This window comes from Arachis hypogaea, chromosome 9, assembly GCF_003086295.3.
Source record: "Arachis hypogaea cultivar Tifrunner chromosome 9, arahy.Tifrunner.gnm2.J5K5, whole genome shotgun sequence".
Lineage (NCBI taxonomy): Eukaryota > Viridiplantae > Streptophyta > Magnoliopsida > Fabales > Fabaceae > Arachis > Arachis hypogaea.
Genome location: NC_092044.1, coordinates 59,829,072 through 59,901,160, shown reverse-complemented (window position 1 = coordinate 59,901,160; position 72,089 = coordinate 59,829,072). Strand labels below are relative to the sequence as shown.

General features: G+C 39.8%; 4 non-coding genes across 4 annotated transcripts; 3 read left to right on the top strand and 1 right to left on the bottom strand.

Moving 5' to 3' along the window:
• Positions 1-804: 804 nt before the first annotated feature.
• Positions 805-912, top strand: LOC112713846 (small nucleolar RNA R71). Its single transcript, XR_003158806.1, has one exon. It is a non-coding gene; the product is annotated as a small nucleolar RNA R71 (small nucleolar RNA).
• A 26,066-nt stretch (positions 913-26,978) lies between these two features.
• On the bottom strand, positions 26,979-27,086 carry LOC112713963 (small nucleolar RNA R71). The gene has a single exon (XR_003158923.1). It is a non-coding gene; the product is annotated as a small nucleolar RNA R71 (small nucleolar RNA).
• Positions 27,087-41,133: 14,047 nt separating this feature from the next.
• LOC112713197 (small nucleolar RNA R71) lies at positions 41,134-41,241 on the top strand. The gene has a single exon (XR_003158171.1). It is a non-coding gene; the product is annotated as a small nucleolar RNA R71 (small nucleolar RNA).
• Positions 41,242-50,456: 9,215 nt separating this feature from the next.
• Positions 50,457-50,560, top strand: LOC112713703 (small nucleolar RNA R71). Its single transcript, XR_003158673.1, has one exon. It is a non-coding gene; the product is annotated as a small nucleolar RNA R71 (small nucleolar RNA).
• The last annotated feature ends 21,529 nt before the right edge of the window (positions 50,561-72,089 follow it).

Below are 72,089 nucleotides of genomic sequence, written 5' to 3'. Positions count from 1 at the left end.
CTTAGTGGCGTTCACTGCTTCTCCCTCCTCTCCAAATTCGGCCATGTTGATGGCCTTGCACTCTCCTTTTGGATTTTCTTCTGTATTGCTTGGAAGAGTACTAGGAGGGAGTTCAGTAATTTTCTTGCTCAGCTGACCCACTTGTGCCTCCAAATTTCTAATGGAGGACCTTGTTTCAGTCATGAAACTTTGAGTGGTTTTGATTAGATCAGAGACCATGGTTGCTAAGTCAGAGTGGTTCTGCTTAGAATTCTCTGTCTGTTGCTGAGAAGATGATGTAAAAGGCTTGCCATTGCTAAACCTGTTTCTTCCACCATTATTATTGTTGAAACCTTGTTGAGGTCTCTGTTGATCCTTCCATGAAAGATTTAGATGATTTCTCCATGAAGGATTACAGGTGTTTCCATAGGGTTCTCCCATGTAATTCACCTCTTCCATTAATGGGTTCTCAGGGTCATAAGCTTCTTCTTCAGATGAAGCATCCTTAGTACTGCCTGGTGCAGCTTGCATTCCAGACAGACTTTGAGAAATCAAATTGACTTGCTGAGTCAATATTTTGTTCTGAGCCAATATGGCATTCAGAGTATCAATCTCAAGAACTCCTTTCTTCTGATTCGTCCCATTGTTCACAGGATTCCTTTTAGAAGTGTACATGAATTGGTTATTTGCAACCATTTCAATCAGTTTTTGAGCTTCTGCAAGCGTCTTCTTCAGATGAAGAGATCCTCCAGCAGAGCTATCCAATGACATCTTGGACAGTTCAGAGAGACCATCATAGAAAATACCTATGATGCTCCATTCAGAAAGCATGTCAAAGGGACACTTTCTGATTAATTCTTTGTATCTTTCCCAAGCTTCATAGAGGGATTCTCCTTCCTTCTGTCTGAAGGTTTGGACTTCCACTCTAAGCTTACTCAATTTTTTGAGGTGGAAAGAACTTTGCCAAGAAGGCATTGACTAGCTTTTCCCAAGAGTTCAGGCTTTCTTTAGGTTGTGAGTCCAACCATGTCCTAGCTCTGTCTCTTACAGCAAAAGGGAATAGCATAAGTCTGTAGACCTCAGGGTCAACCCCATTAGTCTTGACAGTGTCACAGATTTGCAAGAACTCAGCTAAAAACTGATGAGGATCTTCCAATAGAAGTCCATGGAACTTGCAATTCTGTTGCATTAGAGAAACTAATTGAGGCTTAAGCTCAAAGTTGTTTGCTCCAATGGCAGGGATAGAGATGCTTCTCCCATAGAAGTTGGGAGTAGGTGCAGTAAAGTCACCCAGCACCTTCTTTGCATTGTTGGCATTGTTGTTGTTTTCGGCTGCCATGGGTTCTTCTTCTTTGAAGATTTCTGTTAGGTCCTCTACAAAGAGTTGTGCCTTAGCTTCTCTTTGTTTTCGCTTCAAGGTCCTTTCAGGTTCAGGGTCAGCCTCAACAAGAATGCTTTTGTCTTATCTCCTGCTCATATAAAAGAGAAGAAAACAAGAAAATATGGAATCCTCTATGTCACAGTATAGAGATTCCTTGATGTGTCAGAGGAAATGAAAAATAGAAGGAAGAGGTAGAAGAATTCGAACTTATCAAGAAAGATGGAGTTCGAATTGTGCATTAAGGAGTAGTGTTAGTCCATAAATTGAAGGATGTGAGAAGAGGGGAAGAAATTTTTGAAAATTAAGTAAAAGATTTTAAAAACATTTTGAAAAACACTAATTGATTTTCGAAAACCAAGAGTGGAAAATAAATCAAGTGATTTTTGAAAAAGATTTTGAAATTAGAAAGTAAAAAGATATGATTGAAAACTATTTTGAAAAAGATGTGATTAAAATATATGATTTGAAAAGTTATGGTTTTAAAAAAATGTGATTGAGAAGATATGATTTGAAAATCAATTTAAGAAGATTTGATTTTAAAAAGCAATAACTTGGCTAACAAGAAAAGATATGATTCAAACATTAAACCTTTCTCAACAGAAAAGGCAACATACTTGAAATGTTGAATCAAACCATTAATTGATAGAAAGTATTTTTGAAAATGGGAAGAAATTGATTTTGAAAAAGATTTGATTGAAAAGATTTGATTTGAAAAAGATTTGATTTTGAAAAATGTTGAAAACTTGAAAAAATTTGAATTGAAAACAGAATCTTCCCTCTTGTGCCATCCTGGTGTTAAACGCCCAGAATGGTGCACATTCTGGCGTTTAACGCCCAAAGCACTACCCTTTTGGGCGTTAAACGCCCAGCCAGGCACCCTGGCTGGCGTTTAAATGCCAGTTTTCCTTCTTCACTGGGCGTTTTGAACGCCCAGCTTTTTCTGTGTAATTCCTCTGTTGTATGTTCTAAATCTTCAATTCTCTGTATTATTGACTTGAAAAGACACAAATTAAAAATATTTTTTTGGATTTTTAATAATGAGGAATAATCAAAATGCAACTAAAATCAAATAAACAATGCATGCAAGACACCAAACTTAGAAGTTTGTATACTACTGACACTAACAAGTTGAGAATGCATATGACAAACAACAAAAATACTCAAGACAAGAGAATTAAAGATCAGAGTAAGTAAATCATCAAGAACATCTTGAAGATCACTTAAGACACATGAATGAATGTAAGAAGAACAAAAAACATGCAATTGACACCAAACTTAAAATGAGACTCTAGACTCAACAAGAAATATACAATATTTTTGGTTTTTATGATTTTGTAATTTTTTTTTAATTTTTCGAAAATTAAGTGGAAAAAGAAAAGAAAGAGATTCAAAATTTTTAATAAGAATTCCAGGAATCATACAATGTTAGTCTAAAGCTCCGGTCCAGGAATTAGACATGGCTTCACAGCCAGCCAAGCTTTCAAAGAAAGCTCTGGTCCAAAACACTAGACATGGCCAATGGCCAGCCAAGCCTCAGCAGATCATTGCTCTCAACAGCAAAATTGATAGAAATCAACAAGCTCTTGTGATGATAAGTTGAAACCTCGGTCTAATAAGATTAGAGATGGCTTCACAGCTAGCTAGATTTCAACAGATCATCATGAAACTCTAGAATTCATTCTTAAAAACTCTGAAGAAAAATACCTAATCTAAACAACAAGATGAGCCGTCAGTTGTCCAAACTCAAACAATCCCCGGCAACGGCGCCAAAAACTTGGTGCACGAAATTGTGATCATCAATGGCGCCATCAACATGGTACGCTCAATTGCAATCTCAACTGTTTATCACAACTTCGCACAACTAACCAGCAAGTGTACTGGGTCGTCCAAGTAATAAACCTTACGCGAGTAAGGGTCGATCCCATGGAGATTGTTGGTATGAAGCAAGCTATGGTCACCTTGTAAATCTTAGTCAGGCAAACTCAAATGGTTATGGATGATGAATGAATAAAACATAAAGATAAAGATAGAGATACTTATGTAATTCATTGGTGAGAATTTCAGATAAGCGTATGGAGATGCTTTGTCCCTTCCGTCTCTCTGCTTTCCTACTGTCTTCATCCAATCATTCTTACTCCTTTCCATGGAAAGCTGTATGTAGGGTTTCACCATTGTCAATGGCTACCTCCCATCCTCTCAGTGAAAATGTTCAACGCACCCTGTCACGGCACGGCTAATTAGCTGTCGGTTCTCGATCATGTCGGAATAGAATCTAGTGATTCTTTTGCGTCTGTCACTAACGCCCCACAATCGCGAGTTTGAAGCTTGTCACAGTCATTCAATCATTGAATCCTACTCAGAATACCACAGACAAGGTTTAGACCTTCTGGATTCTCTTGAATGCCGCCATCATTTCTAGCTTATTCCACGAAGATTCCGATTAAGGGATCCAAGAGATAAACATTCAAGCCTTGTTTGCTTTTAGAACAGAAGTGGTTGTCAGGCACTCGTTCACAAGTGAGAATGATGATGAGTGTCACATAATCATCACATTCATCATGTTCTTGGGTGCAAATGAATATCTTAGAACAAGAACAAGCGGAATTGAATAGAAGAACAATAGTAATTGCATTAATACTCGAGATACAGCAGAGTTCCACACCTTAATCTATGGTGTGTAGAAACTCCACCGTTGAAAATACATAAGTGATAGTAGTGATCATTGGCTTCGGCCCCAGAGAGGGAACCAGAAGAACCAAGATCTGATCTAAGATCTAAAGTGATCAAAAGATGAAAATACAATAGTAAAAGGTCCTATTTGTGGAGAACTAGTAGCCTAGGGTTTACAAAGATGAGTAAATTACATAAAAATCCACTTCCGGACCCACTGGTGTGTGCTTGGGCTGAGCATTGAAGCATTTTCGTGTAGAGACTCTTCTTGGAGTTAAACGCCAGCTTTTGTGCCAGTTTGGGCGTTTAACTCCCACTCTTGTGCCAGTTCCGGCGTTTAACGCCGGGCAGTTTTGAGCTGATTTAGAATGCCAGTTTGGGCCATCAAATCTTGGGCAAAGTATGGACTATTATATATTTCTAGAAAGCCCAGGATGTCTACTTTCCAACGCCGTTGAGAGCGCGCCAATTGGGCTTCTGTAGATCCAGAAAATTCACTTTGAGTGCAGGGAGGTCAGAATCCAACAGCATCTGCAGTCCTTTTCAGCCTCTGAATCAGATTTTTGCTCAGGTCCCTCAATTTTAGCCAGAAAATACCTGAAATCACAAAAAAACACACAAACTCATAGTAAAGTCCAAAAAAGTGAATTTTAACTAAAAACTAATAAAAATATACTAAAAACTAACTAAAACATACTAAAAACAATACCAAAAAGCATATAAATTATCCGCTCATCAGTGACTCCATTATACTGGGAAGACCGTTCTTGGCCACTGCTAGGGCCATTATAGACGTAGAGCAAGGAGAAGTAACCTTCAGAATGCATGATGAAAGTGTAACCCTAAATGTACTGCCAGAAACACAGTTTAGTAATGAAAAGAAGGAAGATATGGAAACTGACAGAGAAAATAAGCAATGGAAAGAGGGAACCAGCAAGACAAACAACAGCTGCATTCCCAGGCAAGAGATAGATGATATAGTAGATCAAAAAGAGGATGAGACTATGCAAAATAATGAAGAAGTTCAAGAAGACATTTGAGTGTTGGCAACTAAGAAAAGAAATCCCAAGAAGAAGCCTGTTATAAAAAAAGAAGGATCAACAAAAGGAGAGAAGAAAGACAAAAACAAAATCAAAAAGGGAAGGGAGAACAAAAAAATTCCAACAGAAGGGCTTTCCAAAGGTGACAAAGTGCAATTGGTCTATCAACAACTGGGAGCAAGTCAATAGACTGATGATTACTATACTGTGAGCAAAATACTCTCACTAGAGCATGCTGAAGTAGAGCACCAAGGAACAAAGAAGAAGCTCACAATCAGAGGGGACAAGTTGAGGCACTACAGTCATCAACCACCATAAGAAAAAGGGAGGGTCAATGTCAAGCTAATGACAATAAAAGAGCGCTCCATGGGAGGCAGCCCATGCTTTCTGATTCCTATTTGCTTTTGAATTCAATAAAGTGTGATCACTTTAGCATGATTTTGAATCTTTCTAGACACCTTTAACAGATGCATACAATGTTTTAAAATACATGCTAGACTTCTAAGTTTGGTGTGCTAGACAGCACACCAAAGATAACAGTTCAAGCATTCTTAGATCATATGCTTAGTCATCTTGGTGAAGTATATGATCAAACACTAAGTTTGGTGTCTGCATGTGTACGAATTTTGTGAAAAATCAACTTTTGTTCAGGAAGTCAAAATCATGCAGAGATGGATCATGCATTGTTTCATTTTAAGAGTTTATGCTAAGAAATAAATGGACACTTATGATGAAAGTATCAATTGTGACAAATGTTTATTACTGAGCAAGAAACAAGTTTGGTGTTCACCAAACCTTGATTCACTAAGTAAGGGATACAATTGATCTTTTATAACTAAGGGCCATAAGATAGAATGTAATCATTCATCACCTTACCATCGTGCTTTAAATGAGTTCTGAAGCATTTCATTTTGATTTAATTAGAAAAGAAAGTTTGAGGAAAAGACAAGAGGAAGGAACGGCTATGACAAGTCAAGAGAAGGATCACATGTGCCTAGAGAGGTGTGCTAATCTTGGAAAGTAAAAATCTGCATGCTACTCACCTTGAAGGACGAACTACATGCAACCAATGGGAAGAGAATCCTTGTCATTCCTCAAGAGAACATGAAAGCCGTTCATCTCATGAAGTTGCCATGATGTTCAATTCAATCTCCACCCTTCAAAAGCCATGACCGAATCATTTTTCAAGTGTGGTCTCTGTCCAACATCTCGATAGTCGGCCTATAAATAAGACAAGGCTTATCCTGCATCATACGTACCTACAAGCCTTCCTTACAAACAGAAGCCTCTGTTTCCACATTGTGCTATCCTATATACACACACCACTCCTCTCATAACAGCAATACTTCTTTCTTCAATCTCTTTATACCTCAAAACCATACCTCAAACAACCTCAAATCCACCATTGTCTTGTCTTTTTTATCGCACTCATGGCTTCATCAAGTACAAGAAGAAGGCCAGGCAAGGAGCCCATGGTAGCCGAACCCCCAGCTTATGATGCAAGAAAATACCATAGATTCATGAAAACAAAGCTCATCATTCATGAAAGGGGCTTCGAGCTTAGGGACGGAGAATATCCCATCATGAATCAAATCACCAGGGAAAGGAGGTGGGATCTTTTATGCGACCCCCTCCCCAAGATCAGTGCAGTCATGATCAGGGAGTTCTATGCAAATGCTGTGAAGGAAAGTAAAGATAACACCCCTTACAAAAGCTATGTTAGAGGAAGTGAAGTAGATTTCAGTCCAGCATCTATTACAAGGGCCTTGAAGTTGAGAATTATAACTTATGAAGAGCCCAGCTATGAGGACAGATTGTAGAGAAAAAATGACCCGGATGAAAACTTACAAGGGATATGCTTGGAGGGCACAGACTAGGAGAGGGATTCGAAAGGAGTCCCAAGCAGATTGAAAAGAATAAATCTCATCCCTGAGGCAAAGGGGTGGTATGAGATAGTAAGGAGATCCATACTCCCTACTGGAAACACCTCAGGGGTCACAATCAAGCGAGCACTTTTGACATACTATATCCTACATGGAGGAGAAATCAACCTTGCACAACTCATAGCCAACAGTATTCAAGAGATAGCTTAGAGCTCAAACAAATCTACTATGCTCGGCCATGCAAGCACAATTCTAAGGCTGTGCGATAAAGCTGGGGTAATTTTTGAAGATGAGGACACAGAAAAAAGTAAGAAGGGGGTCTGGAATCTCAAAGAAAAGCATGGAAGGAACTGCTGAGGATGATGATCAAGAAGAAAGACCCCAAAAAAGAAGAAGACCAGAGGAAGGAGGAGAACAAGCTCACAGTGCCATAGACACGAGTCAACTGCAAAGAGCTCTTGAGGAAATATCACAGCAAAATGTGATAGCACAAGCGCAATATCTAGAGCACCGGAAGCAATACTTGAAAGACAGGGAGCAGAATGAAGCTTGGCAGCACAGAATGGAGGAAAGAATGGAGAGCTGGTAGCAACAATCAATGGCCCAACAACAAGAATTTCAAGCTAAGATTCTTGAGGGACAAAGGGAACTAACAACAGGACTTCAAGAGTCATATAGTAAGATGTTCCTGACCCAAGCCAAATATGGGGAGTATACTCACAACCTGTATCAATGGAAGAAAATTCATCACACTATTAGAGAGGTTAGATTTGTGCAACAATCAGAGTGTAATGAGGATGTGCAAGCAAGGTTGGAGTACTTAACCCAGAGCATGCCAACACTGAATCCACAAATCAAATCATTTAAGCAGTGCCAAGAACTGAGAGACCGGTAACACTTCAAAGATTAGAGGAAGTTGGGCTTTCAGGTCTCACAGCTTCTGTTTAGGATAGAAGATGTCCTCGTGAAGAAGCTCAAGATTATACACAGAAGAGGAAGAAGAAGAAGAAGGGGGAATCCAGTAAATCCAAAAGAATGGAAATGCCTGACAAATAGAGGTGGTGAAGTTTCTTTTTACTATTACTTAAATAAGGAAGATGCATGCCTGAAACATGACATGCCTCCAATTGCTTTATGTTCAATTATTTCTTTTGTTTGCATTAATAGTTAGTTAAGAAAAAGCTATCTGCATAATTTCTGCATAAGTTATCTGCATAATAATTGTCATCACTCATTAGCTTGAATACTTTGTTTTGTTTTCCCTTGCTGTTTGAATAAAAGAGAGATATTTGATTTAGAAAAGTAATTGTTCAATGTTGCAAAAGTTAGAATGGGAGTTAGTGGTGGTATGTGTTTGATTAAATTGTTAGCTCATAGAATAAATGCGGCAAAATGACTTGTTACTTGAGTGATCCTAGGAAGAAAGAGTGAGCCATGTTTCTATGGTGAAGAAATGTTGAGTGAAATTAAGCCAAAGGCCACTGCAACATTTGCCACCAAGTCTTTAATAAGTAATAAGCTCTTTATGCAAAAGAAAGAAGAAAAGCTAACAAGGGAAGTGATAAAAAAGTAAGACATTGTAGCAGCAACCTTAGTGGACCCTTAAGGAAACATTGTTTGTTTTGACAGTAAGTAATAAATGGGCTACTTTTGATCTGCATAAAACCCCATAGACCAAATTCAACTATCTGCTTAATAAGAACATATATACTTATCTATTTCACTCTATCTTCTCTTGTGTTTGATGCTTGCTTGGGGACAAGCAAATTTTAAGTTTGGTGTTGTGATGACAAGTCATCTTAGCCTAGTTTCACTAGTCTTTTTCTTTGTTTTCATTAGGTTTTATGCACTTTATTGTATTCTAAGTAAGTAATTTGGAATGGAAATGCATGACTTCTTTGAATCAAACAACCACCATCTAATTGATGCTAAATCATGAGGTTTAGGCTAAATTTAATTGATTTTTAATGATTTATAAACTTTGTGAATTTGGTGATACTTTGATTGGTTGTTTTGATTAATTGTAGGTGAAGAAAAGAAGAAAGCGTGGCCTAAGAGGCATAGCCCAAGGAAGAAAAAGTGTGGCCAAGGAAGGAAGAAGTGTGGCACAACAATGAAGGAAACCCATGAAGCTCTCTCCAAGAGCACCATGCTCACCAAGGGAGCGCTACATTCTCCCTCAAGGGACCAAGGCACAATGCTCTGCTCACTTTGTGAGCTGAGCATAATATGAAGCCAAGAAACAAGGAAAGGAAAAACAATGCTCAGCTCACCAAGTGAGCATTATCGGGCTCTCACAAGAAATAAATCAAAGAAAATAAGTTGCCAATGCTTGTTCCAAGGATTGAACCCATGACCAAAGGGGGTTGGGGGAGCGCTACTCACAAGGGAAAATGAGCCACAAATGGCCAAATGCATCCTCCAAGGTTCGAACCAAGCACCTAGAGGAAGCAAGGAGCAAGGCGTCACTTCCTTCACCAAGAGAAAAGCTTCAGCGCATGCTTCCCTCAAGTTTCGAACCAAGGACCTTCCCTTGGATGCCTCAATGCTCAGCTCACTTGGAGAGCTGAGCGCTACCCATGGTGCATCACACAAGCATCTTGACACGGGCCAGGGAAGTGGAGCGCGCATCTTGACATGGTCCAGGGGCACAAGTTGCGCAACAATTTTGCACCAAGGCACCAATGCTCATCTCACAAAGTGAGCTGAGCATTTCCCTGATGCCTTCCACGCTACAAAAGGATCCACACACAAAGCCTCAATGCTCAGCTCAACTTGTGAGCTGAGCATCCTCTTGGAACCAATTTCTTCATGGGCTGGAAAATCAATTAAAAATCCAATTAAATTCAAATCTTCACCAAATCAAAAGCCCATCCAAATTCCAAATTCCAAGAATGGAAGGTGTATAAATAGGAGCTAGTTTGATGTAATTAGGACCTCTAGAATCACTTTTGAATTTTCCTGGAAAACTTCCATTTTTATTTTTGAACTTTTACTTTGGAATTTAGTTCTTAGAGAATTGGGGAGGAGAATTGATCTCTCTTCTTCCTTGTTCTTGCTTGAGCATTCTTTACTTTTTATTTTGGATCTTGGGTGAAGAATTGAAGAACTTCTGTTTCAATCTCACCTTGAGATCCCTTGCTTTAATTTTCTGCATAATTGAAGTTCAATTTCCATTCTCTGCTTCATCTTCTGCTCTTTCTGCAATTTACTTTCCTTTAGTTCTTTTGCAATTGTTCTTGTTGGATCAAGGAAGGATTTGAGATCTAGACTTGTTTTCTAGTCTCTTCCACTCCTGAGATCTTCAACCCTCTTTTAAATTGCTGCAAATTAAGCATCGCTTACTTTCTGTTCTTAAATTTTCAAAGCATTTTTACTCTTCTGTTTGAGATCTACCTTGATTCAATTCATCTTCTACTTGTCTGTTTATTGCAATTCACTTGTTCTTGTTTAAATTCTGCAATCCCAATTCCCAATCCCTTTTATTAATTCAAGCAATTTACATTTCTTGCACTTTAAGTTTCAGTCATTTATATTTCTTGCAATCTAAATTTCTGCACTTTATATTCCTTGCATTTTAAGATTTAGATTCTTTACTTTCTTTGCTCTTTAATTTACTGCAATTTCCCTTCTCCCTTTACATTTCAAGCCATTTAGCTTCTGTCAATCACAAATCACACAACTCAACTTCTATTTGCTTGAATAAATCAACCACTAAGCTAAAATTGCTCAATCCTTCAATCCCTGTGGGATCGACCTCACTCCCGTGAGTTTTATTACTTGATGCGACCCGGTGCACTTGCCGGTGAGTTTGTGTTGGATCGTTTTCCACAACATCATTCATAATAGGAAGGTGGTTCATCATAATAAACATGTGATGGTTTTATGTACTCCATTTGTTCCATTTGTTGCTCAACACACTCCAATCTATTGTTCTCAAGTTGAGATTCTACAATACCCTTCATGCTTCCCTCTTTGGTTGCTCCTCCACAATCGTCCTTGGACATATGGTATGAGTCCCATGCATCTAAATTTTCATGGACAGTTGCTTGAAGCTGATCCATTGCTTCCTTGAATGATGGACATGGATATTCTTCCATGGAGGGTTGTGGTGGAAGGTAGAATTCAACTTGTGGTTTAAAGTTTTCACACATTGAAGGTGGTCATAATATGTTGGAATGGTGGTGGTTCAATATGTGGCTCACATGGCTCAAAGGGTGGTTGGTGTGATGGATATGGATTAGGGTCATATGAAGGTGGTTGGTAAAAAGGGGCTTGTGAGTATGGTTGAGGGTTATGTTGAGGATATGGCTCATAGGCATATGGTGGTGGTTCTTGAAAGTCACAAGTGGATTCACCATAGCCATTTGATTGGTATGCATCATAGAATGGCTCTTCTTTATAGTGCATTGGTGGAGGTTGTTGCCATGAAGATTGATCATATGCATTTGGCTCATTCCACCTTTGAGTGTCCCATCCTTGATACACATTCTCATTGAAGTTCTCATCACCTACAACATAGTTGTAATCACACTCATAGCCAAAGTGAGAATTCATAATGGAAAGAGAAAACAAAAATCAAAAGATAATAGAAAATAAGAGAAACAAAATTCTACAACTAGCAAATAAAGCAAAAAGCAAGATATTCACACTATTCATATACGTACAATAACCAATAACATAACACCATTACAAATCCCCGGCAACGGTGCCATTTTTGATGATTGGATTTTTGATGGTATAGAATTTCACAAATGAATTCTCATTACAAGTATAGTTTCTAAACCAATCAATAATCCTTTCATACAAAAGATTTTTTGTCACAAGTAAAAAACCCCTAAATTTATAAACCGAAGTATTGAACTTCGGGTCGTTCTCCCTGGGAATTGCAATAAAGTGTTCTTATTATTGGTTATGAGATATTTTGGGATTTTTGAGATTTTAGACAAGAATTTTAAGTGTCACTAACGCTCTCGAAGATAGGCATGCTCACGTTAAGAGTCACGCTAGTTATACTAATGTGAACTCTAACGTAGGGAAAGAGGGGCACAAGGCAACGTTATTGGAAAAGGTGATTCCCAATAATGCTTGCGAAGGATCATAAGGCAACGTTAGTGGTCACGTTAGTGCCACTAACGTTGAAGTTAACGTGGACTATTTTTGGGGTTGGAACGTTAGTGGAAAATGTGATTTCCATTAACGTTCTCGAACCCATATTTTCACTTAAACGTTAACGTCACTAACGCCCATGCCTAACTCAAACTTTTCTGCAAGCTGAGCCCACTAAAGATTCTAACTGCCTCAACTCAAGATCTAAGGCCCACATCCAAGACTTGAAGAACTCACTGGAAGATCAAGAGAGTAGTATATATAGGAGTAGTTTTGAACTACAGAGGAGCTTTTGGCATTTTGGAGAACTACCCTCTATATATTTACTTTTCTGCATTTTATTAGGATGTATTCTTTTCTGCCATTTTCCATTCTCAGAGCTATGAATAACTAAACCCCTTTCATCGGGTTAGGGAGCTCTGTTGTAATTTGATGGATCAATTATAGTTTTCATTCTTTTTCCTCCTTATTTTCTATTGATTTGCTAGAAAGCTTTCGATCTTAACTCAACTAGTTAGTTGTCTTAGAAAAGAAACACTCCATAATTAGATCTCCTCTGAGCCTTGGAAAAGGGATGAGGAGATCATGCTAGAAATGATTTCTCATGTTGGACCAAATTGGGGTCTGGGCGGATATAGTGACATGTAATCCTCCCAACACTTTGATTTGGAAATACATGTGGTATAATCAGTGACCATACTTCATCTCTTCCCATGAGAAATTAAATCAAGGAATTGGGCAATTGTTCAACGAGAGATTGGATTGCCAAGGAATTGGGATCCAATCACCTAAGATTGCCAAAAAGATCAATAGATGCATTGATTGAGGAAGAGATGAAAATGAACTTGATCTGGAGAATGCAACATCTCCTGAGCCCAATGAATTCCCTATTTATGATCTTACCCATTCCCTTTACTTTCTGCCATTTATTTCCATCCTTATCTCCCCAAATCCCCATTTAAGATTCTGCACTTTAGTTTCTGCACTTTACTTTCCAGCCATTTAATTTCCTGCAATATCAACTACATTCTGTTTCGCTCAACTAGCATACTCCTCCAACTAAAGTTGCTTGACCAATCAATCCCTGTGGGATTCGACCTCACTCTATTGTGAGTTTTTACTTGACGACAATTCGGTATACTTGCCGAACGAAAATTTGTTGAGAGACAAGTTTTCATGCATCAAGTTCATGGCACCATTGCCGGGGATTGATTTTGTATCAACAAGGATTAAGTTGGAAGTTCACTAGATTGAGCATTTTCCCTTTTGTTTGTTTACTTTATCTGGTCATTTACCTTTAGTTTATTGAGTTTCGTCCTCATCCCATATACCCTCTATGTTTTCTTTCTCTCTTTCGTTGATTATTTACAATTCTGCTCACTAACCCACTAACTGTTTGATAATTTGCACCACTCACATTAACAATCACTCTAACAAGAATAATCTCTTCATTCTATTTCTTGCTGTGTGCTCTGTTAGTTGTATGACAGGGAGGAGAAGTGGAGCTTTAATTTCCTTCAATTCAGAACCTGAGAGGACCCTCTGGAGATTAAGGAGGGAAGCAAGAGGAAAAAGAGTTGTTGGTGATGAGGAAGAGGAAGAGTACTTTGAACCAAATATGGAAGAAAACATGGGAAACAACCATGAAGAGGAAGCCCACAACCATTCCAGAAAAGTAGCATCCAAAAGCCCACCATACATGCCAACAACTTTGAATTAAAACCCCAGCTCATCACCCTTGTTCAGAACAACTGCTCATTTGGAGGAAGTGCCCATGAAGACCCCAATCAACATCTAACCACTTTCCTGAGAATATGTGATACGGTGAAGTCTAATGGAGTCCACCTAGATGTCTATAGGCTGCTTTTGTTCCCTTTTTCACTCAGGGACAAAGCATCCAAGTGGCTGGAGTCCTTCCCAAAGGAAAGCTTAACAAATTGGGAAGATGTGGTGAACAAATTTTTGGCAAGATTCTACCCTCCTCAAAGAATTAACAGGCTGAGAGCTGAGGTGAAAACTTTCAGGCAACAAGATGGTGAGACTCTCTATGAGGCATGGAAGAGATTCAAGGACTTAACAAGAAGATGCCTACCAGACATGTTCAATGAATGGGTTCAACTTCACACTTTCTATGAAGGCCTTTCTTATGAGTCAAAGAAGGCTGTAGACCATTCATCAGGGGGCTCTCTAAACAAGAAGAAAACCATTGAAGAAGCCATAGATGTCATTGAGACTGTAGCTGAGAATGACTACTTCTATGCTTCTGAAAGAAGCAACACTCGAGGAGTAATGGAGTTGAACCACATGGATGCATTGCTAGCTCAAAATAAGATGATCACCAAGCAGCTAGCAGATCTCACCAAGAAAGTGGAAGGAAAACAAGTCGCAGTAGTCATCAAATCATCACCAACTCAAGAAGGAGTGAATGCAAGGGAAGAAGGTGACTGGGAACAAGCCAATTATGTTGGAACTTCACCCAGACAAATCCATGATCCATACCCCAAAACTTATAGTTCTGGATGGAGAAATTACCCTAACCTTGGATGGGGAAATTAACAAGACCAAGGCCAAGACCAGAGACGCCACAACCACAATTCCAACTACAATGCAACTCACCAAATTCCCTCACAGAGATCCTATCAACAACCACCTAATCACCCTTCTTAACCACCCAATCTCAACTCACTATCACCAATCGAAGATAGACTTTCCAAGATCGAGACACTACTTGAGAGCATATGTAAGGAAATTCAAGATAGTAAAGCTTTTCGGGAAGAGTTGCGATCCAATATGCAGAATCAAGATGCTACTATAAAGAAACTTGAAACACAAATTGGCTACTTATTCCAGCAATCCCCTAACCACAACAATTACAACAACACTAATTCAACTCCAAGGGAGGAATGTCAAGCTATCACCCTCAAAAATGGAAAGGAATTGAGGGAAACACACAAGAAACCTCCAGAGAAGAATGTGGATGAAGAAGAAAAAGGACAAGAGGAAACTCGAGTCTCCACTCCTAAGTCACATCAAGAGGGTGAAGTTCTCAAACCATACCTCTCAAAAGCTCCATACCCCCAGCAGTTAAAGAAGAATGGAGAGGATAACCAGTTCTCAAGATTCTTGGAAATCTTCAAGAAACTACAAATCAACATACCCTTTACTGAAGCAATAGAGCAAATGCCACTCTACGCCAAGTTCTTGAAGGAGTTGATGACCAAGAAGAGAAGCTGGAAAAATAATGAGATTGTAGTACTCACCGAAGAATGCAGTGCTATCATCCAGCACAAATTATCCCAGAAATTGAAGGATCCTGGGAAATAAATGGTGTATCAGACATAAGGAGATTGCTTAAGGGCTTGGCTATTTTGGAAAAATCTTTAATAAATCTTCAGTAGAAGCCACTTGGTGGAGGTAATTTTTCAATTAGCTCCACCTTAGCTCTATCCACCTCAATACCTTGGTTAGAAACTTTATGGCCAAGGACTATTCCATCTGTCACCATAAAGTGATATTTTTCCCAGTTCAAGACCAACTTAGCCTCTTGACATCTTTTTAATACCAAGGCAAGATGATTTAGGCAATTAGGAAAGGAGTCTCCGAACACTAAAAAGTCATCCATGAAGACTTCAATGTACTTCTCTATCATATCTGAGAAGATGGAAAGCATGCAGCGCTAAAAAGTTGCCGGCACATTACATAGCCCAAATGGCATGTGCCTATAGGCAAACACCCCGTTTGGGCAAGTAAATGATGTTTTCTTCTGGTCTCTTCGATCAACCACTATTTGGATATATCCTGAATAACCATCTAGAAAACAATAATATACATGTCCTGCAAGTCTTTCTAGCATCTGATCCATAAAGGGAAGTGGGAAATGATCTTTTCTTGTGGCTTCGTTGAGCTTTCTGTAATCAATACAAATCCTCCATCCTCTGACAGTTCTTATAGGGATTAGCTCATTTCTTTCATTGGGTACCACAATGATTCCTCCTTTCTTAGGGACCACTTGGACTGGACTGACCCATGGGTTATCCGAAATTGGGTAGATTACTCCTCCCTGCCACAACTTCATGACTTCTTTCTGTACCACTTCTTTTATAACTGGGTTTAACCTCCTTTGGGGCTGAATGGAAGGTTTGGCATCATCTTCCAACAGTATCTGATCGGGGAAAAATTTGTCTCTCAACAAATCTCCATTCGGCAAGTGTACCAAATTTGTCGTCAAGTAAAAACTCACAATAGAGTGAGGTCGAATCCCACAGGGATTGATTGATCAAGCAACTTTAATTAGAGGAATGTTCTAGTTGAGCGAATCCATGAATAGAGTTGATACTTGCAAAAAATAAAATGGCGGTAAAGTAAATGACTGAAAGTAAATTGCAGAATTGTGATTGGGAATGGGGGAATTGCTCATAAAAGTAAATTGCAGAAATTAAAGAGAATAGGTAAGATCAGAAATGGGGAGTTCATTGGGCTCAGGAGATGTTGCATTCTCCGGATCAATTTCATTCTCATCTCTTCCTCAATCAATGCACTCATTGATCTACTTGGCAATCTTAAGTGATTGAACAACAATTTCTTGTGGTTCAATCTCTCAAATCTTAATCAATAGCCAATTCCTTGGTCAATTGCTCATGAGAAGAGATGAAGTATGGTCACTGATTATACCACATGCATTTCCCAAATCAAGTGTTAAGAGGGCTATAGCCACATACCCATCCACACCCAATGTGGTCCAGCATGAGAGAGCATTTCTAGCTGATCTCTTCATTCCTCTTTCAAGGTTCCGAAGAGATCCAAGTTTGAATAGATTCTTTTCCAATATAACTATCCAATTGGATGAAGATCGAAAGCTTTCAAGTAAAATCAAGAGGAAAGATAGAAGAAGAATAATGAAAACTAGTATTGATCCATCAAATTACAAGAGAGCTCCCTAACCCAATGAAAGGGGTTTAGTTGTTCATAGCTCTAGAAATCAAAATCAAAGATGGAGAATACATCATAAAGCTAGAAGTGCAGAGAAAGTAAAATACAAAGAGTAGTTCTATTTTCTAACTCTCCGTCCGTCCCCTAAACAATTCAAAGCTACTCCTATATATACTATTCTTCTCAGCTTCTAGTTGGCTCTTCAAATCTTGGGCCTTTGGGTCTTGAGTTTGAAGCAGTTCCTTTCTTCATTTGGGCTTGGCTTTACTTGCAGAGAGAAAGTGTGAAGTGGGTAGAGACTTTAGCTCAAGACATCAGGGGTGTTTAACATTTAGCAAAAGTGTAAGTTCGAGAACGTTAGTGACAATTAACATTGTCACTAACGTTCCAATGCACCCCTTAGCTTCACGTTAAAGTCCACGTTAACTATATTAACGTGGCTTCTAACGTGGCTTTTGCCAACCTTCGAGAACGTTAGTGACACTCAACATTGTCACTAACGTTCCAGTGTGCCCCTTGCTTCACGTTAAAGCCCACGTTAACTGAGTTAACGTGGCTTCTAACGTGGCTCTTGCCAACCTTCGAGAACGTTAGTGACACTCAACATTGTCACTAACGTTCCAATGTGCTCATAGGTCACACGTTAGAGTCCACGTCAACTAGGTTAACGTGGCTTCTAACGTGGCCACTCTTAGCCATCCCAACGTTAGTGACAATGTTGAGTGTCACTAACGTTGGCCCATCCTTCATTCTTCATCGTTAGCTTCCACGTTAACCAAGTTAACGGGGAAGTTAACGTGGCTCTTGGGGGTTGTGTGGTTGCTTCAACATTAGTGACAATGTTGAGTGTCACTAACGTTGTCGACAAATCCTCATCTCTTACGTTAGCTCCCACGTTAACCAAGTTAACATGGGAGTTAACGTGGTACTTTGCACCTTAGGCCAACATTAGTGACAAAGTTGAGTGTCACTAACGTTGGCTTCTCTTCCCCCTTTAACGTTAGAGGCCACGTTAACTAGGTTAACGTGGCTCCTAACGTGGCCATTTGTGAGCAATTGCCAACGTTAGTGACAATGTTGAGTGTCACTAACGTTTGCTCAACTTCTCTTCTCCACGTTAGAGTTCACGTTAACTTAGTTAACGTGACTCCTTAACGTGGCTTTGATGGCTTTTGAGAGTGTTATTGGCAATCACTTTTCTCCTTAGCCTTGCAAGTTACTCCCATTCTTTGCTTCCTTTGTCCTGAAATCAAGCAATAAAGTGCATCAAAGTTCTATTCCAAGCCATGGGGGATGCAATATCAAATTTGTCATTAAAATCATGCAAAATCCTCATGAAATCATGTAAAATGCACAATGCATGCTTGAATTAGGATGTAAATGATTTTCTTCCCAAAACTAGCTTATTTCCTAAGAAAATGCAATGAAACTACCTAAAAACAGTAACAAAAAGGCCAGTGAAACTGGCCAAAATGCCCTGGCATCACAACACCAAACTTAAAGCTTGCTTGTCCCTAAGCAAGTACTGGAACAAGAGAATGATGAATGTAATTTCCAGAGAAATGAGTCATTCTTGTGGAAGTCATATTACTGATTTTATGGTGGTTTCATGCATAGCAACTTAGGTTTATTCCACTGCTGGCTTTCAGACCTTTATCATCTCCTAACATACTCACTTTGTTATATCCCATGAGACCTTTATTTATTGATCCTTTTATTTTTATTTCAAGGGTTGTTTGTGTTCTTCAGGCTAAGTGCTCTGTAAGGGGGCAACTCTTTAAGATAAGCTTTCAGCCAACACTCCCGAACCAGTTGGTTCAAGGTGCTAGGTGTTGAAACACCCCTAAGGACTTACTCCCTCAAGTCTCTCCCCCATACATACACACCACAGGCATCTGGTTCATTTATTTTCTTCCTTGAGACCTTGGTGTCCAACACCTCTTTGGGTTACTAAGTGTTCTGTAGTGAGGGTTACTCTTGATAGTGGATTTTCAGCTGATAATCCAGGGTTAGTTAACCCAAGTTATCAAGTGATAAAGCACCCCTAAGAGCTTATTCATCCAAGTAGATCCCCCACACAGGAGCACCACAGACACATGTCTTAAGGTAAACCATTGGTGCCTAGCCTTATTGCTTATTCTTTGTCTTTTGTTTTTCACTCCCATTGTTCTTTCCCTTTACTCATATTAGGATCTTGTTGTTATCTTAGTCTCATGGGTATATCAAAAGTAAAATATTCAGGATAGATAGTTATCATCCTAACCTTGTGGTTGAACCAACTTAGCTAACTTATGATTACCCCCCAAAGATTCATGAATACACTTCCATATTATGGGCTCCACTCTGGTCTTTTAGAAACATAAACACTCATTCTCTTTTCATTTGATTTAAAAGACAAGCATACAAGTAAGTAAATGAAAGATGCAGTGACACTCCAACCAGAATCATAAACCATTTTCAATCAAAAGCTTAAAAGACGAAATTGAAAAGTGCTTAAGCTAATATGGAAGCATGTTCTATTTCATACAAGATCTTCCTTATTCAAGCATAGAGAAAAGATGGAGTAAAGAAGGAACTCCACCATCTTTTACTTTTGTGGCTGTCCATGCTCTTTTCCTTGCTGGTCCTCCTTGTGTGCACTTCCTCGCAGCCGTGCCAATCTCGCTTGCTTCCAATCCGCAAGTGCCTTCCTCACTGATTCATGATTCTCTTCCACCCTTTGTCTCTCTTCTCGTGCTAATTCATCCTTCATTTCTTCATACCTTGCGATTCCTGGGTGTAATATAGGTACCCAAGTCTGGCTTGAGTGTTTATGTGATGCCCTGTCTCGCTCATGTAAACTCCTTCTACAAATGCCCTTTGCTCGTCCAGTAGTTCTGTGTGTTCTATTTGTCTTCGATGCATCTTATGTATGTGTGCCCCTTGATGTGTTTGGATGTTGATTAGCCTCTGGATGGACTCTTGTTGCTCATTTTGCCTTTGTTCCATCCTGTTGAATGTTTCTCCCCATTGTTGCCATTGACTTTGTTGCTGTTCCATCATCTGTAGTTGAAGCTCTTTCTGTGCTCCTTGGCCTTCCAAATACTGTCTAGACAAGCTATTAATGGCTTCCTGTAGTTGGTGCATGTCCAAGGTCTGTGGTGCTTGCCCCTCTAGGGCTTGTCCTTCCACTACTTGAGGGCCCGTACTATTTCTTTGCTTCTTTTGAGGTACGGGGAATGCTGCAGCATTCATCCTTTGGACAGTTATTGGAATGCCTTTCTTTATCCATACAGGATCCTCATCTTCAAACTCCACCCCAGCTTTCTTGCATATTCGGTAAATAGTGCTGGGGTAACCTAACGTTCCTCTTGCGTCACTTTTCTCTGCCATCTTTCTAATGCCTTGAGCTATGATTTCATGAACCTTGATTTCTCCTCCTTTGAGTATGCAATGCACCATTGTTGCTCTCTCCAGATTCACCTCCGAGTTGTTTGCAGCTGGGAGGATAGATCTCCTCACTAGCTCAAACCACCCCTTGGCTTCAGGAGTGAGATCTGTTCTCTTGATGAATTTTGGCTTATTTCCCGCGCCCCTTTCCCAGTCAGCTCCTGGTACACAAAGGTCTCGCAAGAGCTGGTCATAATTGGGGTTGTTGTCCATCCTTGAGTGATAACTTTCTTCTTCAAACGGTATAGACCGTAGCTTCAATGCCCTCATTACACTCATGGGACCAAAATCCACCATCTTTCCTCTCACAAAGCTTGTATATGACTCATCTTTCTTATCATACCGGACTGCATTTGCATAAAATTCTCTTATGAAGTTTGCATTCACCTTAGTGACCGGGTCAGTGAGGAGCTCCCACCTTCTCCTTTCAACCTTTTCTGCGATCTCTGGGCACTCACTCTTCTTAACTTGAAATCCCAACTCATAGATGATTTCCTTATCAACCATCCACCCGTATTCCAATGCATGATGCAAGCTTCTAAACCTCTTCTCATCATATGGGTGTTCCTCCATGGGTTCCTTTCCCTTCCTTCTCTTGGCACTTGAAGTTGCCATGAATGATAGTTATTATGTGAAGGTGGTAAGGTTGTGGAGACTTTTGGTTGTTTAGGGTTTTATGGCAATGAAGAGAGTGAGGAGAAACGTTTGTAATGAGGTAAGAAATCCTGCGTTTCGAAATGGATATGTATGAAGAGTGTGTGAGGAAAGTTAAGGATGGGTACGGAACAAGGGTAACTTATATAGGGAGGTTGTAAGTGAATGGAGGGTGTGGATTGTTGGAGTTGTTGCTTGATGGACGGTTGGTGTAGTGCAAGGATAAGGGACAAGGATCACCACTTTATGATGGAGATTGCTCGATCTTCAAGGGTCTTCTCTCTTCAATGTTGCATGGCAACATTTTCCAATGCAATCCCTCTTGAAACACGTGTGTGGCTCCTCATCATGAAGTGGCCGAACCTTCCACATTTGATTGCCCAATCAATCACCTTCAATGCTCCTCTCCTTTTCCCTATAAAATAAAATGAGAAAAGTAAAAAGGAATGTCTGAACCAAATTGAATTCTACGGTTAGCATAATAAAAGCAAGAAAAAGGGTTTTTTGTTTATTCATGAACTCCGACTAACTAACTAACTGTGTATCCTTATATGCACATTGGTGGCACCATAAGGTGACACCAAACTTAGTTTTGAGCACTGTGATGAAAAGTTGTGTTCAAAGCCTTTAGAATAATGCTTTGAACACCAAACTTGTTCTTCACTATATTCTGCATATCAAGAATTTCACATGTGTTTGTCAAGTTTCGGTTGGAATTCATGAATATTGATTTATTCACTATTTTCTCAATGCATATAAAACATGGGTTGCCTCCCATGAAGCGCTTCTTTAGCGTCACTAGCTTGACGTTTTGCTTTCATCAAGGAGGTTGGTAGTGCTTGAAGTCTTCTCCTCTGGCAGTGGACTTATATCCATTGGTTGGATCAATTATCTCTACATGCTCCAAGGAGAGAACTCTGTTGATGGTGAAAACCTTAGGTAACTGAAATGGCACAGTAGGGAGATTAGGGGGGATGTCTGTGAAGTAGGCTGAGATTACTTTATCCCCTGGAGAGAAATCTTCTGTAGGGATCTTCTTGTTCCGCCACCCCCTTAGTACCTTCTTCTTTGCCCCTGGTGCTGTTTTCTTATTCTTGGTGACCTCCTTTTTTGATGAGCTTTTGTTGATGTCCTCGCATGCCTCTGGTGGCTTAGGTTCTTCCAATTTTTTCTTGACCTGTGGCATTTGTTGTTTGCCTTGTCCATCAACCCAGTGAGTCTCAGGATGAGCTGGCTGTGCTTCAGTGCTTGCTTCTTCCTTTAACAGCTCATCATGTTGTTTGCTTGATTCCTTGTACTCTTGGTCTTCTTCTTTGAAGACATTAAAGCTGAGTTGCTCATCATGGATTCTCAGTATTAGCTCCCCTTTCTCCACATCTATGAGTGCTCTAGCAGTAGCGAGAAATGGTCTACCCAGTATGATTGGGTGCAGGTGACTCTCTTCCATGTCCAGGATGACAAAGTCTGTTGGGAGAAAGTATTTTCCAACTTTGAGCAACACATTTTCCACCACTCCTATTGCTTGCTTTTGAGTCTTGTTGGCCAACCTTATGACAACATTTGTGGGTAGTATCTCATTGATCTGCATCCTTTTCACCAGGGATAGGGGCATTAAGTTGATGCTTGCTCCTAAATCACAAAGTGCTCTCTCAAAAAGTGTCTCCCCTATGGCACAAGGGATGTGAAAACTCCCTGGGTCTCTTCTTTTTGTAGGTAGCTCAGGTTGAATCAGAGCACTACATTCTTTGTTCATCACTATAGTCTGGCCCCCCTTGAGTGAACTCTTCCTGGGAAGAAGTTCCTTCATATATTTGATGAATGCTGGCATTTGCTGAATGGCCTTGATGAATGGTATGTTCACAGTCAAGGATGCAAACAAGTCCAAGAACCTTGAGTATATTCTCTTTCCCACAGCACCCTTAAGTAGTTGGGGAAATGGTGCATATAGTCTCAGTAGCTCCTGTTGTGAGATTTCTGGTCCTTGATGGTCTTTCTTCTCCTTCTCTACTAAGGTATCTCCAGGTTGTTCTGTCAAATTGCTTGGCTTGTCTTTAGTCTCCTTATCATTTGTAGTGACCATGTTGCAATCCTCCCATCTTACTTTCTTCGTTTCACCTCTCGGATTCTTCTCCGTGTCACTTGGGAAGCTATCAGTGGGTCTGGGAATCTTCTCAGATAAATATCCCACTTGGAATTTGATGAGCGGATAATTTGTACGCTTTTTGGCATTGTTTTTAGTATGTTTTTAGTATGATCTAGTTAGTTTTTAGTATATTTTTATTAGTTTTTAGTTAAAATTCACTTTTCTGGACTTTACTATGAGTTTGTGTGTTTTTCTGTGATTTCAGGTATTTTCTGGCTGAAATTGAGGGACCTGAGCAAACATCTGATTCAGAGACTAAAAAGGACTGCAGATGCTGTTGGATTCTGACCTCCCTGCACTCGAAGCGGATTTTCTAGAGCTACAGAAGCCCAATTGGCACGCTCTCAACGGCGTTGGAAAGTAGACATCCTGGGCTTTCCAGCAATAGATGATAGTCCATACTTTGCCCAAGATTTGATGGCCCAAACCGGCGTTCAAAGTCACCCTCAGGAATTCCAGCGTTAAACGCCGGAACTGGCACAAGAATGGGAGTTAAACGCCCAAACTGGCACCAAAGCTGGCGTTTAACTCCAAAAAGAGTCTCTACACGAAAATGCTTCAATGCTCAGCCCAAGCACACACCAAGTGGGCCCGGAAGTGGATTTTTATGTAATTTACTCATCTCTATAAACCCTAGGCTACTAGTTCTCTATAAGTAGGACCTTTTACTATTGTATCTGGGAATCTTTGGATTTCTTTTGATCCTTTGATCATCTTTGGACATCTAGTTCTTAGATCATTGGGAGGCTGGCCATTCGGCCATGCCTAGACCTTGTTCTTATGTATTTTCAACGGTGGAGTTTCTACACACCATAGATTAAGGTGTGGAGCTCTGCTGTACCTCGAGTATTAATGCAATTACTATTGTTCTTCTATTCAATTCCGCTTGTTTTTGTTCCAAGATATCACTTGTTCTTCAACTTGATGAATGTGATGATCCGTGACACTCATCATCATTCTCACCTATGAACGTGTGACTGACAACCACCTCCGTTCTACCTTAGATTGGGTGAATATCTCTTGGATTCCTGATACACGATGCATGGTTGATCGCCTGACAACCGAGTGCTCGCCTGACAAACGAGCCAGCCATTCCGTGAGATCAGAGTCTTCGTGGTATAGGCTAGAACTGATGGCGGCATTCAAGAGAATCCGGAAGGTCTAACCTTGTCTGTGGTATTCTGAGTAGGATTCAATGATTGAATGACTGTGACGAGCTTCAAACTCCTGAATGCGGGGCGTTAGTGACAGACGCAAAAGAATCACTGGATTCTATTCCGGCCTGATTGAGAACCGATAGATGGATAGCCGTGCCGTGACAGGGTGCGTTGAACATTTCCACTGAGAGGATGGGAGGTAGCCACTGACAACGGTGAAACCCATGCATAAGCTTGCCATGGAAAGGAGTAAGAAGGATTGGATGAAGACAGTAGGAAAGCAGAGAGACGGAAGGGACAAGCATCTTCATGCGCTTATCTGAAATCCACACCAATGAATTACATAAGTATCTCTATCTTTATCTTTATGTTTTATTCGTATATCATCATTCATATCCATTTGAGTCTGCCTGACTAAGATTTACAAGGTGACCATAGCTTGCTTCATACCAACAATCTCTGTGGGATCGACCCTTACTCGCGTAAGGTTTATTACTTGGACGACCCAGTACACTTGCTGGTTAGTTGTGCGAAGTTGTAGTGATTGTTCAAGTATGGACAACTGACGGTTCATCTTGTTGCTTAGATTAGGTATTTTTCTTCAGAGTTCTTAAGAATGAATTCTAGTGTTTCAAGGTGATGTTCTTATCATCACCAAAGCTGATTGATCTTCATCAATTTAGCTCTTAAATGCAATGTTCTGCTGAAGCTTGGCTAGCCATGTCTAATTCCTTTAGACTGAAGCTTTAGACTAACATTGCATGATTCCTGGGATTCTCATTAAGAATTTTGATATCTTTATTTTCTTTTTCCACTTAATTTTCGAAAAAGCACAAAAAAATTTACAAAATCATAAAAACCAAAAATATTTTTCCTGTTGAGACTCTATTCTCATTTTAAGTTTGGTGTCAATTGCATGTTTCTGTTTTTCTTGCATTCATTCATGTGTCTTAGTGATCTTCAAGATGTTCTTGATGATTTCATTACTCTGATCCTTAATTCCTCTTGACTTGAGTGTTTATGTGTCTCATATGCATTCTCATTAGTGTCAGTAGTATACAAACTGCTAAGTTTGGTGTATTGCATGCATTATTATTTGATTTTAGTTGCATTTTGATTATTCCTCACTATTAAAAATCCAAAAATATTTTTAATTTGTGTCTTTTCAAGTCAATAAAACAGAGAATTGAAGATTCAGAACATACAGCAGAGGAATTATACAGAAAAAGCTGGGCGTTCAAAACGCCCAGTGAAGAAGGACAGACTGGCGTTTAAGCGCCAGCCCGGGTGCTTGGTTGGGCGTTTAACGCCCAAAAGGGTAGAGTTTTGGGCGTTAAACGCCAGAATGTGCACCATTCTGGGCGTTTAACGCCAGGATGGCACAAGAGGGAAGATTTTGTTTTCAATGCAAATTTTTTTCAAGTTTTCAAAATCTTTTCAAAATCAAATCTTTTTCAAATCATATCTTTTCAATCAAATCTTTTTCAAATTCAATTTCTTTCTATTTCCAAAGATACTTGCTATCAATTAATGATTTGATTCAACATTTCAAGTATGTTGCCTTTTCTGTTGAGAAAGGTTTAATGTTTGAATCATATCTTTTCTTGATAGCCAAGTCATTAATTTTCAAAATAATTTTTTTTTAAAATGTTTTTCAAATCATATCTTCTCAATCACATCTTTTTAAACTAATCATATCTTCTTGACCACATCTTTTTCAAAATAACTTTCAATCAAATCTTTTTGATTTCTAATTTCAAATTCTTTTTCAAAAATCACCTGATTTCTTTCCCACTTTTGTTTTCGAAAATTATCAATCAAAGTTTTTCAAAAATGTTTTCAAAATCTTTTACTTAATTTTCGAAAATTACTTCCCTTCTTCTCACATCCTTCTATTTATGGACTAACACTATTCCTTAATGCAAAATTCGAACTCCATCTTCTTTGATAAGTTCAAATTTTCTACTTCTGTCTTCTACTTTTCTTTTCCTCTGACACCTAAAGGAATCTCTATACTGTGACATAGAGGATTCCACATTTTCTTGTTCCCTTCTCTTTCTTATGAGCAGGAGCAAGGACAAAAGCATTCTTGTTGAGGCTGATCCTGAGCCTGAACGGCCCTTGAAGAGAAAGCTAAGAGAAGCCAAAGCACAACTCTCTGTAGAGGACCTAACAGAATTCTTCAAAGAAGAAGAACACATGGCAGCCGAAAACAACAACAATGCCAACAATGCAAGGAAGGTGCTGGGTGACTTTACTGCACCTACTCCCGACTTCTATGGGAGAAGCATCTCTATCCCTGCCATTGGAGCAAACAACTTTGAGCTTAAGCCTCAATTAGTTTCTCTAATGCAACAGAATTGCAAGTTCCATGGACTTCCATTGGAAGATCCTCATCAGTTTTTAGCTGAGTTCTTGCAAATCTGTGACACTGTCAAGACTAATGGGGTTGACCCTGAGGTCTACAGACTTATGCTATTCCCTTTTGCTGTAAGAGACAGAGCTAGGACATGGTTGGACTCTCAACCCAAAGAAAGCCTGGACTCTTGGGAAAAGCTAGTCAATGCCTTATTGGCAAAGTTCTTTCCACCTCAAAAATTGAGTAAGCTTAGAGTGGAAGTCCAAACCTTCAGACAGAAGGAAGGAGAATCCCTCTATGAAGCTTGGGAAAGATACAAACAATTAATCAGAAAGTGTCCTTCTGATATGCTTTCTGAATGGAGCATCATAGGTATTTTCTATGATGGTCTCTCTGAACTGTCCAAGATGTCTTTGGATAGCTCTGCTAGAGGATCTCTTCATCTGAAGAAGACGCCTACAGAAGCTCAAGAGCTGATTGAAATGGTTGCAAATAACCAATTCATGTACACTTCTGAAAGAAATCCTGTGAACAATAGGACTAGTCAGAAGAAAGGAGTTCTTGAGATTGACACTCTGAATGCCCTATTGGCTCAGAACAAAATATTGACTCAACAAGTCAATATGATTTCTCAAAGTCTGTCTGGAATGCAAAATGCACCAAGTAGTACTAAGGAAGCTTCATCTGAGGAAGAAGCTTATGATCCTGAGAACCCTTCAATGGAAGAGGTGAATTACATGGGAGAACCCTATGGGAACACCTATAATTCTTCATGGAGAAATCATCCAAATCTCTCATGGAAGGATCAACAGAGACCTCAACAAGGTTTCAACAATAATAATGGTGGAAGAAACAGGTTTAGCAATAGCAAGCCTTTCCCATCATCTTCTCAGCAACAGACAGAGAGTTCTAAGCAGAATACCTCTGACTTAGCAACCATGGTCTCTGATCTAATCAAAACCACTCAAAGTTTCATGACTGAAACAAGGTCCTCCATTAGAAATTTGGAGGGACAAGTGGGTCAGCTGAGCAAGAAAATTACTGAACTCCCTCCTAGTACTCTCCCAAGCAATACAGAGGAAAATCCAAAAGGAGAGTGCAAAGCCATCAACATGGCCGAATTTGGAGAGGAGGAAGAGGCAGTGAACGCCACCGAGGAAGACCTCAATGAACGTCCACTGGCCTCCACTGAGTTCCCCAATGAGGAACCATGGGAATCTGAGGCTCAAAATGAGACCATAGAGATTCCATTGGACTTACTTCTGCCATTCATGAGCTCTGATGAGTATTCTTCCTCTGAAGAGGATGAGTATGTCACTGAAGAGCAAGTTGCTAAATACCTTGGAGCAATCATGAAGCTAAATGACAAGTTATTTGGAAATGAGACTTGGGAGGATGAATCCCCTTTGCTCACCAAAGAACTGGATGACTTGTATAGGCAGAAACTGCCTCAAAAGAGACAGGATCCTGGGAAGTTTTCAATACCTTGTACCATAGGCACCATGACCTTCAAGAAGGCCTTGTGTGACTTAGGGTCAAGTGTAAACCTCATGCCTCTCTCTGTAATGGAGAAGTTAGGGATCTTTGAGGTGCAAGCTGCAAAAATCTCACTAGAGATGGCAGACAATTCAAGAAAACAAGCCTATGGACTTGTAGAGGATGTTCTGGTAAAAGTTGAAGACCATTACATCCCTACTGATTTCATAGTCCTAGAAACTGGGAAGTGCATGGATGAATCCATCATCCTTGGCAGACCCTTCCTAGCCACAGCAAGGGCTGTGATTGATGTTGATAGAGGAGAATTGATCATTCAAGTGAATGAAAAATCCTTTGTGTTTGAGGCTCAAGGATATCCCTCTGTCACCATGGAGAGGAAGCATGAAGAGCTTCTCTCAAAACAGAGCCACACAGAGCCCCCACAGTCAAACTCTAAGTTTGGTGTTGGGAGGCCACAACCAAACTCTAAGTTTGGTGTTGAACCCCCACATTCAAACTCTAAGTTTGGTGTTGGGAGGTTCCAACATTGCTCTGAGTATCTGTGAGGCTCCATGAGAGTCCTCTGTCAAGCTACTGACATTAAAGAAGCGCTTGTTGGGAGGCAACCCAATGTTATATTTTATCTATTCTCTTTTGTTATTTTATATTTTTTGTAGGTTGATGATCATGAGAAGTCACAAAATCAATGAAAAAAGCAAAAATAGAATGAAAAACAGAAGGAAAAACAGCACACCCTGGAGGAGAGCGCACTGGCGTTTAAACGCCAGTGAGGCTAGTAGATGGGCGTTTAACGCCCAGTCTGGCACCATTCTGGGCGTTTAACGCCAAAAAGGGGCACCAGACTGGCGTTAAACGCCAGAAAAGGGCAAGAAGCTGGCGTAAACGCCAGAAATGGGCACCAGCCCGGCGTTTAACGCCAGAAATGGCTAAAAACGCATTTTTGCATGCCATTTGGTGCAGGGATGACTTTTCCTTGACACCTCAGGATCTGTGGACCCCACAGGATCCCACCTACCCCACCACTCTCTATCTCTTCTTCACCCATTCATCAATCACCTCAAATACCTCTTCCCCAAAAAAACCCTTCACCTATCAAATCCCATCTTTCTCTTCACCACTCACATCCATCCTTCATAAAACCCCACCTACCTCACCCTTCAAATTCAAACCACTTTCCCTCCCAAACCCACCCATACATGACCGAACCATGAGCCCCCCCACTCCTATATAAACCCATCTTCACTCCTTCATCTTCACACAACCAAACCACCACTTCTCCCCCTTTTTGGCCGAACACAAAGCTATTCCCTTCTTCCTCATTTCTTCTTCTTCTACTCTCTTCTTTCTTCTTTTGCTCGAGGACGAGCAAACCTTTTAAGTTTGGTGTGGTAAAAGCATTGCTTTTTGTTTTTCCATAACCATTTATGGCATTCAAGGCCGGAGAAACCTCTAGAAAGAGGAAAGGGAAGGCAAAAGCTTCCACCTCCGAGTCATGGGAGATGGAAAGATTCATCTCAAAGGTGCATCAAGACCACTTCTATGAAGTTGTGGCCTTGAAGAAGGTGATCCCCGAGGTCCCTTTTTCACTCAAAAAGAGTGAATATCCGGAGATCCGACATGAGATCCGAAGAAGAGGTTGGGAAGTTCTTACCAACCCCATTCAACAAGTCGGAATCTTAATGGTTCAAGAGTTCTATGCCAATGCATGGATCACCAAGAACCATGATCAAAGTGTGAACCCGGATCCAAAGAATTATCTTACTATGGTTCGGGGGAAATACTTGGATTTTAGTCCGGAAAATGTAAGGTTGGCATTCAACTTGCCCATGATGCAAGGAGATGAACATCCTTACACTAGAAGGGTCAACTTTGATCAAAGGTTGGACCAAGTCCTCACAGTCATATGTGAAGAGGGCGCCCAATGGAAGAGAGATTCAAGAGGGAAGCCGGTTCAATTGAGAAGGCATGACCTCAAACCCGTGGCTAGAGGATGGTTGGAGTTTATCCAACGCTCAATCATTCCCACTAGCAACCGGTCCGAAGTTACTATAGACCGGGCTATCATGATTCATAGCGTCATGATTGGAGAAGAAATAGAAGTTCATGAGGTTATATCTCAAGAACTTTATAAGGTGGCGGACAAGTCTTCTACCTTGGCAAGGTTAGCCTTCCCTCATCTCATTTGTCACCTCTGTTATTCGGTTGGAGTTGACATAGAGGGAGACATCCCTATTGATGAGGACAAGCCCATCACTAAGAAGAGGATGGAGCACACAAGAGACCCCACTCATCATGAGATCCCTGAGATACCTCAAGGGATGCACTTTCCTCCACAAAACTATTGGGAGCAACTAAACACCTCCCTAGGAGAATTGAGTTCCAACATGGGACAACTAAGGGTGGAGCATCAAGAACACACCATCATCCTCCATGAAATTAGAGAAGATCAAAGAATCATGAGAGAGGAGCAACAAAGACAAGGAAGAGACATTGAGGAGCTCAAGCACTCCATAGGATCTTCAAGAGGAAGAAAGAGCCGCCATCACTAAGGTGGACCCGTTCCTTAATTTCCTTATTCTTTATTTTCCTGTTTTTCGAATTTTAGTGCTTATGTTTGTCTATGTTTGTGTCTTGTGATCATTAGTGTCTTAGTGTCTATGCCTTAAAGTTATGAATGTCCTATGAATCCATCACCTCTCTTAAATAAATGTTCTTAATTGAAAAAGAAAAGAATTGCATGAATTTTGAATTTTATAACAGTTTAATTATTTTGATGTGGTGGCATTACTTTTGTCTTCTGAATGAATGCTTAAACAGTGCATATGTCTTTTGAATTTGTGGTTCATGAATGTTGGCTCTTGAAAGAATGATGAAAAAGGAGACATGTTACTGAGGATCTGAAAAATCATAAAAATGATTCTTGAAGCAAGAAAAAGCAGTGATTCAAAAAAAAAATTCGAAAAAAAGAGAGAAAGAAAAAGAAAGAGGAAAAAGAAAAAGAAAGAAAAAGAAAGAAAATAAAGTTGTGATCCAAGGCAAAAAGAGTGTGCTTAAGAACCCTGGACACCTCTAATTGGGGACTCTAGCAAAGCTGAGTCACAATCTGAAAAGGTTCACCCAATTATGTGTCTGTGGCATGTATGTATCCGGTGGTAATACTGGAAGACAGAGTGCTTTGGGCCACGGCTAAGACTCAATAAGTAGCTGTGTTCAAGAATCATCATACTTAACTAGGAGAATCAATGACACTATCTGGATTCTGAGTTCCTAAAGAAGCCAATCATTCTGAATTTCAAAGGATAGAGTGAGATGCCAAAACTGTTCAGAGGCAAAAAGCTAAAAGCCCCGCTCATCTAATTAATACTGATCTTCATAGATGTTTTTGGAATTCATTGCATATTCTCTTCTTTTTATCTTGTTTGATTTTCAGTTGCTTGAGGACAAGCAACAATTTAAGTTTGGTGTTGTGATGAGCGGATAATTTGTACGCTTTTTGGCATTGTTTTTAGTATGTTTTTAGTATGATCTAGTTAGTTTTTAGTATATTTTTATTAGTTTTTAGTTAAAATTCACTTTTCTGGACTTTACTATGAGTTTGTGTGTTTTTCTGTGATTTCAGGTATTTTCTGGCTGAAATTGAGGGACCTGAGCAAAAATCTGATTCAGAGACTAAAAAGGACTGCAGATGCTGTTGGATTCTGACCTCCCTGCACTCGAAGCGAATTTTCTGGAGCTACAGAAGCCCAATTGGCGCGCTCTCAACGGCGTTGGAAAGTAGACATCCTGGGCTTTCCAGCAATATATTATAGTCCATACTTTGCCCAAGATTTGATGGCCCAAACCGGCGTTCAAAGTCACCCTCAGGAATTCCAGCGTTAAACGCCGGAACTGGCACAAGAATGGGAGTTAAACGCCCAAACTGGCACCAAAGCTGGCGTTTAACTCCAAGAAGAGTCTCTACACGAAAATGCTTCAATGCTCAGCCCAAGCACACACCAAGTGGGCCCAAAAGTGGATTTTTATGTCATTTACTCATCTCTGTAAACCCTAGGCTACTAGTTCTCTATAAGTAGGACCTTTTATTATTGTATCTGGGAATCTTTGGATTTCTTTTGATCCTTTGATCATCTTTGGACATCTAGTTCTTAGATCATTGGGAGGCTGGCCATTCGGCCATGCCTAGACCTTGTTCTTATGTATTTTCAACGGTGGAGTTTCTACACACCATAGATTAAGGTGTGGAGCTCTGCTGTACCTCGAGTATTAATGCAATTACTATTGTTCTTCTATTCAATTCCGCTTGTTCTTGTTCCAAGATATCACTTGTTCTTCAACTTGATGAATGTGATGATCCGTGACACTCATCATCATTCTCACCTATGAACGTGTGACTGACAACCACCTCTGTTCTACCTTAGATTGGGTGAATATCTCTTGGATTCCTGATACACGATGCATGGTTGATCGCCTGACAACCGAGTGCTCGCCTGACAAACGAGCCAGCCATTCCGTGAGATCAGAGTCTTCGTGGTATAGGCTAGAACTGATGGTGGCATTCAAGAGAATCCGGAAGGTCTAACCTTGTCTGTGGTATTCTGAGAAGGATTCAATGATTGAATGACTGTGACGAGCTTCAAACTCCTGAAGGCGGGGCTTTAGTGACAGACGCAAAAGAATCACTGGATTCTATTCCGGCCTGATTGAGAACCGACAGATGGATAGCCGTGCCGTGACAGGGTGCGTTGAACATTTCCACTGAGAGGATGGGAGGTAGCCACTGACAACGGTGAAACCCTTGCATAAGCTTGCCATGAAAGGAGTAAGAAGGATTGGATGAAGACAGTAGGAAAGCAGAGAGACGGAAGGGACAAGCATCTTCATGCGCTTATCTGAAATCCACACCAATGAATTACATAAGTATCTCTATCTTTATCTTTATGTTTTATTCGTATATCATCATTCATATCCATTTGAGTCTGCCTGACTAAGATTTACAAGGTGACCATAGCTTGCTTCATACCAACAATCTCTGTGGGATCGACCCTTACTCGCGTAAGGTTTATTACTTGGACGACCCAGTACACTTGCTGGTTAGTTGTGCGAAGTTGTAGTGATCACAATTTCGCGCTACCAGAATTCCAGCTTCTTGATTGCTTCTCCCCGATTCTTCATACTGGCTCGCACCTCCTCTTGGAACACCTTATTGTCTTGAATGTCTTTGCATATGCTTTCAAGGAGGGTTTCTATCTTTGAGATTCTGTCATCAAATGATGGTAGGTTGGGATTAGGGGTAGATGGATGAGATGTGTTGATGTGGGGGTGTTGATATGTCCTCTGTGTGAATTGTTGATGAGCTGCATTGTCGTTGGAGTTGTAACGTCTCTGGTCTTGGCTTTGCTCTTGCTGATTTCCCCACCCAAAGTTTGGGTGGTTCCTCCATCCAGAGTTGTATGTCTTGGGGTATGTATTATGGTTCTGTCTAGGTGAATTCCCAATGTAGTTGGCTTGCTCAAGGTCCTTTTCTTCAACTTCTTCTTGGGTTGTTGATGAGGTGGTGATTGCTGCTACTTTACTTCTTTCCATCTTCTTGGTGAGGTCAGCTAGCTGCTTGGTGATGAGCTTGTTTTGAGCCAGTAGAGCATCTACATTGTTTAGCTCCATTACTCCTCTAGTGTTCCCTCTTTGGAAGCATAGAAGTAGTCGTTCTCAGCTACAATTTCAATGACATCTATGGCTTCTTCAATGGTCTTCTTCTTGTTCAAGGATCCTCCAGAGGAATGATCTACTGCCTTCTTTGATTCATATGACAAGCCTTCATAGAAGATATGCAACTGCACCCATTCATTAAACATATTTGGTGGACATCTTCTTGTTAGGTCTTTAAACCTTTCCCAAGCTTCATAAAGTGTCTCCCCATCTTGCTGTTTGAACGTCTATACTTCAGTTCTCAGCCTATTGATCCTTTGCGGGGGGTAAAACCTTGCCAAAAACTTATTCACTACCTCCTCCCAAGTTGTCAGGCTTTCTTTTGGGAAGGATTCGAGCCATTTGAATGCCTTGTCCCTGAGTGAGAAAGGGAACAAGAGCAGCCTATAGATATCCTGGTGGACTCCATTGGACTTCACCGTGTCACAAATCCTCAAGAAGATGGTCAAGTGTTGATTCGGATCTTCTTGAGCTCCTCCTCCAAATGAGCAATTATTCTGCACAAGAGTGATGAGCTGAGGTTTTAGCTCGAAATTGTTGGCATGGATGGTTGGTTTTTGGATGCTACTTCCACAGTTCCCTGGGTTTGGGTTGATATAAGAGCCCAAGACTCTTCTATCCTCCCCACCAGGATTTGCTCTACCTCCTCCACCATGGTTGTGAACCTCTTCCTCACGATGGTCTTCCATGGTTGTTTCAAAGTATTCTTCAAAGTGTTCCTCCTCTTCTTCAGCACCAACCACACATTTTTCTTTTGCCTCCCTTCTTAATCTCAAGAAAGTTCTCTCAGGTTCAAAATCAAAGGTAGTTGAAGCCCCGCCTCTTCTCCATGTCATACAACCAACAGAGTACAAGCAAAGAAAAGAAATGCAGATAGTATTTTGTTAGGATTACTGTTAGTGTCAGTGATGCATTATATCAAACAGTTAGTGGGGTTAGTGAACTGAATTGTAAATAACAAAGAAAAACTAAGAAATAGGGGAGGGGAGAAATTAACTAAGACAGAAAGCAAAATACTCAAACAGAAAATTAAATCAAACAAAACAAAAATGCTCAATCTAGTGATCCTTGGTGCACGAAATTGTGATCATCAATGGCGCCATCAACATGGTACGCACAATTGTAATCCCAACCCTTTATCACAACTTTGCACAACTAACCAGCAAGTGTACTGGGTCATCCAAGTAATAAACCTTACGCGAGTAAAGGTCGATCCCACAGAGATTGTTGGTATGAAGCAAGCTATGGTCACCTTGTAAATCTTAGTCAAGCAGACTCAAATGGTTATGGATGATGTATGAATAAAACATAAAGATAAAGATAGAGATACTTATGTAATTCATTGGTGAGAATTTCAGATAAGCGTATGAAGATGCTTTGTCCCTTCCGTCTCTCTGCTTTCCTACTGTCTTCATCCAATCCTTCTTACTCCTTTCCATGGCAAGCTGTATGTTGGGCATCACTGTTGTCAGTGGCTACAGTCCCGTCCTCTCAGTGAAAATGTTCAACGCACCCTGTCACGGCACGGCTAATCATCTGTCGGTTCTCAATCAGGTTGGAATAGAATCCATTGATTCTTTTGCGTCTGTCACTAACGCCCTGCCTTCAGGAGTTTGAAGCTCGTCACAGTCATTCAATCATTGAATCCTACTCAGAATACCACAGACAAGGTTTAGACCTTCCGGATTCTCTTGAAGTGGTTGTCAGGCACTCGTTCATAAGTGAGAATGATGATGAGTGTCACATAATCATCACATTCATCATGTTCTTGGGTGCAAATGAATATCTTAGAACAAGAATAAGCCGAATTGAATAGAAGAACAATAGTAATTGCATTAATACTCGAGGTACAGCAGAGCTCCACACCTTAGTCTATGATGTGTAGAAACTCCACGATTGAAAATACATAAGAACAAGGTCTAGGCATGGCCGAGAGGCCAGCCCCCATGATCTAAGATAGCATAAGACTAAAGATAGCTACCAAGATGAAAATACAATAGTAAAAGATCCTATTTGTAGAGAACTAGTAGCCTAGGGTTTACAAAGATGAGTAAATTACATAAAAATCCACTTTCGGGCCCACTTGGTGTGTGCTTGGGCTGAGGATTGAAGAATTTTCGTGTAGAGACTCTTCTTGGAGTTAAACGCCAGCTTTTGTGCCAGTTTGGGCGTTCAACTCCCATTCTTGTGCCAGTTCCGGCGTTTAACGCCGGGCAGTTTTGAGCTGATTTGGAACGCCGGTTTGGGCCATCAAATCTCGGGCAAAGTATGGACTATTATATATTGCTGGAAAGCCCAGGATGTCTACTTTCCAACGCCAATTGGGATTTTATAGCTCAAGAAAATCCACTTCGAGTACAGGGAGGTCAGAATCCAACAGCATCTGCAGTCCTTTTCAGCCTCTGAATCAGATTTTTGCTCAAGTCCCTCAATTTCAGCCAGAAAATACCTGAAATCACAGAAAAACACACAAACTCATAGTAAAGTCCAGAAAAGTGAATTTTAACTATAAACTAATAGAAATATACTAAAAACTAACTAAAACACACTAAAAACATACTAAAAACAATGCCAAAAAGCATACAAATTATCCGCTCATCACCACACCAAACTTAAATTGTTGCTTGTCCCCAAGCAACTGGAAATTAAATAAGATAAAGAGAAGAGAATATGCAATGAATTCCAAAAACATCTATGAAGATCAGTATTAATAAGATGAGCGGGGCTTTTAGCTTTTTGCCTCTGAATAGTTTTGGCATCTCACTCTATCCTTTGAAATTTAGAATGATTGGTTTCTATAGGAACTCAGAATCCAGATAGTGTTATTGATTCTCCTAGTTAAGTATGATGATTCTTGAAGACAGCTACTTTATGAGTCTTGGCCGTGGCCCCAAAGCACTTTGTCTTCCAGTATTACCACCGGATACATACATGCCACAGACACATAATTGGGTGAACCTTTTCAGATTGTGACTCAGCTTTGCTAGAGTCCCCAATTAGAGGTGTCCAGGGTTCTTAAGCACACTCTTTTTGCCTTGGATCACACTTTTATTTCTTTCTTTTTCTTTCTTTTTCTCTTTCTCTTTTTTTTTGTATTCACTGCTTTTTCTTGCTTCAAGAATCATTTTTATGATTTTTCAGATCCTCAGTAACATGTCTCCTTTTTCATCATTCTTTCAAGAGCTAACCATTCATGAACAACAAATTCAAAAGACATATGCACTGTTTAAGCATACATTCAGAAAACAAAAGTATTGCCACCACATCAAAATAATTAATCTGTTATAAAATTTAAAATTCATGCAATTCTTCTCTTTTTCAATTAAGAACATTTTTCATTTAAGAGAGGTGATGGATTCATAGGACATTCATAACTTTAAGGCATAGACACTAAGACACTAATGATCACAAGGCACAAACATAGATAAACATAAGCATGATTTTTTCGAAAAACAGAAATAAAGAACATGGAAATTGAAGAACGGGTCCACCTTAGTGATGGCGGCTTGTTCTTCCTCTTGAAGATCTTATGGAGTGCTTGAGCTCCTGAATGTCTCTTCCTTGCCTTTGTTGCTCCTCTCTCATGATTCTTTGATCTTCTCTAATTTCATGGAGGAGGATGGAATGTTCTTGGTGCTCCACCCTTAGTTGTCCCATGTTGGAACTCAATTCTCCTAGGGAGGTGTTCAGTTGCTCCCAATAGTTCTGTGGAGGAAAGTGCATCCCTTGAGGCATCTCAGGGATTTCCTGATGAGTGGGATCTCTTGTTTGCTCCATCCTTTTCTTAGTGACGGGCTTGTCCTCATCAATGGGGATGTCTCCCTCTATGTCAATTCCAACTGAATAACAGAGATGACAAATGAGATGAGGAAAGGCTAACCTTGCCAAGGTAGAGGACTTGTCCGCCACCTTATAAAGTTCTTGGGCTATAACCTCATGAACTTCTACTTCCTCTCCAATCATGATGCTATGAATCATGATGGCCCGGTCTATAGTAACTTCGGACCGGTTGCTAGTGGGAATGATTGAGCGTTGGATAAACTCCAACCATCCTCTAGCCACGGGTTTGAGGTCATGCCTTCTCAGTTGAACCGGCTTCCCTCTTGAATCTCTCTTCCATTGGGCGCCCTCTTCACAGATGTCTATGAGGACTTGGTCCAACCTTTGATCAAAGTTGACCCTTCTAGTGTAAGGGTGTTCATCTCCTTGCATCATGGGCAAGTTGAATGCCAACCTTACATTTTCCGGACTAAAATCTAAGTATTTCCCCCGAACCATTGTAAGCCAATTCTTTGGGTCCGGGTTCACACTTTAATCATGGTTCTTGGTGATCCATGCATTTGCATAGAACTCTTGAACCATTAAGATTCCGACTTGTTGAATGGGGTTGATAAGAACTTCCCAACCTCTTCTTCGGATCTCATGTCGGATCTCTGGATATTCACTCTTTTTGAGTTTGAAAGGGACCTCGGGGATCACCTTCTTCAAGGCCACAACTTCATAGAAGTGGTCTTGATGCACCCTTGAGATGAATCTCTCCATCTCCCATGACTCGGAAGTGAAAGCTTTTGCCTTCCCTTTCCTCTTTCTAGAGGTTTCTCCGGCCTTGGATGCCATAAATGGTTATGGAAAAACAAAAAGCAATGCTTTTACCACACCAAACTTAAAAGGTTTGCTCGTCCTCGGGCAAAAAAAGAAAGAAGAGAGTAGTAGAAGAAGAAATAGAGGAGATGGAGATGGCTTTAAGGTTCGGCCAAAGGGGAAGAAGTAGTGTTTAGGTTGTGTGAAAATGAATGAGTGAAGATGGGTTTATATAGGAGTGTAGAGGGGGTGTATGGTTCGGCTATGGGAGGTTGGGTTTGGGAGGGAAAGTGGGTTGAATTTGAATGGTGAGGTAGGTGGGGTTTTGTTAAGGATGGATGTGAGTGGTGAAGAGAAAGATGGGATTTGATAGGTGAAGGGTTTTGGGGAAGAGGTGTTGAGGTGATTGGTGAATGGGTGAAGAAGAAGAGAGAGAGTGGTGGGGTAGGTGGGGATCCTGTGGGTTCACAGATCCTGAGGTGTCAAGGAAAAGTCATCCCTGCACCAAGTGGCGAGCAAAAATGACCTTTGTGCCAATTCTGGCGTTAAACGCCGGGCTGGTGCCCATTTCTGGCGTTTAACACTAGCTTCTTGCCCTTTCCTGGCGTTTAACGCCAGTCTGGTGCCCATTTCTGGTGTTAAACGCCCAGAATGGTGCCAGACTGGGCGTTAAACGCCCATTTGCTGCCCTTACTGGCGTTTAAACGCCAGCAAGGTCTTCCTCCAGGGTGTGCTGTTTTTCTTTCTATTTTTCATTATGTTTTTACTTTTTCAATTGATTTTGTGACTTCCCATGATCATTAACCTACAGAAAGCATAAAATAACAAAAGAAAATAGATAAATATAATAAGATTGGGTTGCCTCCCAACAAGCGCTTCTTTAATGTCATTAGCTTGACAAAGGGCTCTCAAAGAGCCTTACAGATGCTCAGAGCAATGTTGGAACCTCCCAACACCAAACTTAGAGTTTGAATGTGGGGGTTCAACACCAAACTTAGAAGTTGGTTGTGGCCTCCCAACACCAAACTTAGAGTTTGACTGTGGGGGCTCTGTTTGACTCTGTTTTGAGAGAAGCTCTTCATGCTTCCTCTCCATAGTGACAAAGGGATATCCTTGAGCTTTAAACACAAAGGATTCTTCATTCACTTGAATGATCAATTCTCCTCTATCAACATCAATCACAGCCTTTGCTGTGGCTAGGAAGGATCTGCCAAGGATGATGGATTCATCCATGCACTTCCCAGTCTCTAGGACTACGAAATCAGCAGGGATGTAATGGCCTTCAACTTTTACCAGAACATCCTCTACAAGTCCATAAGCTTGTTTTCTTGAATTGTCTGCCATCTCTAGTGAGATTCTTGCAGCTTGTACCTCAAAGATCCCTAGCTTCTCCATTACAGAGAGAGGCATGAGGTTTACACTTGACCCTAAGTCACACAGAGCCTTCTTAAAGGTCATGGTGCCTATGCTACAAGGTATTGAAAACTTCCCAGGATCCTATCTCTTTTGAGGTAATCTCTGCCTAGACAAGTAATGCAGTTCTTTGGTGAGCAAAGGGGGTTCATCCTCCCAAGTCTCATTACCAAATAACTTCTCATTTAGCTTCATGATTGCTCCAAGGTATTTAGCAACTTGCTCTTCAGTGACATACTCATCCTCTTCAGAGGAAGAATACTCATCAGAGCTCATGAATGGCATAAGTAAATCCAATGGGATCTCTATGGTCTCAGTGTGAGCCTCAGATTCCCATGGTTCCTCATTGGGGAACTCATTGGAGGCCAGTGGACGTCCATTGAGGTCTTCCTCAGTGGCGTTCACTGCCTCTTCCTCCTCTCCTAGTTTGGCCATGTTGATCATGTTAATGGCCTTGCATTCTCCTTTCGGATTCACTTCTGTATTGCTTGGAAGAGTACTAGGAGGAAGTTCAGTAATTTTCTTGCTCAACTGACCCACTTGTGCCTCCAAATTCCTAATGGAGGACCTTGTTTCAGTCATGAAACTTTGAGTGGTTTTGATTAGATCAGAGACCATGGTTGCTAAGTCAGAGTGGCTCTGCTTAGAATTCTCTGTCTGTTGCTGAGAAGATGATGGAAAAGGCTTGCCATTGCTAAACCTATTTCTTCCACCAATATTATTCTTGAAACCTTGTTGAGGTCTCTGTTGATCCTTCCATGAGAGATTTGGATGATTTCTCCATGAAGAATTATAGGTGTTTCCATAAGGTTCTCCCATGTAATTCACCTCTTCCATTGAAGGGTTCTCAGGATCATAAGCTTCTTCTTCAAATGAAGCGTCCTTAGTACTGCCTGGTGCAGCTTGCACTCCAAACAGACTTTGAGAAATCAAATTGACTTGCTAAATCAATATTTTGTTCTGAGCCAATATGGCATTCAGAGTATCAATCTCAAGAACTCCTTTCTTCCGATTCGTCCCATTGTTCATAGGATTCCTTTCAGAAGTGTATATGAATTGGTTATTTGTAACCATTTCAATGAGCTCTTAAGCTTCTGTAGGCGTCTTCTTCAGGTGAAGAGATCCTCCAGCAGAACTATCCAATGACATCTTGGAAAGTTCAGACAGACCATCATAGAAAATACCTATGATGCTCCATTCAGAAAGCATGTCAGAAGGACACTTTCTGATCAATTGTTTGTATCTTTCCCAAGCTTCATAGAGGGATTCACCTTCCTTCTGTCTGAAGGTTTGGACTTCCACTCTAAGCTTACTCAATTTTTGAGGTAGGAAAAACTTTGCCAAGAAGGCATTGACTAGCTTTTCCCAAGAGTTCAGGCTTTCTTTAGGTTGTGAGTCCAACCATGTCCTAGCTCTGTCTCTTACAGTAAAAGGGAATAGCATAAGTCTGTAGACCTCAGGGTCAACCCCATTAGTCTTGACAGTGTCACAGATTTGCAAGAACTCAGCTAAAAACTGATGAGGATCTTCCAATGGAAGTCCATGAAACTTGCAATTCTGTTGCATTAGAGAAACTAATTGAGGCTTAAGCTCAAAAGTTGTTTGCTCCAATGGCAGGGATAGAGATGCTTCTCCCATAGAAGTCGGGAGTAGGTGCAGTAAAGTCACCCAGCACCTTCCTTGCATTCTTGGCATTGTTGTTGTTTTCGGCTGCCATGTCTTCTTCTTTGAAGATTTCTGTTAGGTCCTCTACAGAGAATTGTGCATTAGCTTCTCTTAGCTTTCGCTTCAAGGTCCTTTCAGGTTCAGGATTAGCTTCAACAAGAATGCTTTTGTCTTTGCTCCTGCTCATATGAAAGAGAAGAAAACAAGAAAATATGGAATCCTCTATGTCACAGTATAGAAATTCCTTGAGGTGTCAGAGGAAAAGAAAAATGGAAGGAAGAGGTAGAAAATTCGAACTTATCAAGGAAGATGGAGTTCGAATTGTGCATTAAGGAATAGTGTTAGTCCATAAATAGAAGGATGTGAGAAAAGGGGAAGAAATTTTTGAAAAAAGATTTTAAAAACATTTTGAAAAAGATTAATTGATTTTTGAAAACTAAGAGTGAAAAAGAAATCAAGTGATTTTTGAAAAAGATTTTGAATTTAGAAATTAAAAAGATATGATTGAAAACTATTTTGAAAAAGATGTGATTAGGAAGATATGATTGAAAAATTATGGTTTTAAAAAGATGTGATTGAGAAGATATGATTTGAAAAACAAAAAAAGATTTGATTTTAAAAATTAATGACTTGGCTAACAAGAAAAGATATGATTCAGACATTAAACCTTTCTCAACAGAAAAGGCAACATACTTGAAATGTTGAATCAAATCATTAATTGATAGCAAGTATTTTTGAAAATGGAAAGAAATTGATTTTGAAAACATATAATTGAAAAGATATGATTTGAAAAAGATTTGATTTTGAAAACCTGAAAAAAATTTGAATTAAAAACAGAATCTTCCCTCTTGTGCCATCCTGGCGTTAAACGCCCAGAATGGTGCACATTTTGGCGTTTAACGCCCAAAACTCTACCCTTTTGGGCGTTAAATGCCCAGCCAGGCACCCTGGCTGGCGTTTAAACGCCAGTTTGTCTTCCTCACTGGGCATTTTGAACGCCCAACTTTTTCTGTGTAATTCCTCTGCTGTATGTTCTGAATCTTCAATTCTCTATTTTATTGACTTGAAAAGACACAAATTAAAAATATTTTTGGATTTTTAATAATGAGGAATAATCAAAATGCAACTAGAATCAAATAACAATGCATGCAAGACACCAAACTTAGAAGTTTGTATACTATTGACACTAACAAAATGATAATGCATATGAGAAACAACAAAACACTCAAGTCAAGAGAATTCAAAGATCAGAGCAAGGAAATCATCAAGAACATCTTGAAGATCACTTAAGACACATGAATGAATGCAAGAAGAATAGAAACATGCAATTGACACCAAACTTAACATGAAACACTAGACTCAAACAAGAAATATTTTTGGATTTTATGATTTTGTAATTTTTTTGTGCTTTTTCGAAAATTAAATGGAAAAGAAAATAAAGATATCAAATTTCTTAATGAGAATTCCAGGAATCATGCAATGTTAGTCTAAAGCTTCAGTCTAAAGGGATTAGACATGGCTAGCCAAGTTTTAGCAGGACATTGCATTCAAGAGCTAAATTGATGAAGATCAATCAGCTTTGGTGATGATAAGAACATCACCTTGAAATACTAGAATTCATTCTTAAGAACTCTGAAGAAAAATACCTAATCTAAGCAACAAGATGAACCGTCAGTTGTCCAAACTCAACAATCCCCGGCAACGGCGCCAAAAACTTGGTGCTGTTGCCGGATCAAAAATTTGGCACTGATGTTACCGGACCAAAAGCTTGCCGAAAACTCGAACAATCCCCAGCAGAGCATCTACATTGTTTAGCTCCATTACCCCTCTAGTGTTCCCTCTTTGGAAGCATAGAAGTAGTCGTTCTCAGCTACAGTTTCAATGACATCTATGGCTTCTTCAATGGTCTTCTTCTTGTTCAAGGATCCTCCAGAGGAATGATCTACTGCCTTCTTTGATTCATATGACAAGCCTTCATAGAAGATATGCAACTGCACCCATTCATTAAACATATTTGGTGGACATCTTCTTGTTAGGTCTTTGAACCTTTCCCAAGCTTCATAAAGTGTCTCCCCATCTTACGGTCTGAACGTCTGTACTTCAGTTCTCAGCCTATTGATCCTTTGCGGGGGGTAAAACCTTGCCAAAAACTTATTCACTACCTCCTCCCAAGTTGTCAGGCTTTCTTTTGGGAAGGATTTGAGCCATTTGAATGCCTTGTCCCTGAGTGAGAAAGGGAACAAGAGCAGCCTATAGACATCCTGGTGGACTCCATTGGACTTCACCGTGTCACAAATCCTCAAGAAGATGGTCAAGTGTTGATTCAGATCTTCTTGAGCTCCTCCTCCAAATGAGCAATTATTCTGCACAAGAGTGATGAGTTGAGGTTTTAGCTCGAAATTGTTGGCATGGATGGTTGGTTTTTGGATGCTACTTCCGCAGTTCCCTGGGTTTGGGTTGATATAAGAGCCCAAGACTCTTCTATCCTCCCCACCAGGATTTGCTCTACCTCCTCCACCATGGTTGTGAACCTCTTCCTCACGATGGTCTTCCATGGTTGTTTCAAAGTATTCTTCAAAGTGTTCCTTCTCTTCTTCAGCACCAACCACACGTTTTTCTTTTGCCTCCCTTCTTAATCTCAAGAAGGTTCTCTCAGGTTCAGAATCAAATGTAGTTGAAGCCCCGCCTCTTCTCCCTGTCATACAACCAACATAGTACAAGCAAAGAAAAGAAATGCAGATAGTATTTTGTTAGGATTACTGTAGTGTCAGTGATGCATTATATCAAACAGTTAGTGGGGTTAGTGAACTGAATTGTAAATAACAAAGAAAAACTAAGAAACAGGGGAAGGGAGAAATTAACTAAGACAGAAAGCAAAATACTCAAACAGAAAAATAAATCAAACAAAACAAAAATGCTCAATCTAGTGATCCTTGGTGCACGAAATTGTGATCATCAATGGTGCCATCAACATGGTACGCACAATTGTAATCCCAACTCTTTATCACAACTTCGCACAACTAACCAGCAAGTGTACTGGGTCGTCCAAGTAATAAACCTTACGCGAGTAAGGGTCGATCCCACAGAGATTGTTGATATGAAGCAAGCTATGGTCACCTTGTAAATCTTAGTCAGGCAGACTCAAATTGTTATGGATGATGTATGAATAAAACATAAAGATAAAGATAGAGATACTTATGTAATTCATTGGTGAGAATTTCAGATAAGCGTATGAAGATTCTTTGTCCCTTCCGTCTCTCTGCTTTCCTACTGTCTTCATCCAATCCTTCTTACTCCTTTTCATGGCAAGCTGTATGTTGGGCATCACCGTTGTCAGTGGCTACAGTCACGTCCTCTCAGTGAAAATGTTCAACACACCCTGTCATGGCACGGCTAATCATCTGTCGGTTCTCAATCAGGTTGGAATAGAATCCATTGATTCTTTTGCGTCTGTCACTAACGCCCAGCCTTTAGGAGTTTGAAGCTCGTCACAGTCATTCAATCATTGAATCCTACTCAGAATACCACAGACAAGGTTTAGACTTTCCGGATTCTCTTGAATGCCGCCATCAATTCTAGCTTATACCACGAAGATTCCGATTAAAGGATCCAAGAGATAAACATTCAAGCCTTGTTTGCTTGTAGAACATAAGTGGTTGTCAGGCACTCGTTCATAAGTGAGAATGATGATGAGTGTCACATAATCATCACATTCATCATGTTCTTGGGTGCAAATGAATATCTTTGAACAAGAATAAGCCGAATTGAATAGAAGAACAATAGTAATTGCATTAATACTCGAGGTACAGCAGAGCTCCACACCTTAGTCTATGATGTGTAGAAACTCCACCGTTGAAAATACATAAGAACAAGGTCTAGGCATGGCCGAGAGGCCAGCCCCCATGATCTAAGATAGCATAAGACTAAAGGTAGCTACCAAGATGAAAATACAATAGTAAAAGGTCCTATTTGTAGAGAACTAGTAGCCTAGGGTTTACAAAGATGAGTAAATTACATAAAAATCCACTTCCGAGCCCACTTGGTGTGTGCTTGGGCTGAGCATTGAAGCATTTTCGTGTAGAGACTCTTCTTGGAGTTAAACGCCAGCTTTTGTGCCAGTTTGGGCGTTTAACTCCCATTCTTGTGCCAGTTCCGGCGTTTAACGCCGGGCAATTTTGAGCTGATTTGGAACGCCGGTTTGGGCCATCAAATCTCAGGAAAAGTATGGACTATTATATATTGCTGGAAATCCCAGGATGTCTACTTTCCAACGCCATTAAGAGCGCGCCAGTTGGGATTCTATAGCTCAAGAAAATCCACTTCGAGTGGAGGGAGGTCAGAATCCAACAGCATCTGCATTCCTTTTCAGCCTCTGAATCAGATTTTTGCTCAAGTCCCTCAATTTCAGCCAGAAAATACCTGAAATCACAGAAAAGCACACAAACTCATAGTAAAGTCCAGAAAAGTGAATTTTAACTATAAACTAATAGAAATATACTAAAAACTAACTAAAACACACTAAAAACATACTAAAAACAATGCCTAAAAGCGTGCAAATTATCCGCTCATCAATCCTCTAATGTAATCATTGTCAATGCAGAATCAATCCCCGGCAACGGCGCCATAAACTTGATCGGGGAAAAATTTGTCTCTCAACAAATCTCCATTCGGCAAGTGTACCGAATTTGTCGTCAAGTAAAAACTCACAATAGAGTGAGGTTGAATCCCACAGGGATTGATTGATCAAGCAACTTTAATTAGAGGAATGTTCTAGTTGAGCGAATCCATGAATAGAGTTGATACTTGTAGAAAATAAAATGGCGGTAAAGTAAATAACTGAAAGTAAATTGCAGAATTGTAATTGGGAATGGGGGAATTGCTTATAAAAGTAAATTGCAGAAATTAAAGAGAATGGGTAAGATCAGAAATGGGGAGTTCATTGGGCTCAGGAGATTTTGCATTCTCCGGATCAATTTCATTCTCATTTCTTCCTCAATCAATGCACTCATTGATCTCCTTGGCAATCGTAAGTGATTGAACAACAATTTCTTGTGGTTCAATCTCTCAAATCTTGATCAATAGCCAATTCCTTGGTCAATTGCTCATGAGAAGAGATGAAGTATGGTCACTGATTATACCACATGCATTTCCCAAATCAAGTGTTAAGAGGGTTATAGCCACATACCCATCCACACCCAATGTGGTCCAGCATGAGAGAGCATTTCTAGCTGATCTCTTCATTCCTCTTTCAAGGTTCCAAAGAGATCTAAGTTTGAATAGCTTCTTTTCCAAGATAACTATCCAATTGGATGAAGATTGAAAGCTTTCAAGTAAAATCAAGAGGAAAGATAGAAGAAGAATAATGAAAACTAGTATTGATCCATCAAATTACAATAGAGCTCCCTAACCCAATGAAAGGGGTTTAGTTGTTCATAGCTCTAGAAATCAAAATCAAAGATGGAGAATACATCATAAAGCTAGAAGTGCAGAGAAAGTAAAATACAAAGAGTAGTTCTATTTTCTAGCTCTCCGTCTGTCCCCTAAACAATTCAAAGCTACTCCTATATATACTATTCTTCTCAGCTTCTAGTTGGCTCTTCAAGTCTTGGGCCTTTGGGTCTTGAGTTTGAAGCAGTTCCTTTCTTCATTTGGGCTTGGCTTTACTTGCAGAGAGAAAATGTGAAGTGGGTAGAGACTTTAGCTCAAGACGTCAGGGGTGTTTAACATTTAGCGAAAGTGTAAGTTCGAGAATGTTAGTTACAATTAACATTGTCACTAACGTTCCAATGCACCCCTTAGCTTCACGTTAAAGTCCACGTTAACTAGGTTAACGTGGCTTCTAGCATGGCTTTTGCCAACCTTCGAGAACGTTAGTAACACTCAACATTGTCACTAACGTTCCCGTGTGCCCCTTGCTTCACGTTAAAGCCCACGTTAACTGAGTTAACGTGGCTTCTAACGTGGCTCTTGCCAACCTTCGAGAACGTTAGTGACACTCAACATTGTCACTAACGTTTCAATGTGCTCATAGGTCACACGTTAGAGTCCACGTTAACTAGGTTAATGTGGCTTCTAACGTGGCCACTCTTAGCCATCCCAACATTAGTAACAATGTTGAGTGTCACTAACGTTGGCCCATCCTTCATTCTTCATCGTTAGCTTCCACGTTAACCAAGTTAACGGGGAAGTTAACGTGGCTCTTGGGGGTTGTGTGGTTGCTTCAATGTTAGTGACAATGTTGAGTGTCACTAACGTTGTCGACAAATCTTCATCTCTTACGTTAGCTCCCATGTTAACCAAGTTAACGTGGGAGTTAACGTGGTACTTTGCACCTTAGGCCTACGTTAGTGACAATGTTGAGTGTCACTAATGTTGGCTTCTCTTCCCCCTTTAACGTTAGAGGCCATGTTAACTAGGTTAACGTGGCTCCTAACGTGGGCATTTGTGAGCAATTGCCAACGTTAGTGACAATGTTGAGTGTCATTAATGTTGGCTCAACTTCTCTTCTCCACGTTAGAGTTCACGTTAACTTAGTTAACGTGACTCCTTAACGTGGCTTTGATGGCTTTTGAGAGTGTTATTGGCAATCACTTTTCTCCTTAGCCTTGCAAGTTACTCCCATTCTTTGCTTCCTTTGTCCTGAAATCAAGCAATAAAGTGCATCAAAGTTCTATTCCAAGCCATGGGGGATGCAATATCAATTTTGTCATTAAAATCATGCAAAATCTTCATGAAATCATGTAAAATGCACAATGCATGCTTGAATCAGGATGTAAATGATTTTCTGCCCAAAACTAGCTTATTTCCTAAGAAAATGCAATGAAACTACCTAAAAACAGTAACGAAAAGGTCAGTGAAACTGGCCAAAATGCCCTGGCATCAATATCTTATGCATGCATATGGCCAAATTGATTCCCTTCAAGTCAGCAAGTGTCCAACCAATGACATCCTTATGCTTTCGTAAGACTTGAAGCAACTTTTCCTCTTGTTCTTGGCTGAGGGCTGAATTTATAATCACTGGTTAGCTTTTATTTTCTCCTAAGTATGCATACTTGAGAGTAGGCAGCAGTGCCTTTAGCTCAAGTTTGGGTGCTTCTTTTCCTTCATCCTTCCCTTCTAGTGTGCCTTGAACATGCATTTCAGCTGTTGCAGCCTCTTCGCTTGATGCTGATTCCTCTTCTTCTATTAACTCCTCAAGTTCTTCTCCAAGAGTTTCTTGCACCACAGCATCCACCGAATCTAACCTCATGCATTCTCCCAATGAGTCTCGTGGGTAACTCATGGCCTTGAACACATTGAATACCATTTTCTCCTCATGTAGTCTAAGGACATGTTCACCTTTTTGGACATCAATGATGGCTCCGGCGGTGCCTAAGAATGGTCTTCCTAAGATGATAGAGGTCTTAGCTCCTTCCTACATGTCCAATACTACGAAGTCTGCCAGAAAGATAAAGTCTCCCACTTTCACCAACAAGTCTTATACTATCCCATGAGGAAACGTGAATGATCGGTCTGCTAGTTGCAGGGCCATTCTTGTTGGTTTAGCCTCCTCAATCCTCATTTTCTGCATCATTGCTAAGGACATCAGATTTATGCTAGCTCCTATATCACATAACGCCTTTTCCACTGTGATTTCCCCTATGATACAAGGGATTTGGAAGCACCTAGGGTCCTTCAATTTCTGGGGTAATTTGTGCTGGATGAATGCACTGCATTCTTCGATGAGTACTACAGTCTCATTGTTTTTCCAGCTTCTCTTCTTGGTCATCAACTCCTTCAAGAACTTGGCGTAGAGTGGCATTTGCTCTATTGCTTCAGCAAAAGGTATGTTGATTTGTAGTTTCTTGAAGATTTCCAAGAATCTTGAGAACTGGTTGTCCTCTCCTTTCTTCTTTAACTGCTGGGGGTATGGAGCTTTTGAGAGGCATGGTTTGAGCGCTTCACCCTCTTGATGTGACTTAGGAGTAGAGACTCGAGTTTCCTGTTGTCCTTTTTCTTCTTCATCCATATTCTTCTCTGGCGGTTTCTTATGGGTCTCCCTCAATTCCTTTCTATTTCTGAGGGTGATAGCTTAACATTCCTCCCTTGGCGTTGAATTAGTGCTGCTGTAATTGTTGTGGTCAGGGACTTGCTGGAATAAGTAGCCAATTAGTGTTTCAAGTTTCTTGATAGCAGCATCTTGATTCTGCATATTGGATCGCACCTCTTCCCGAAAAGCTTTACTATCTTGGATTTCCTTACATATGCTCTCAAGTAGGGTCTCGATCTATGAAAGTCTATCTTCAGTTGCTGATGGTGGGTTGAGATTGGGTGGTTGTTGATAGAATCTCTGTGAGGGATTTTGGTGAGTTGCATTGTTGTTGGAATTGTGGTTGTGGCGTCTCTGGTCTTGGCCTTGGTCTTGTTGATTTTCCTATCAGAAGTTAGGATGATTTCTCCATCCAGAATTGTATGTTTTGGAGTATGGATCATGGATTTGTCTGGGTGAAGTTCCAACATAATTGGCTTGTTCCCAGTCACCTTCTTCCCTTGCATTCACTCCTTCTTGAGTTGGTGATGAAGTGATGACTGCTGCGACTTGGTTTCCTTCCACTTTCTTGGTAAGATCTGCTAGCTGCTTAGTGATCATCTTATTTTGAGCTAGCAATGCATCCATGTGGTTCAGCTCCATTACTCCTCGAGTGTTGCTTCTTTCAGAAGCATAGAAGTAGTCATTCTCAGCTACAGTCTCAATGACATCTATGGCTTCTTCAATGGTTTTCTTCTTATTTAGAGAGCCCCCTGATGAATGGTCTACAGCCTTCTTTGACTCATAAGAAAGGCCTTCATAGAAAATGTGAAGTTGAACCCATTCATTGAACATGTCTGGTGGGCATCTTCTTGTTAAGTCCTTGAATCTCTCCCATGCCTCATAGAGAGTATCGCCATCTTGTTGCTTGAAAGTTTGCACCTCAGCTCTCAGCCTATTAATTCTTTGAGGAGGGTAGAATCTTGCCAAAAATTTGTTCACCACATCTTCCCAATTTGTTAAGCTTTCCTTTGGGAAGGACTCCAACCACTTGGATGCTTTCTCCCTGAGTGAAAAAGGGAACAAAAGCAGCCTATAGACATCCGGGTGGACTCCATTAGACTTCACCGTGTCACATATTCTCAGGAAGGTGGTTAGATGTTGATTGGGGTCTTCTTGGGTACTTCCTCCAAATGAGCAGTTATTCTGAACAAGGGTGATGAGTTGGGGTTTTAATTCAAAGTTGTTGGCTTGTATGGTGGGCTTTTGGATGCTACTTTCATAGTTTCCTAGGTTTAGGTTGATGTAAGAGCCTAGGACTCTCCTCTCTTGCCCAACATGGTTCACAGGGCCTTCTCTGGCATGGTTGTGAGCTTCCTCTTCATGGTTGTTTTCCATGTTCTCTTCCATGTTTGGTTCAAAGTACTATTCCTCTTCCTCAGCACCAACAACACTTTTTGCTCTTGCTTCACTCCTTAATCTCCAAAGGGTCCTCTCAGGTTCTGAATCAAAGGAAATTGAAGCTCCACTTCTCCTCCTTGTCATATAACTAATAGAGCACACAACAAGAAATAGAGTGAAGAGATTATTCTTGTTAGAGTGAATGTTAGTGTGAGTGGTGGAAATTATCAAACAGTTAGTGGGTTAGTGAGCAGAATTGTAAATAATCAACAAAAGAGAGAAAGTAAACAGAGAGGGTATAGGGGATGAGGACAAAACTGAATAAACTGAAGGTAAATGACCAGATAAAGTAAACAAACAAAAGGAAAAATGCTCAATCTAGTGAACTTCAACCTTAATCATAGTTAAACAAAATCAATCCCCGACAACGGCGCCATAAACTTGATGCATGAAAACTTATCTCTCAACAAATTTCCATTCGACAAGTATACCGAATTGTCGTCAAGTAAAAACTCACAATAGAGTAACGTCGAATCCCACAGGGATTGATTGATCAAGCAACTTTAGTTGGAAGAGTATGCTAGTTGAGCTAAATAGAATGTAGTTGATATTGTAGGAAATTAAATGGCTGGAAAGTAAATTGCAGAAACTAAAGTGCAAAATCTTAAATGGGGATTTGGGAAGATAAGCATGGAAATAAATGGTAGAAAGTAAAGAGAATGGGTAAGATCAGAAATAGGGAATTCATTGGGCTCAGGAGATATTGTATTCTCCGGATAAAGTTTATTTTCATATTTTCCTCAATCAATGCATCTATTGATCTCCTTGGCAATCTTAGGTGATTGGATCCCAATTCCTTGGCAATCCAATCTCTCTAAGCTTGAACAATTGCCCAATTCCTTGATTTAATTGCTCATGGGAAGAGATGAAGTATGTTCACTGATTATACCACATGTATTTCCAAATCAAAGTGTTGGGAGGATTACATGTCACTATATCCGCCCAGACCCCAATTTGGTCCAACTGAGAAAGTATTTCTAGCATGATCTCCTCTTCGCATTTCCAAGGCTCGGAGGAGATCCAATTATGGAGAGTTTCTTTTCCAAGACAACTAACCAGTTGACTTAAGATCGAAAGCTTTCTAGAAAATCAATAGAGAAGAAGGAGGAAGAAGAATGAAAACTATAATTGATCCATCAAATTACAACAGAGCTCCCTAACCCAATGAAAGGGGTTTAGTTATTCATAGCTCTGAGAATGGAAAAATGGCAGAAAAGAATGCAAAAAAGTAAATATACATAGGGTAGTTCTCCAAAATGCCAAAAGCTCCTCTATAGTTCAAAAGTACTCCTATATATACTACTCTTCTTAATCTTCCAGTGAGTTCTTCAAGTCTTGGATGTGGGCCTTAGAACTTGAGTTGAAGCAGTTACAATCTTTAGTGGGCTCAGCTTGCAGAAAAGTGTGAGTTAGGCATGGGCGTTAGTGACGTTAACGTTTAAGTGAAAATATGGGTTCGAGAACATTAGTGGCAATCACCGTTTCCACTAGCGTTCCAACCCCAAAGATAGTCCACATGAACTTCAACGTTAGTGGCACTAACGTGACCACTAACGTTACCTTATGATCCTTCGCAAGCGTTATTGGGAATCACCTTTTCCAATAACGTTGCCTTGTGCCCCTCTTTCCCTATGTTAGAGTTCATGTTAGTATAACTAACGTGACTCTTAATGTGGGCATGCCTATCTTCGAGACTGTTAGTGACACTTACCTTTGTCACTAACGCTCTAAATGCCCCGTCTCACCACGTTAGAGTTCACATTAACTAGGTTAACGTGGCAACTAACGTGGTAGTTAATGCCATCTCCAACGTTAGTGACAAAGGTGAGTGTCACTAACATTGGCTTATCAATCCTAGCTCCATGTTAACTTTCACGTTAGTGGTCTTAATGTGACCACTAACGTGGGCAATATTAGCTTGATCCAACGTTAGTGACAAAGGTTAGTGTCACTAACGTTGGCATTGTCTTTCCTTCCAAGTTAGAGTTCATGTTAACTAAGTTAATGTGACTCTTAACGTGGCCAATTTCCAACTTTTGGAGCGTTAGTGGTGTTCACGTTTACCACTAACGCTGGAGCCTCCTCTAACGTGGCAATTAACATGGGCTTGTGATGGCTTCGCAGGCGTTATTGTCGACCACCTTTCTCATTAACGTTGCAAGCTCCTTCCCATTCCTCGTTAATGGTCACTGATGTGTGGAAAACGATCCAACACAAAACTCACCGGCAAGTGTACCGGGTCGCATCAAGTAATAATAACTCACATGAGTGAGGTCGATCCCACAGGGATTGAAGGATTGAGCAATTTTAGTTTAGTGGTTGATTTAGTCAAGCGAATCAAGTTTTGGTTGAGTGGGTTGTATTTAACAGAAGCTAAATTGCTTGAAATGTAAAGGGAGAGGGGAGAATTGCAGTAAATTAAAGGACAGGAAAGTAAAAGTGCTGAATCTTAAAGGATAAGAAATTAAATGACTGAAACTTAAAGTGCAAGGAATGTAAATTGCAGTAACTTAAATGGCATGAAATGTAAATTGCTTGAATATAAAAGCGGAATTAGGGATTGGGAATTCAGAATTCCAGCAAGAGAAAGTAGATTGCAACAATTAATAAAGTAGAAGATGAATTGGAATAAACTAAATTTCAAACAGAAAATGAAATTAAGCTGCAGCAGGGATTCATAGAAGAACCAAAAAGGAAAATGGGATCTCAGGACTCAAGAGACAAGAAAGCAACGTCTAGATCTCAATTGCCTTCCCAGATCCAAGCCCACAAAGCAATTAACAAGAAATTGAAGAAGAAGCAGTAAAGGAATTAAAATTCAACTTAATTATGCAGAAGAAGATTTAAAGATGTTTTGAATGGAGATTGAGACGGAATTTCCTCAATTCTTCACACCCAAAACTCAAAACAAGGAAATTAAAAAGGCCTAAGCAAGAACGAGGAAGAAGAGAGATCAATTCTCCTCCCCAATTCCCTGAAATCTCAGTAAAGACACCCAGAGAAGTTCCAAAGTGCAAAGATAAAATTCAAAGCTCAAAGAAAGTGCAAAATTCAAAAGTCAAGTAAAAGGTCCTAATTACATCAAACTAGCTCCTATTTATACACTTTCTATTCTTGGATTTTGGGATTTGGATGGGCTTTTGATTTGGTGAAGAAATGAATTAAATTGGATTTTTAATTCAATTTTTGGCCCAAAAATAATAGCTTCCAGGAGGCTGCCCTGCCTTTGTGGAGGGCAGGGCAGGATTTGGTGCTTGGTGCGTGCGTGGTGCGGCGTGGTGCAGGCTTGGTGCGCAGGATGCTGCCCTGCCCTCGCGGAGGGCAGGGCAGAAAAATTTGGTGCGCCAGAATTGTGCTGTGGTGCGCTGCTGGTGCTGCCAGATGATGCTGCGGTGCGCCAGAATTGTGCCACAACAAAATGCTGCCCTGCCCTCGCGGAGGGCAGGGCAGTGTTTCCACTTTGACGTCCCGAGTTCGAAACTTGGATGCTACACACGCTAGCCATTTTCCTTGGCTTTCTTGGTACCAAAGTGAGGCTTAATTCCTTGCTTCCTCATGGTCCCGTGTTCAACTCTTGTGGCAAGCATTGTAGACATTTTCCTTTGATTTTCTTCCCTTGGTGAGCCCGATACTGCCCTTGTGGAGGGCAGGGCAAGGTTTTGTTCTTCTTGATTCCAAGGCACAAATTTGTGCTCTGCCCTTGTAGTGGGCAGGGCAGAGTTGCCTTTCATGCTTTGTTCCCTTATGTTGCCCTTATAGAGGGCAGTGTGCCTTTGTGGAGAGCAATGCTTGCCTCCCCTCTTTACATGCGGCACACTTCTCCTTCCTTTGACCACGTTTTCTTCTCCTTTGGTCACGCTTTCTTAGGTCACGCTTTTCTCTTTTATTCTTTTCTTCACCTACATTAAACCAAAACAACCACTCCAAGTATCACTAAATTCACAAGGCTTATAAATCAATTAAAATTCAATTAAAATTAGCTTAAACCTTATGAGTTAACATTAATTTCATGGTGATGTTTGATTTAAAGAAGTTATGCATTTTCACTCCAAATCACTTACTTAGGATGCAAGAAAGTGCATAAAGACTAATAAAACAAGTGAAATTAGCTTGAAAAATGGGTATATGATGACTTGTCATCACAACACCAAACTTAAATCTTGCTTGTCCCCAAGCAAGCATCAAAACTAAGAGTAAATGATATGAACAAGAAAAGAACACATATCCTTATTAGGCATATAGCAGAACTTGATTTATGGAGTCTTTATGCAGACAATGATAACTCAATTATTGTTGCTGTTACAAAATATACATCTTTCGTCAAAGGCTTGCTAACCTTGCTGTTATAAGACTTACTTTTTAATTACCCCCTTACTAACTTTTCTTTTCTTATAATGCTTTAACAAGCTTATTACTCTTTTGGAGGTTTGGTGTCTAATGTTGCAGTAGTAGCCTTTGGCTTTATTTTTTTCTTTTACTCAACATCTTTCCACCACAGACACATGGCTCACTAATTCTTCCTAGGATCATTGATACCCAGCATCTCTTTGGATAACTAAATGTTCTGTATCTAAGTTGCTCTTTATTGTGGACTTTCAATTGGCCATCCCAAATCAGTTGATCTAAGTGACCGGGTTTTAAAATACCCCTTAGAATTTACTCATCCAAGCATATCTCAGTATAAGAACATCACAGGCATATGTCCTAGGGTCCAAGCTATTGGTGTCCAACCTTTATTCTTTGTTTTTCTTGCCATTTTGGCTTTTTCTTCTTCCTTTTCTTTTTGTTTTTGTTCCCAAGGGCTTTTTCATTATTGATAAGAGTCTTTACAACAGCAAGCTAACTCACACTTTAATGAAAATGATATTATGCAACAATTATTTCATGAGTTATGCATTTAATCAAACACATATACCACCATTAACTTCCATTCTTACTTATGCAACATTGGATATTTCACTTTTCAATTCAAACAAATCTCTTTTATTTAAGCATGTGGGACACAAGACAAAATTTTAAGCTAAGTGATGGATAACAAGCATTATGCAGATTTAGCATTTCTCTAGCTATTTATTAAATAACTAAAATGAAAAACAAAGAACAAAAATTGCATGAAGTAAAAAGAACTAGATGATGGAGGCATATCATGTTTCAGACATGCATCTCCTTATTAGAGGCATGAAAGAGGAAATATGAAAGAACTTTGCCACCTTCTAATGGTCGTGGCTGCTGCTAGATTCTCCCTTTTTCTTCTTTCTCTTCCCTGTCTTGGAATAATCTCGGATCTCTTCACCAGGACATCTTCTACCCCAAACAAAATCTAAGAGTCCTGAGAGCCCAACTTCTTCCAATCTTTTAAAAGTTGCCTCAGTATATTGATGAGATCTTGCCTGCTGCTTGGCTACAAATTCAGGGCATTGCTCAAATGGCTTGATCTCAGGATTGAGTGTTGGCAAATTATGGGTCAAGTACTCCAACCTTGCTTGCATGTTTTCATCATTCTCCATTCTTTGTGCGTATCTAACTTCTCCCATGGTGTGATGAATATTCTTCCATTGATACAGGTTGTGACTGTATTCCCCGCTTTAGCTTGACTAAAATACAGCTTATCATATAATTCTTTGAATTCTTTGTATTGCTCTTTTTATCCTTCAAGAATCTGTGCTTGAAATTCTTGCTGCTGAGTCATCATTTGTTGTTGCCATCTCTCTTGTTTCTCCTCCATTTGACGCTGCCAAGCTTCCCGTTCCTCTTTATCTTTCAAATATTGCTCTACAAATTCTGGATGGGGCTCTAGATATTTCTCTTGCCCCCCTTGATTTTGACCTTGTTGAGCCTGTATGAGTTGCTGAGATAGTTCTTCAATTGATCTTTGTAACTGGCTCATGTCTATGGCATCATGAGCTTGATTTCGTCCTTCCTCTCTTTGTGATCTCCTTTGTCTAGGAGCTACCACCCCTTCTTGATCTTCTTCTTCATTCATTCCCTCCATACTCTTCTTGGTGATTCCTTTTCCCTTTTTCACTTTTTCTGTGTCCTCATATTCAAAGATTACTCTAGCTTTGTCACATAGCCTGAGGATGGTACTTGGATGTCCAAGACTACTTGATTTACTTGTACTGTTGGCCATATCTTGAATACTGTCAGCTATGAGTTGTGCGAGGTTGATTTCACCTCCATGTAAGATGCAGTATGTCAAGAGTGCTCGTTTGATTGTGACCCAAGAGGCGTTTCCAGTAGGAAGAATAGATCTCCTCACTATTTCATACCATCCCTTGGCCACAGGAGTAAGATTTATCCTTCTCAAGTGACTTGGAACTCCCTTTGAATCTCTTTCCCAATCTGTATTTTCCACACATAACCCCTGCAAGATCTCATCAGGATTGTTTTCCATTTGCAACCTGGTTTCATAACTAGGCTCTGCATAAGTTATGGTTCTCAACTTTAGAGCCCTAGTGATGGCTGCTGGACTGAAGCTCACTTAAACTCCTCTGACATAAATTGTGTAAGGAGCACTATCTTTGTTTTCTTTCACAGCATTTGCATAGAACTCCCTGATCATAACTGCACTGATGTCAACTAGAGGAGCACATAAAAGTTCCCACCTTCTTTCTTTAGTGATTTGCCTCATGATGGGGTATTCCCCGTCTCTCAACTCAAGGCCTTTCTCATAGATTACATTCTTTGTCTTCATGAACCTATGATATCTCCCTTCATGGAATTGGGATCTAAATTTGTTTGCATCAAATGATGGAGGTTCGGCTACCATAGGTTCCTTTCCCGGCCTTCTTTTTGAACTTGAGGAGGCCATTGGATTTGAGGTGAGAAGAAAGGAAAAGTGAGAATAGAAGAAGTATGTGTTGTGTTTGGGATGAGTTTTGGTTCGGTTTTGTTGTGTGAGATAAGGGAATTACGTTGGTTTTGGGAGTAGAGGGGATTATGGTTTTCATATGAAGGTAGCTTGAATGAGTGTGTGAACCGTTTAGTGCTACGGCTATTAATAGGCAGATTCTTCAAGCTTTCCAACAAAACCACAATGAATGAAGAAGGAGCTCGTTGGTGCTCATGAAGGGTTGAGATTGAGTTGTTCATCTAAGGGGTTCATGGAACGGACGGTCTGCATGCAGTATTGAGGCTTTGACGAGGATCCTCCTCCCATTGGCTGCATGCATTTAGGCGTTCAATAATGCATGCATGCATGTTCTGCTTCCCAAGGGGCACATCTCCCTAGGCACATGTGACCATTCCTCTCTTAGCTTGTCCTAGCCGTGGCCCCTCCTTGCTTTTGTCGAGATCTACATAAACCAAAACGGCTAGCCTTAGATATTAATATAAACGTTAGCCATTGACTTGTAAATAAGAAAATTGTTCTGTTTTGTTTAATTGTTATTTGATTTTTTTGTGATCAATTGTGTCCCTAAATAAAAATGCTAAAAGTTGGTGAACATCAAACTTATCTCTTGTTGAGGGGATGGCTTATCAATGCAAACCATTCTTCACAATTGATGTATTTTATGATAAAAACTTGATGCATGATCCCTTTCTGTATGGTTTTGATTCCGTAAATAGGGAACTAATCTGTAGAACAATATTACATATGTAGACACCAAACTTAGTGTTTGGTCGTATGCTTTAGCAAGATGACATTTCATATGTTCTAAGAATAGCCCCCTTTCTTTTTGAAAAGCAAAAGTTAAGTGTGCCTTAAGGAACACCAAACTTAAAAGTTTGACTTATGCTCTAAGACACTGTATGCATTTATCAGGCATGAAAGTTCAAAATCATACTCAGAGGAATCATAGCTTATTAAATGAAAGATAGGACAGAAATCTTAAATCATGGGTTGCCTCCCATGAAGCGCTCTTTTATTGTCACTAGCTTGACATTGAACTCCCTTTAGGGTGGTTGATGTTGGTGATGTCTCAACTTGTCACCTCTCACTGTCAGCTTTCTCTGTGTGCCTTGATGCTCAATTTCCATATGCTCAAGAGAAAGTACTTGGTTGACAGTGTAATAATCTTCTGTTCCCAGCTGTTGATATACTAGTTGCACCTTATCACCTTTAGAAAATCCTTCAGTTGGGATTTTCTTGTTCTTCCACCCTTTGTGAGCCTTATTCTTGCTCTTCATCTTTTTCTTTCTTGTTGATCTTTCTTTCTTGACAGTGACTTGGGTTGTGATACCTTCCTTCTTGTTTATCACCCCTGCTTCCTTTTGAATTCCTTTTTCTTCTTGCAGCTGCTTGTTTTTTTGTTCTACTGCCTTGTCGGTTGCTTGCTTTGGAAGGAAGTCACCACTTGTTTTGCTTGTTTCTTCATTCATTTGTAATTCTGGAAAGACTTTCAAGGTGATGCTCTCCTCATGCATCCTGAGGGTTAACTCTCCCTGCTCTATATCCACAATGGCTCTAGCAGTGGCCAAAAATGGTCGACCAAGTATTATGGAGTCATTGCCATTTTCTGAAGAATCCAGGATCACAAAATCCGCAGGATATATGAACTTGTCAACCTTAACTAAAAGGTTCTCAATCAGCCCCTTAGGATATACTACTGATTGGTCCACCAACTCCAAGGACATCTGTATTGGTTTCACCTCCTCTATGCCAAGCTTTTTCACTAAAGAAGATGGGATTAGATTTATGCTTGCTCCTAAATCACACATTCCCTTGTTGATGAATAGGTTTCCAATAGTGCAGGGTAGGAAGAAACCTCCAGGATCTTCAAGCTTGGGGGGGAGTCCCTTTTTAATGAGTGCACTGCATTCTTCAGTAAGCATTACAGTCTCCTTTTCATTCAAACTTCTCTTCTTGTTGATGAGCTCCTTCAAGAACTTGGCATACAGAGGCATTTTCTCCAATGCCTCAGCTAAAGGTACGTTGATTTCCAGCTTCTTGAAAGTCTCAAGAAATTTGTGGAAATACTGATCCTTTGTCTCTTTGTGGAATCTCTGTGGATACGGTAGTGGTGGTGTTGAGCTCTTCTCCACTTGATGTTATTTTGGATTTGGTTCTTCCATGATCTGCTTTCCTTTCTTTAGATTCTGTGGTTCGTTGTTTTCCTCTGTGAGTTTTTCTGGGACATTCTTGCTTAACATGTCCTTGTTGATGGCTTCATCATTTTTTGTTGGCTCATTGTCATTATTCTTGGTTGCTCCTTGGTTACCATCCAATAAAATTTTTCCACTTCTTAGTTGCACGACCTTGCATTCTTCCTTTGGGTTGGGAATGGTGTCACTTGGCAGTGAGCTTGATGGTTTTTCAACAGAAATCTGTTTGGAGATTTGCCCAATCTGTCTCTCTAAGTTCTTCATGGACGCTTCTTGGTTCTTTGTTGTTAATTCTTGGTTCTTCATCATTTTCTCCATGAGCATCTCTAGATTGGTGATCCTCTGGGAATCTTGTGAGATTGGTTGGTTTTGGGGTGTTGATGGATGATGATAGGTGTTTTGATTTGTTGGGTGGTTATTGGGTGGATAATGGTTAGAGTTGGGGTAATTATTTTGTGGTTTTCTGTATGTATTTTGGTTAGTGTTTGGCTGGTTGTTGTTTGTGTTTTTCCAACTGTTTTGTGTTGAGTTCCTTTGCCATGGCTGTTGGTTTTGATTGTGGTTGTCTCCCCATCTGAGGTTGGGATGGTTCTTCCAAGACGGATTGTAGGTATCACCATAGACTTCATTTGTTCCATGATTTTGGTTGTGCATGTACTGGACTTGCTCTTGCTGTTGCTCCTCTTGAGTTTCTTCACTTTGCACCCAAGTAGTTAGTGGTTGGCTTGTGGCACTCACTGATGCAACTTGCAAGCCATCAATCCTTTTGGCCATTTGCTCAAACTGTTGTTGAATCTGTTGCTGCATTATCTTGTTCTGAGCTAGAATTGAATCCACTCCTTCCAACTCCATTACTCCTCTTCTTTGTGATGGTTGGCGTTGTCTTTGATGAGCAAAGAAATATTGGTTATTGGCCACCATATCAATGAGGTTTTGAGCTTCCTCTGTAGTTTTCATGAGTTGCAAAGAGCCTCCAGCTGAATGATCAAGTGCTTCTTGAGCCTTAAGAGTGAGCCCCTCATAGAAGTTCTGCAACTTGTCCCACTCAGTGAACATCTCTGGTGGACATTTCCTCAATAGTGCCTTATATCTTTCCCATGCTTCATATAAGTTTTCAGCCTCCATTTGAGTGAATGTCTGCACCTCAGTCTTCAATCTTAGGATTCTTTGAGGGGGATAGAATTTGGCAAGAAACTTGCTTACCAAGTCATCCCAGGTGTTGATGCTTTCTTTTGGAAAGGTCTCTAGCCATTGAGTGGCTTTATCTCTGAGAGAAAATGGAAAGAGCAACAACTTGTAGCTGTCAGGAGGCACACCATTGGTTTTCACAGTGTCACAGATTCTCAAGAAGGTAGATAAATGTTGATTTGGGTCCTCCAAAGGCCCTCCTTCAAAAGAACAGTTGTTTTGAACCAAAGTGATGAGTTGTGGCTTTAGTTCAAAATTGTTTGCATTGACATTAGGAGGAAGAATGCTACTTCCACAGTGGCTAGCATTTGCAAATGTATATGAAGCCAGGACTCTTCGTTGTTGTTGGTTATTGTTGGCCCCTCCTCCTGGTTGATTGAGATCTCCTTCCATTTCTTGGAATTCCTCCTCAGATTCTTCCTCTCCAATAACGTTCTTCCCTCTTTCAGCTCTTCTTATTCTCCGAAGAGTTCTTTGGTCAATTTCAGAGAGGACAGGGGAAGATCTTCCTGTACCTGACATACAAACACACAACAATAAACACACAGATCCAGAAAACCAGTGAAACTTCAATCTATAGCTAGAATGAAGTTTTAGTTAGTTTAAGCAAAAATTCAAACAGTTAGTGTGTTAGTCAAAATTAAAATAACGGAAAAGAAAAAGTGCTTGATCTAGATCTCCACTTCACTTAATCATTGTCAATCTATTTCAATCCCCGGCAACGGCGCCAAAAACTTGATGTGTGGAAAACGATCCAACACAAAACTCACCGGCAAGTGTACCGGGTCGCATCAAGTAATAATAACTCACATGAGTGAGGTCGATCCCACAGGGATTGAAGGATTGAGCAATTTTAGTTTAGTGGTTGATTTAGTCAAGCAAATCAAGTTTTGGTTGAGTGGGTTGTATTTAACAGAAGCTAAATTGCTTGAAATGTAAAGGGAGAGGGGAGAATTGCAGTAAATTAAAGGACAGGAAAGTAAAAGTGCTGAATCTTAAAGGACAAGAAATTAAATGACTGAAACTTAAAGTGCAAGGAATGTAAATTGCAGTAACTTAAATGGCAAGAAATGTAAATTGCTTGAATATAAAAGGGGAATTAAGGATTGGGAATTCAGAATTCCAGCAAGAGAAAGTAGATTGCAACAATTAATAAAGTAGAAGATGAATTGGAATAAACTAAATTTCAAACAGAAAATGAAATTAAGCTGCAGCAGGGGTTCACAGAAGAACCAAAAAGGAAAATGGGATCTCAGGACTCAAGAGACTAGAAAGCAACGTCTAGATCTCAATTGCCTTCCCAGATCCAAGCCCACAAAGCAATTAACAAGAAATTGAAGAAGAAGCAGTAAAGGAATTAAAATTCAACTTAATTATGCAGAAGAAGATTTAAAGATGTTTTTAATGGAGATTGAGACAGAATTTCCTCAATTCTTCACACCCAAAACTCAAAACAAGGAAATTAAAAAGGCCTAAGCAAGAACGAGGAAGAAGAGAGATCAATTCTCCTCCCCAATTCTCTGAAATCTCAGTAAAGACACCCAGAGAAGTTCCAAAGTGCAAAGATAAAATTCAAAGCTCAAAGAAAGTGCAAAATTCAAAAGTCAAGTAAAAGGTCCTAATTATATCAAACTAGCTCCTATTTATACACTTTCTATTCTTGGATTTTGGGATTTGGATGGGCTTTTGATTTGGTGAAGAAATGAATTAAATTGGATTTTTAATTCAATTTTTGGCCCAAAAATAATAGCTTCCAGGAGGCTGCCCTGCCCTTGTGGAGGGCAGGGCAGGATTTGGTGCTTGGTGCGTGCGTGGTGCGGCGTGGTGCAGGCTTGGTGCGCAGGATGCTGCCCTGCCCTCGCGGAGGGCAGGGCAGAAAAATTTGGTGCGCCATAATTGTGCTGTGGTGCGCTACTGGTGCTGCCAGATGATGCTGCGGTGCGCCAGAATGGTGCCTTGGTGCGCAAGAATTGTGCCACAACAAAATGCTGCCCTGCCCTCGCGGAGGGCAGGGCAGTGTTTCCACTTTGACGTCCCAAGTTCGAAACTTGGATGCTACACACGCTAGCCATTTTCCTTGGCTTTCTTGGTACCAAAGTGAGGCTTAATTCCTTGCTTCCTCATAGTCCCGTGTTCAACTCTTGTGGCAAGCATTGTAGACATTTTCCTTTGATTTTCTTCCCTTGGTGAGCCCGATACTGCCCTTGTGGAGGGCAGGGCAAGGTTTTGTTCTTCTTGATTCCAAGGCACAAATTTGTGCTCTGCCCTTGTAGTGGGCAGGGCAGAGTTGCCTTTCATGCTTTGTTCCCTTATGTTGCCCTTATAGAGGGCAATGTGCCCTTGTGGAGAGCAATGCTTGCCTCCCCTCTTTACATGCGGCACACTTCTCCTTCCTTTGACCACGTTTTCTTCTCCTTTGGTCACGCTTTCTTAGGCCACGCTTTTCTCTTTTATTCTTTTCTTCACCTACATTAAACCAAAACAACCACTCCAAGTATCACTAAATTCACAAGGCTTATAAATCAATTAAAATTCAATTAAAATTAGCTTAAACCTTATGTGTTAACATTAATTTCATGGTGATTGTTTGATTTAAAGAAGTTATGCATTTTCACTCTAAATCACTTACTTAGGATGCAAGAAAGTGCATAAAGACTAATAAAACAAGTGAAATTAGCTTGAAAAATGGGTATATGATGACTTGTCATCAGTCACGTTAATTGGATTAACGTGGCTACTAACGTGATTCCTCCTTGCTTCCCTTGTCCTGAAATCAAGCAAATAAGGTGCATCAAAGCTCTAGCTCAGGTCATGAGATTATGCATCATCAAATTGTCATTCAATCCTTGCAAAATCCTCATGAATTCATGTAAAATTCACAATAGTTGCTTGAATCAAGGTGTAAGTGAATTTTCATCCAAAACCTGCCTTATTTACTAAAAAAAAGCATAAAACTACCCTAAAACAGTAAAGAAAAGGTCAGTGAAACTGGCCTAGATGCCCTGGCATCACTCAACTTTAAAAATCTCACAAAAAATCACAACCAATAATTTGCATTTTGTGTCAACTCCTAGGGAAACGACTCGGGATTCTACTTCCGGTTATTGAATTTAAATTCTGACACACTTTTTAACAATGATTTGCGGAAAATCTCGTTGGTTAATACTATATTTGCGACATTGATTTGAAAAAATATTTTTGGTAATCTTGACCAACATTTATCCGCACGTCAGATGGATCTCAAGTTCGATGAGATTCTTTCCTCAATAGCTCAAATAATTAACGATCTGAATCGAGCTCTCTCTTTCAAATGAGCTCATGAATGGCTAGAACTTATGCTATAACCATCAACCATGCAACAATCAATAGTATCAAAGTGAGAATTGATTTACCAAAATTTGATGCGAATGATACCATGGGTTTCATCTTTTCTATGGATTTGTATTTCAATTTTTCATGGATCTAGAGGACAAACAAATTGAAATTTTTGCTATCCATATGGCAGGGATCGCAGTTCCTTGTTTCCACATAGCATAGAGAATGACACAATTTTGATCATGGACACAGCTGAAGAGAGCAATCGAAATTGAGTTTGGACCTTCACTGTTTGAGTCTCCAAGGGAGCTATTATTTATGTTACAGCAACATGCTTGGTGAGTGACTATTATTCTGAATTTGGGGAATTGGCTAATTGTACTAGTGTTGACCCCATGAGACTCTTAAAGATAGGGGTGTTTATAGTTCAGTTTTTTCATAAACTAAATTGAAATAGCACCAAACCATTTTAAATAATTTAGAAATTGAACTAAACTATTTTTTCATATAGAAACTGCTTTTAAACCAATTTATAATTTAATGCACCAGTTTAAACTCATTTATATGTTAGAACTAATTTTTAACATATAAAAAATTAATTTTGACTTATCTTTCTCATTTTTCTTTCACCTCTCTCTCCTTGGAAATTTTTGTACTTAAATTAATTATATATATTATTTACCGAAATTCATAATGCATCAAATATTTACTGATATAGGCAACTTTACACATCTCAGGTACTGTTACCCAAGGTATAATAAACACATATCTCGAGTACTCAGTCTCCTAGATATGATTCAACAAAAATTGGACATATCTTGGGTGCACCCGGGATATAGGGTAACTGCAAAGTTATGAATACCCGAGATATGAGCATAATGATTTTTATGCCACTGGAGATATGTGTATTATTATCTTGGGTACTCAGTCCCCTAGATATAATTCAACAAAAATGGAACGTATCCCGGGATATGGCACACCTGCAAAGTTGAGCATAAATCGGATATTCAGTATCCAAGATATGGGCATAATGAGTTTTACGCCGCTATACCCAGAATACGTGAACTATTATAACGATTTAACTATAATATTACGTGTCGTATAATTAATTAAATATTCGATTTGAAAAAAAATTAACAATTTAAGTTTATAAAATTAAAGAATTAACAATTTAAAATTTTTTAAATTCAAAACGATATGTGCAAAGCCTCTTGATAATTCCATATAATGATATATGTAGGTATAAAAAAATTAATCTCAAAATAAAAAAGTATCAATGGTATAATTTGTTACGATTTAAATAGTAATTATTTAATTTTTATTTATCAATTTATTTAAATTTTATTCAAAGATATCAATTTAAATTTATTTTCAAATCCGGTCTAATTTTATGCTACTGATGAGCAAAAATTAAAGCTCACGGATATCGACAAGTGTACCGGATCATTCAAGTAATATCTAATTAGATTAACAGATTGAGGCAAGAAACGTCGAATTAAATATCTAATTAGATCGATCAAACCTTAGAATTTGGATTATGGATCTTGAAGAAAAGAAGAAATAGAAGAAGAAAATTGGGATAATGCTTGAAGTTGAAAGAAAATCGACAAATGAAAACTTTGAAGGCTTCAGAGATGTTTGATTCTTAGAAGAACAATGCTTATACTTTCTCATTAATTCATGCAAAAATATTTTCAGAACAAATTATTTATAATCAAACCCCAATCCCTTGATGATTTAATTTCTCTAAACCCAATTAATTGCCCATCCCTTGGTCAACTAATCGAGAGAAGTGATAAAAAACTGTTTCGATTTTAAGCAACACAATTTTCAAGAGTTATCACAAGCCAAATTATATGGCACTTACTCAAACTAGATCTAGATAAGTGAAAATTATGAGATGAGTTTTAAGCTAATTCCAAAATTAATTTTTTCAAATATAAAATCAGAATCCAAGATAGAACTAGAATATTTCCCAATAGTTCTAACCATTACTGATGAAGAACAAAATGTTAATTTCCAGCAAGTTTAAGCTAAGAAATTCCTTCTTAACATGTTGAATGAGATTTGGTCAGCTGCTTGTAAACGAAACCCTAACCCTTAAATTGGGGTTCAATTTGTGTTAAAATCAAGTAGAAAAGATAGGGTTTTGGTGGCTGCTAAATAATTATGAATTATGGTAAAAATCAATTACTGAAAAGATTGAAAAACGGGTGAAAACAGAAAAAGAATCTAAAGAATTTATGAAGAACACTGATAAACCCATATTTTATGATATAATTTGTGTTGAATTTAAGTGTTTTATTCAATCCTTCACCCACTTATGCATGTGAAATTGCATGGTTTTACCTTCCCTTCCTTATTACGAGATGTATGTGAAAAACATGTTTTCTAGGCTTTAAAAGTATTAATTTTAGTTATCTTTTATTGCCATTCGATGCCGTGATTCGTGTGTTGAGTAATTTCAGATCTTCTAAGGCAGGAATGACTTAAAGGATGAAAAGGAAACATACGAAAATGGAAGGAAAGCATAAAACGGAGTTTTTGAAGAAACTGGCAGCGACGCGATCGCATGGGCGATGCGGCCTGATGTGTGGAAAACGATCCAACACAAAACTCACCGGCAAGTGTACCGGGTCGCATCAAGTAATAAAACTCACGGGAGTGAGGTCGATCCCACAGGGATTGAAGGATTGAGCAATTTTAGTTTAGTGGTTGATTTAGTCAGGCGAATCAAGTATTGGTTGAGTGATTTTGTATCCAACAGTAAGTAAATAGCAGGAAATGTAAAGGCAGAGGGATGAATTGCAGAAATTAAAGAGAACTGAAAGTAAAGGTGTTGAATCTCAAAGAACAAGAAATTAAATGACTGAAACTTAAAGTGCAAGAAATGTAAATTGCGGTAACTTAAAGTGCAAGAAATATAAATTGCTTGAATGAAGAAGGGATTTGAGGACTAGGATGTCAGAATTTAAGCAAGGGAAATTAAATTGCACAATTAACTAAACAAGAGATGAATTGAAATTGACTAGATCTCAAACAGCAAATGGAAATTCAATTGCAGCAGTGGTTCAGCAGAAGAACCAAAAAGAGAAAATCAGATCTTAGGACTTCAGAGACTAGATAGCAGAGTCTAGATCTCAATTGCATTCCCAGATCCAAGTTCACAAAGTAATTAAAGAGAAATTGAAGATTGAGGCAGCAAAGGAAATTGAATTCAACTCAATTATGCAGTAGGAAAATCAAAGAGATCTTAAATAGAGATTGAGACAGAAGTTCCTCAATTCTTCACACTCAAGACTCAAACAAAACCCAGTAAAGAAACCAAAATGATCAGAGGAAGAAGAAGTGAATTCCTTCCTCCAATTCTCAAGACAAGTTTGCAGAAAAAAAACAGAAAAATCGAACGTGCTCTCCAGTGACTAAGGATGAAAATTAAAAATGAAAGTAAGCTCTCCAAAACAAAACAAAAAAACTCCCCCCAAAAAACCTCCTCTCTAATCCTAACTAACACCTATTTATACACTTTCTATTTTGGATCTAAGAATTTTGAGTGGCCTTTTTGATTTGGTGAAGAAATGAATTAAGTTGGATTTTTGAGTGAAATTCAGCCCATCTTGCTCCGAGGAGGCTGCCCTGCCCTTGTGGAGGGCAGAGCAGGGAAATTGTGTGATGAAGTATGTGGCGCGCCAAGTGTGGGATCGGCATCAGGATGCTGCCCTGCCCTTGTGGAGGGCAGGACAATGTTGTCATGGTGCGTCTTGCCTCCCTGCCCGTGCGTGCTTGCTGCTGGCCGTGCCAAGTGCTCATGCCCGTGCCAATTTGTGCACTGGCCGTGCCAAGGATGTGCGCCATGCACCAAGGAACGCTGCCCTGCCCTCCTTGTGGGCAGTGCTTTCCTTGCTCTTGGGTGAGGTCCCAGGTTCGAAACTTCCTGGATGGCTTTTTGTTGCATTTCTTCCTTAGGTTTCTTGGCACCAATGTAGCGCCTAGTTCTTTGCTTCCTCAAGGTGCTATGTTCGATCCTTGGAGGTTGAAAACAAACCAATTTTTGCTTGTTTTCCTTGTATTTGAGCGCTACTTCTTTCCTTCTTGTTCTTGGGTTCGAAACCCATGGGTGGCACTTGGAGACAATTTCCTTTGATTTATTTTGGTGAGAGCCCGATATTGCTCTTGAGGGGGCAGGGCAGAATTTTTCCTTCCCTTGTTTCTTGGCCCAGAATTGTGCTCCGCCCTCAAGGAGGGCAGGGCAGTGAGGCCTTGAGTGCTTGGTTCATTGTTGTGCTCTCTTGGAAGGCAGTGTGCTCTTGTAGAGGGCAGTGTGGCTTCCTCCCTTCCATGTTGCTACACTCTTTTCTTCCTTGGGCCACGCTTTCTTAGGCCACACTTCACTCCTTTCTTCTTTTCTTCTCCTTCAAATAATCAAAACAACCAATCAAAGTATCATTAAATTCACAAGGTTTATAAATCAATTAAAATTCAATTAAATTTAGCTTAAACCTCATGATTTAGCATCAATTAAGTGGTGGTTGATTGATTCAAATAAAACATGCAATTCCACTCTAAATTGCTTACTTATGGTGCAAGAAGGTGCATAAAAACTAGTGAAACAAGTGAAATTAGCTTGAGAAATGGGTATATGATGACTTGTCATCACAACACCAAACTGAAATCTTGCTTGTCCCCAAGCAAGCATCAAAATTAAGAGGAAATGAAATGAAAAAAAAGAAAAGCATGCATATCCTTATTAGGCATATAACAGAACTTGGTTCATGGAGTTTTTATGCAGACAATGATAACTCAGTTATTGTTTGCTGTTACATAATGTACACTTTTCCTCAAAGGCTTACTAAACTTGCTGTTGTAAGGTTTACTTTTTCTTGCTCCCTTGCTAACTTTTCCTTTTTTATTTTGCTTAACAAGCTTATTATTCTTTGAAGGCTTGGTGTCAAATGTTGCAGTAGTCTTTGGCTTTATTTTTACTCAACATCTCTTCACCACAGACACATGGCTCACTATTTCCTCCTAGGATCATTGATGCCCAGCATCTCTTTGGATAACTAAATGTTCTGTAGCTAGGTTGCTCTTTATTGTGGACTTTCAATTGGCCATCCCAAATCAGTTGATCTAAGTGGTCAGGTTTTGAAATACCCTTTAGAATTTACTTATCCAAGCATATCCTAGTACAAGAACACCACAGGCATGTGTCCTAGGTTCGAAGCTATTGATGCCCAGCCTTTATTCTTCGTTTTTCTTGCCACATTGGCTTTTTCTTCTTCCTTTTCTTTCTGTTTTATTTTGTTCTCAAGGGATTTTTTTTTCTTTACTGATAGGAACCTTTATGCAGCAAGCTAGCTCACACTTCAATGAAAATGACATTATGCAGCAATTATTTCATGAGTTATGCATTTAATCAAACACATATAGCACCATTAACTTCCATTCTAACTTATGCAACATTGGATATCTACTTTCTAATTCAAACATTTCCCTTTTATTTAAGCATATGGGAAACAAAACACAATTTAAAGCTAAGTGATGAATGATAAGCATTATGCAGATTATTTCTTTAGCTACTTATTGAACAAGAAAAAGTGCATGAAAATGAAATAAAAGGAAATAAACAGTGGAGGCATATCATGTTTCAGACATGCATCTCCTTATTAGAAGTATGAAAGAACTTTGCCACCTTCTAATGATTGTGGCCGCTGCTTGATTCTCCCTTTTTCTTCTTTCTCTTCCCTAGCTTGGAATAGTCTTGGGCTTCTTCCCCAGGGCATCTTCTATCCCAGACAGAATCTAAGAGTCCTGAGAGCCCAACTTCTTCCAATCTGTTAAGTGTTACCTCTGTATAGTGATGAGACCTTGCTTGCTGCTTGTCTCTAAATTCTTGGCGCTGCTCAAATGGCTTGATTTGTGGATTGAGTGTTGGCAAATTGTGGGTCAAGTACTCCAACCTTGCTTGTATGTTTTTATCACTCTCTACTTTTTGCACATATCTAACTTCCCCCATAGTGTGATGAATGTTCTTCCATTGATACAGGTTGTGACTATATTCCCCTGCTTTAGCTTGACTAAAGTACAGCTTATCATATGATTCTATGAATTCTTTATATTGCTCTTTTTGTCCTTCAAGAATCTTTGCTTGAAACTCTTGCTGCTTGATGACAAGTCATCATATACCTATTTTTCTATGCTTTTTCATACAAGAAATTGATGATTTGTGCTTAAATATTGAATGCTTTTGTACTTAAATGATATATTTTCTTGATATTTTAATTTTATAAATCTTGTAGAAAATAAGAAGAAAAAGAAGCAAAGAAGCACAAAAAAAGGAGAAAAAAAGAGCTTTGGGGTACACTTTAAAGTTGGGGTACACTTTGGAGCCTTAGGCCACGTTTTTAAAAGCGTGACCCATGACCAAATCAAAGAAGGAAACAGCCAGCACGCACACTGCCCTGCCCTTGCCAAGGGCAGGGCAGAATCATGATGAAACAAAGTGAGGGTGGAGCAAATTTTCGCTAAGTTAAAATCTGGCCGCTCACAGCATGACCATACCTACTTCAAAGGGCTATAACTTGAGCTACAAACGTCCGATTGATGTGCTTTCAGTTGCGTTGGAAAGCTGACATCCAGAGCTTTCCAACGATATATAGCAATCCATATTTGGCGTACAATTCAGGTAGGAACAAAAGGCATCTTTAAGGGCCATGAGGAAGCAAGAAACTAGGCCTTACTTTGGTGCCAAGAAAACCAAGGAAAAGAAGTAGCGTGTGCATCCACCAAGTTTCGAACTTGGAACTTCACTTTTGGAAACACTGCCCTGCCCTCCGCGAGGGCAGGGCAGCATTTTGGTGATGCACACACATGCACCACTCTGGCGCACCAAGGGAAGGCTCGGCAGCATCATTCTGGCGCACAAGCGTCATCCGGCAGCACCAGCAGCGCACCAAGGCACCAATCTGGCGTACCAAACTTTTCTGCCCTGCCCTCTGCAAGGGCAGGGCAGCATCCTGCAGCGCACACCAACGCACCACGCTCGCACCAAGGCTGCACGCATCAATTTTCTGCCCTGCCCTCCACAAGGGCAGGGCAGCCTCCTGGGAGCAACATGGGCCAAAATTCAACCAAAATTTCATTTAAATTCAATTCTTCTCCAAATTGAATCAAGGCCAACCAAACCCATTTCTCCTCAAATCCAAAGCAAGCAAAGCCCACATCATCACTCAAAGGCACATGGATCAATTAAATTAGGATTTTCATTTTTGTAATTTATTTTAATTTCATTTTCATTTTTCACTTTGTAAAGCCTATATAAAGGCATCAATTAGAGCTCGGAGGGAAGGCCGGCTCCATTAGGGAATAGTAGATAGCTCTCTCTTTTAATTTTCCTTTCTGCTTAAATTTTGGATCAAGAATTGAAGGAATTCTGTTTCAATTCTCCATCTAAAATTCATTTGTGTTCTTCTGCATAATT